The 72,089-nt window shown below is 51.3% G+C and overlaps 2 protein-coding genes across 2 annotated transcripts; both read right to left on the bottom strand.

The window, feature by feature from the left end:
* Positions 1-2,197: 2,197 nt before the first annotated feature.
* Positions 2,198-24,550, bottom strand: SH3YL1 (SH3 and SYLF domain containing 1). Its single transcript, XM_078614283.1, has 9 exons — positions 24,444-24,550; positions 22,155-22,265; positions 21,179-21,292; positions 13,360-13,424; positions 12,482-12,594; positions 11,425-11,553; positions 10,336-10,507; positions 9,180-9,261; positions 2,198-2,925 (listed from the first exon to the last, which is right to left on the bottom strand). Coding segments are annotated over exons 1-9 (1,005 nt in total). The 5' UTR covers positions 24,445-24,550; the 3' UTR covers positions 2,198-2,707.
* An 18,222-nt stretch (positions 24,551-42,772) lies between these two features.
* On the bottom strand, positions 42,773-56,257 carry ALKAL2 (ALK and LTK ligand 2). Its single transcript, XM_078603081.1, has 6 exons — positions 56,049-56,257; positions 52,528-52,789; positions 49,365-49,424; positions 46,154-46,234; positions 44,545-44,623; positions 42,773-42,918 (listed from the first exon to the last, which is right to left on the bottom strand). The coding sequence occupies exons 2-5, from the start codon at positions 52,784-52,786 to the stop codon at positions 44,559-44,561; spliced, it is 465 nt and encodes a 154-aa protein (XP_078459207.1). The 5' UTR covers positions 52,787-52,789; positions 56,049-56,257; the 3' UTR covers positions 42,773-42,918; positions 44,545-44,558.
* Positions 56,258-72,089: the final 15,832 nt, after the last annotated feature.

The following is a 72,089-nucleotide window of genomic DNA, read 5'->3' on the forward strand; positions in this document are numbered from 1 at the left end:
CAAGTCACATGACTCGAGTCCACACCTCTGGTGTTCACCATGAGCGGTGTTCACCATGAGCGGTGTTCACCATGAGCGGTGTTCACCATGGGTGGAGTCTACCATGAGCGGTGTTCACCATGAGCGGTGTTCACCATTGGTGGAGTCTACCATGAGCGGTGTTCACCATGAGCGGTGTTCACCATGAGCGGTGTTCACCATGGGTGGAGTCTACCATGAGCGGTGTCTACCACGGCCAGTGTTCACCATGAGCAGTGTTCACCATGGGTGGTGTTCACCATGACCAGTGTTCACCATGAGCAGTGTTCACCATGGGTGGTGTTCACCATGAGCAGTGTTCACCATGAGCAGTGTCCACCATGAGCGGTGTTCACCATGAGCAGTGTTCACCATGAGCAGTGTTCACCATGAGCAGTGTTCACCATGAGCAGTGTCCACCATGAGCGGTGTTCACCATGAGCAGTGTTCACCATGAGCAGTGTTCACCATGAGCAGTGTTCACCATGAGCAGTGTCCACCATGAGCGGTGTTCACCATGAGCAGTGTTCACCATGAGCAGTGTTCACCATGAGCAGTGTTCACCATGAGCAGTGTCCACCATGAGCAGTGTTCACCATGAGCAGTGTTCACCATGAGCAGTGTTCACCATGAGCGGTGTTCACCATGAGCAGTGTCCACCATGAGCAGTGTTCACCATGAGCAGTGTTCACCATGAGCAGTGTTCACCATGAGCGGTGTTCACCATGAGCAGTGTTCACCATGAGCAGTGTTCACCATGAGCAGTGTTCACCATGGGTGGTGTTCACCATGAGCAGTGTTCACCATGAGCAGTGTTCACCATGAGCGGTGTTCACCATGAGCAGTGTTCACCATGAGCAGTGTTCACCATGAGCAGTGTTCACCATGAGCAGTGTTCACCATGAGCAGTGTTCACCATGAGCAGTGTTCACCATGAGCGGTGTTCACCATGAGCAGTGTCCACCATGAGCAGTGTTCACCATGAGCAGTGTTCACCATGAGCAGTGTTCACCATGAGCAGTGTTCACCATGAGCAGTGTTCACCATGAGCGGTGTTCACCATGAGCGGTGTTCACCATGAGCGGTGTTCACCATGAGCAGTGTTCACCATGAGCAGTGTTCACCATGAGCGGTGTTCACCATGAGCAGTGTTCACCATGAGCGGTGTTCACCATGAGCGGTGTTCACCATGAGCAGTGTTCACCATGAGCAGTGTTCACCATGAGCAGTGTCCACCATGAGCAGTGTTCACCATGAGCAGTGTTCACCATGAGCAGTGTTCACCATGAGCAGTGTTCACCATGAGCGGTGTTCACCATGAGCGGTGTTCACCATGAGCGGTGTTCACCATGAGCAGTGTTCACCATGAGCAGTGTTCACCATGAGCAGTGTTCACCATGAGCAGTGTTCACCATGGGCAGTGTTCACCATGAGCGGTGTTCACCATGAGCGGTGTTCACCATGGGTGGTGTTCACCATGAGCGGTGTTCACCATGAGCGGTGTTCACCATGAGCAGTGTTCACCATGAGCAGTGTTCACCATGAGCAGTGTTCACCATGAGCAGTGTTCACCATGAGCGGTGTTCACCATGGGTGGTGTTCACCATGAGCGGTGTTCACCATGAGCAGTGTTCACCATGAGCGGTGTTCACCATGAGCAGTGTTCACCATGAGCGGTGTTCACCATGAGCGGTGTTCACCATGAGCAGTGTTCACCATGAGCAGTGTTCACCATGAGCGGTGTTCACCATGAGCAGTGTTCACCATGAGCAGTGTTCACCATGAGCAGTGTTCACCATGAGCAGTGTTCACCATGAGCAGTGTTCACCATGAGCAGTGTTCACCATGGGCAGTGTTCACCATGAGCAGTGTTCACCATGAGCAGTGTTCACCATGAGCAGTGTTCACCATGAGCGGTGTTCACCATGAGCGGTGTTCACCATGAGCAGTGTTCACCATGAGCAGTGTTCACCATGAGCGGTGTTCATCATGGGTGGTGTTCACCATGAGCAGTGTTCACCATGAGCAGTGTTCACCATGAGCGGTGTTCACCATGAGCGGTGTTCACCATGAGCAGTGTTCACCATGAGCAGTGTTCACCATGAGCGGTGTTCATCATGGGTGGTGTATGTCATGGGTGGTAATTGACAGTTTTGCCCCAAAATGACACGGCTAACAATTGACACAAGAAATTAAACTCCGTATTTATTGCATATAGCATGTTATACTGTATTGCATATATATTACAAACCGTTTCAGCTCATATTTTATTTCTCAAAACAACCCATAATAATAGTATTGTGTTCACTTGCGTAATTATAAAACCTCTCATGGCACTGCAAGAGAATTCTGGGTGTAATAAATGATAATAAACCGTGAATATATATACGTCTGTCATCGTCATCAGTTTACACAAAGTGCTACTACATACGTGTACAGGTTGCAAAGTAACTGGCGCTATATTTCCCCACAGTTTAATCTCAACGCATTAAAATCCAGCAGCTTCCATAAAAAAACCCAGACCACGAACACGGCCATCGCTCTGCCTGTCGACGCGTCGACACGTGGTCATTGACACGTGGTCACCGATACATTGTCCTTGATATGTCGTCACCGACACGTCATCGTCGATACATTGTTGTCAATACACCGTCACCGATACGTTGCCGCCACCGCTTGCGCCCGTCGCCTAGCAGTCCCGCACGTATGTGGCGGGGAAGATCCCGAGGCGGCCGTGCAGGCGGCCTTCCCACCAGTCGTCGCGGGACTTGGTGCGGGTCACCACGTCGATTCGCTCGCCCAACCCGAAGCTCAGGTCGCAGGGCAGCTGGCCCCTGAAGGGGCGCACCGCCACCACCGCCGTCGCCGCCGCCTGAGAGTCGCCGTCGGCGCCCCGGGACCACGACCCTGCGGACATCGTCGTGGTCATCCGACCGAGCGGGTGGCGACGACGCACGGGCGCAGAGCAGCGCCTTTGATGGCGCCTCGCCACGTGCTGCGACGGATCAGTCACGCACGTGGTCTTACTTCGACCGTGACTCGATTGGGGGTACACAGAGCGATCGTTGCCCCCCCCCCCACCCTTCCACCTCCCCCTACTGGCAGATGGATGCCCGCTCGCAGGCCAGGTGCCGAGGTCGCATCGCGCAGCACCGAGACAGAGCTGCTACTGGGGGGGGGAGGGGTGAGGGGGGTGCCCTTTCTAACGTGGAGACGAGATGCGCGATGCCAGTCGCTTGTCGCGACGTGGAAAATGCCGCGAAACGCGACGGTTTGAAGGGCCATCATCTATACGACACATGTCACCATGCTGGTCGGTGCAGTCCAACAGTGGCATTTTTCAGGACTGCCCTCTGCTGACAACGTAGCCACGCAGCACCCGTTGTTAAGTACTGTATGGTGGTCGCCCATCCAAGCACGATCCATGCTCAACTCTGCTCAGCTTCCAAGATCAGCCGGGGTTCGCGGGCGATTTGGCCCGATGACCGGTTGCCATAAGACATTAAGTGATAATGTCCATTAACCTGTATCGAATTTAGTTGGGAAACTAAATAGGAAAGTGAATTCGTGTTGCTGCATGCAAACAAACCCCCAGAGGCCACGGTGAGCGTAATGAAATGTAGTGAAATTATTCACGAGAAAAATCAAACGTGGTTTAATGTCCATGAGATCTGGCCAAGTTGGCACGTAGCAGAGCTGCGACGTCTCGCCGGGCAGGAGGCTCGGCCCGTCCGAGGCGTCACCGACGCACCGAGTCAGGACGGCAACGCGCGAGATGCGCACAGGAAGAACGGACGCACGGGCAGGAGGAACGCACGGTCATGAAGAACGCACGGGCATGAAGAACGCACGGGCATGAAGAACGCATGGGCATGAAGAACGCACGGGCATGAAGAACGCATGGGCATGAAGAACGCACGGGCATGAGGAACGCACGGGCATGAAGAACGCACGGGCATGAAGAACGCACGGGCATGAAGAACGCATGGGCATGAAGAACGCACGGGCATGAAGAACGCACGGGCATGAAGAACGCATGGGCATGAAGAACGCACGGGCATGAAGAACGCACGGGCATGAAGAACGCACGGGCATGAAGAACGCATGGGCATGAAGAACGCACGGGCATGAGGAACGCATGGGCATGAAGAACGCACGGGCATGAAGAACGCACGGGCATGAAGAACGCACGGGCATGAAGAACGCACGGGCATGAAGAACGCACGGGCATGAAGAACGCACGGGCATGAGGAACGCATGGGCATGAAGAACGCATGGGCATGAAGAACGCACGGGCATGAAGAACGCACGGGCATGAAGAACGCATGGGCATGAAGAACGCACGGGCATGAAGAACGCACGGGCATGAAGAACGCACGGGCATGAAGAACGCACGGGCATGAAGAACGCACGGGCATGAAGAACGCACGGGCATGAAGAACGCACGGGCATGAAGAACGCATGGGCATGAAGAACGCACGGGCATGAGGAACGCATGGGCATGAAGAACGCACGGGCATGAAGAACGCACGGGCATGAAGAACGCACGGGCATGAAGAACGCACGGGCATGAAGAACGCACGGGCATGAAGAACGCACGGGCATGAGGAACGCATGGGCATGAAGAACGCATGGGCATGAAGAACGCACGGGCATGAAGAACGCACGGGCATGAAGAACGCATGGGCATGAAGAACGCACGGGCATGAAGAACGCACGGGCATGAAGAACGCACGGGCATGAAGAACGCACGGGCATGAAGAACGCACGGGCATGAAGAACGCACGGGCATGAAGAACGCACGGGCATGAGGAACGCACGGGCATGAAGAACGCACGGGCATGAAGAACGCATGGGCATGAAGAACGCACGGGCATGAAGAACGCACGGGCATGAAGAACGCACGGGCATGAAGAACGCACGGGCATGAAGAACGCATGGGCATGAAGAACGCACGGGCATGAAGAACGCACGGGCATGAAGAACGCACGGGCATGAAGAACGCACGGGCATGAGGAACGCACGGGCATGAAGAACGCATGGGCATGAAGAACGCACGGGCATGAAGAACGCATGGGCAGGAGGAACGCACGGGCATGAAGAACGCATGGGCATGAAGAACGCACGGGCATGAAGAACGCATGGGCATGAAGAACGCACGGGTATGAAGAACGCATGGGCAGGAGGAACGTACTGGCATGAAGAACGCATGGGCATGAAGAACGCACGGGCATGAAGAACGCACGGGCAGGAGGAACGCACGGGCAGCGCGGACGGGGAACCATTTGGTTTCGAGTCTCAGAATCTGAAAGCGGTGAGACTCAAACGAGGGTTTAGAGGTCAACCCATACTAACATCATCATCATCATCATCCCATCGACGAGGGCCTATACAACGATCATCTTTTTGTGCGACGTCAAAAGTTTTTCTTTCTATGGAGCAGCTATAGATGGCGAAGTTTTATCCTTAAATTATCAAGTACTGCAGCTAAACAAACGGGCCTGCTAACATGTCAAAGCAGCTCACCAGTTTTTTATTTTATTTCAAACATTAAAATACGGAGAGAGGTAAAGACGCAGCCCTGCAATGTCCTGGCTCACGCCCTCACAACACGGAGTTCTACAGTGCCTCGCCAGAGGACGTGTGGCCCACGCTTCTTCAACAGTGGCCAGATATAAACTCTCACTCCATCCCTACCGTCGCCCAACTGCCGTGTACCAAGTTGTGCCGCTGGGTGGACAGAGCCGGGAGATTTAAGAAACTTGCCAGCGACGTTTCATTCGCCACGCCGGGAGTTCGAACCCGTCACCTCTGGATTGCAAGTGCAGTGTGATAACAATTACACTCCAATTTTACAGAGATGCAGTCACTACTTGTCATCAGAAGCTTTAAAGAATGTAACATTTACAAAAAAAATGGTATCTTATATCTGTGGGAATCGACAAAAGAAGATGATTTGCATGATAAAAAAACCCCATCCAATGTGCAAATCTCGCAGACGGATAATTTGCATCTCGGTGGGGGTGGTGGAAGAACGGACAAACACGGATGGGTTTTAATGCTAAAATGATAATATTAACATTTAGTTTGAAAGACCTGGAGATTCCCGGCACAGGCCGGGACCCAAAGGGCAAGTAGACGGTCACGGGTCTGCGCCGAGGTGGCATTTCCACGCGCGTAACAGGGAGGGCCACCCAGCGGCTAATGGATGAGCAACCCTCATCAACATGAAGCGCTCGCTGTCGCGCACACGCGCAAGCTCCCTCCGGCAACACTGCGCACGTGATGGTCCAGTGACAGTCGTGGCCTTTGGCTGTGAAGGCTTAATTTCAGAAGGTCAGCTCCACAGCGAGGGGAGGGAAAAAAACACCAACATAATACAGAGTAATAAGCGCCTTGGCCACCGATACGCTTGCTGCGTTTCTTTCATATGCAAGCTATTAAAATAATCCGTCACTGGCCCCGGAAGAGTTTCTGGGAGGGTATCATAATGCCGAGCCCTGGCCTCTAAAACAACAACAAAAACCCGCAGAGTGGAGCAAAACAACGGAGCGTGCAGTCAAGCGCTGGCCACCATCACCCGCTGAACCTTTGGCGCAAAGACGGTTCACGAACTTACAAGCAACGGCAGTGAATGGACACGGAAACCCAGGCATTAATTAGTAACGTTGTTCTTCGGTTGCTTATTGATGCAACACGCCGTTGGGAGGTCGTTCAGAGGTCAGAGCGCTGAGTGGGCACCGATGAGGGCCTGGGTTCGAATCAGGGCAAGTGGCTTTGACGGTCCTGGTATGGTCACCAAGTGACGGCGCAAAAAAAACAAATCGCACGCGCTTTGTTTTTGCACTTCACTCGCCTACATCTCAGCTCTGAGAATTTAAACTATAGACCGGGTTGTGTGTCACGCATCAAACACCTGTGGATAGGGAAAAGGGAGGTCACTTGAAAATAAAGATGCGAACACCAAGCCCCATTGTTCTTCCCTTGGCGGGCCGCCAGCCTGCAGGTGGCGGACGCATTCAAGGCAGAGCCTGCGCAGACCTCATCCTCGCACGACGCCGGCTTTCATTTCGCCAAGTGATCTGTGGCAATCCAAAGACGCCAAAGCAACTTCCAACACATATACATTCTTTAAATTCAGAACAAAGACGCAATAGGCTTTCTTTTCAGAAGGGGGGAGTGGGGGGAGTGGGGGGAGTAGGGGTTGGGACTCGGTAGAATGCGTCGAATGGAGGAGGCTGGCATTCACGTGTTTTGTCGCAGACTCGCCTCTCTTCTGCGGGGTTTTGTTACAGCACAAAGGAGGCGAATTGTTCCCGCTCGCAGGGTGCGCGCACGATCACCGTGGCGTGACCGCCACCGCGTCCGGGTTTACCAAGACGCACCACCACCACAACCACCCCCCCCCCTCCCCATGCTCTTCAAAGCAAAAAAACACGTGGGGTTGCTTCTTACGATATCCGGTCGCTGTGTGTGTGTGAGCGACCAGGTTTGGTACAAGACCATTCACACCGTGCACAGGCTTGGGGCGCGAGTCTTATTTTCCGGAGGACGGTTTGTGTGCCCGCGCAACGCTGGAAGGGTTTTGATGTTCGGGGATTCAGTCGGGCGTGGAACGGGAAGGGGCGGGGGGGACTGGGGGGTGCTGGGGGGGGCTGGAGGGGGTTCTCCCGATGATCGCTCCGTGACGACGCGCCCCTCGCACGTCACGCCCCCCCCCCCCGCTCCGCTCGCCCACAGAGAGGAGCGCTCCCGTGGGTCCATCACCCAAACTCGCGCCGCGCCCATCAGCGCCGCCTCTCGCTGCCGGCGTGAGCTCCGCTCGTCCTCCACGCGCGGTAAAGATGAGATGAGTTCAACCGCCTCTCGCTGCCGGCTTTGTATAGAAGCAACGCCTCGAAGGCAGAGCACAGGGCCTCGGTGGGGGACGGGGGAGGGGTGGAGGGGGAAGCCGAATTGATGCCTTCAATGCCTCCCCCTGAATTTTAACAAAGTTCACAAATAATAACAAAACGTCCCGGCCTTGATGTATGGACGAAGGTGTCCCCGTCTTACGTATGTTGAACTTCTTTCGCACCATACGTAGCCAACCCGTGCCACTCGGAGGTGCAGTCTCGGTCGTGACGCTTTCTTGACCGGACTTCGCCACGCTGGTCAGTGCGGCACGGCGAAGTGGAGATGCCTGGCAATCCCTTGGCTTTGTGGCCAGGATCGAACTGATCAGGGTGGCGATTCAACGCGCACTGCGCCAACCACTGTGCCACCGTCCCCTCTTCCCCCCACCCCAACTAAACGAAAAATCTCAATAAATACCAGCTGCGGTGAATATAAACAGCGGCGCAAGTGGCAAGTGAATGGCCTTTAAAGACTTGGTGGGGGTTGGGCGGTGGAACAGCTAGCGAGCGAGCGAGAGAGCGTGCGGCAATCCGCCGCTCGTGCACCGCTGGCACCGCGTGAGAGGGGAGATCGGAATCACGGAGCTGCGAGGCGGCGGTGACCTCGGCGCCGTCCCCGGACATCCTCGCCGGGCCGCTAGCGCCCCCCTGCCACGGCATGAAGGCTGCTGTCCATTCACGCAAGCGCAGCGTCACGGGCCGAGGGTGCTGCGGATTTATGAGGATGCTATTTTTAAATGCGTTGCTTTCAAATAATTAAATATATAGAGCATATACGCGCGCGCACACACACACGTAAATATATATTTTAGAGGCACGTTTAAGACGAAGCTCCTCTTCAACGTCGTCACAGTCAGCCCCACGTAGTTGTCGAAGCGACGCGTAAACCGCGCCGTGTTCGGCACGACGTCCGACGTTTCACCCCATCTGCTGGCGGCTTCGTGAGGGACCGACACGGGAGCTCGCGCAGCACTTGGCACGACCCGGAGAGCCGTACGGCCCTCTCGGCAAAGAGCACCCTACGCGAGTCGGGAATGCCTACGGCCGCTTAAAACGCCACGAAGCGAATGTAAAACGCACGTTCACTTTCACATCCGCCAAGTTTTCACCGCGCCACACGGCCGCTTGGCGTGACCGAGGATAGCGTCGGAGCAGAGGAGAGCGGTGGGGGTGGGAACGCGGGGGTGAAAGGGTGAGGGCGTCACGAGCGCGAGGCGCAAGGAGTCCGGAGCGTGTTGTTTTTTCCCGTGAGAGCTCCCCACTCACCCGACGGCTTCTGGTGGACAGACTGCCACGCGGTCGGGCGGCTTGCCTGCGAGCGCACGCTCTCCGTCTTCCTGGGCTTGGGCTGGGGAAACGGGTCGTTGCAAAGAGCACGCACGCAGCTGGGACATGCATAATACATGCAGGTTCACAGATCCGCACGCCACGACGCTCGCATTCGTCAACATGAAAGCTCACACTCCCACACGCTCGCGCGCGCACAAGCACGCACGCACACAAAGGGGCTCGGCGTTTGCGGAGTTGTCGCCGGCTCTCGTGCATGCGTCCATGGGTTGTTTGTCACGATGTCCGACGTTTCGCTATACTTGCTGGGAGCGATTCCAGGAGCCGAGTCGAGCAGCTCACTTTCCTCCCACCGCTTACAGCGGCGAGCTGCACGGCTAAGTCCCCAAAGAAGCTGCCGAGGACGTGGAGAGAAACGTCGCGGTGCGATGCGAACGCACACTTGGAGAGGCACGCAGCAGTCTCCGATCGATCTCGTACCTCACTGCCTTCCCCTCCATCAGGGCCTTGCCTCCCCACCAAACCTCTGCAGCCTTCTCTACCCATAAGTCCCCTCTGCACCCTCCACTCCACACACTCTGGCCTCCCCATTGCTCCTAGGAACCTCTGCTCCACCACTGGTGGAGGAAACTTTGCCTGCCCCCACCTCCCCTACATCTCTCTGCTTTCAAGTCTCCCATAAAATCCCTTCCTTCTCAATCGTGCCTTCAGAACCCTTCAATCGCTTATTCCCCCCACCCCGCCTTCGCTTGAGTGATTGAGGGAGTAAGTTAGTGAGTGAGTGGGCGAGTAAGTAAATAATGGGGTTGGTGAGTATGTGAGTGAGTGGGTGAGTGAGAGGATGGGTGGTTCAGCGGATGAGTGAGTGGGCGAGTGAGTGAATGCGTAGCCGAGCGGATGAGTCGGTGAGCGGGTGAGAAAATGGGTGAGCGAGTGGATGGTTGGCTTAGCGGATGAGTGAGCGGGCAAGTTAACGAACGCGCAGCCGAGCGGATGAGTCAGTGTGAGCGAGCGAGTTGCTTCTCTTTCCCTTGCATCCATTTGCTCGGTCGGTCCGCGTTCCCATCCCGTTCCCTCGTCCGAAAAGCTCGTTACGCTCCGGGCGCATCGTAGATGCGTCGAGTCGATCGCTTACCGGGACGTCTCGGCGGGACTTCTTGCGGGAGATCTTCGTGGCCTCGTGCAGCATGTCCTGGTCGGCCTCTATCAGGTAGTTCTCGAGCTGCTCGTACAGCGGCTCCGCCGCCTTGGGGGGACTCACTTCCCCCGCGAGGATCTCGCTCGCCCGCAGCTCGGCGCAGTAAAACCTGCGGCGCGGAACCATCGAGCGAAGCGGACATCGAGCATCGAGGCGCCAATTTCGGTTTGCTCCTCGATCTGGCCCAATTCCAGCTCCGAGAAGGAAAACATCCCTGTGAGCTTTGCGCGACAAGATCCGAGACAGCTACTCTGATGCCTTGTCTCATGGCATGTCATCGTCTTGGATTCTTTGTTACATTTCATACAAAAATATAAAAATCCGAGGACTGAAAAGCAGCATGTGAACCCGTGGTCTCACGGTGGTATTTGAAGTGCAAGGCTGTCCAATTTTTTATTTCGCCACGTATGTGTGTATGTTGAACTTCTTTCGCACTGCACGTGGCCAACCGCGCTTATCGGAGGTGCGGGGGGAAGGACAACAAACTAAACACATAAAGCAATTCTACAGAAATTAGTTTTCAATCTCGATGATTTAAAAGTGCATAAATCCTAGTGGCTTCCTCATATCGGAAAGGAAGAATGTTCCAGACGGCCATGCACACAAGATGGAGCTCTGTAGAGCCCCCTCTAGAAGTTCAACAAAGACAAAGATCACCCGTGTAGCCTTAGAAGACTGTTGGGGCAAGTGGTGTTAGCGAGCACCTATGAAGGCCGGAACGGTACACGAGGGGGTGGATGGCCAGCACCACGCCCGACCGCCTTTGTCTCCCCAGTGGCGATGTTTACACCACACCAGGTACTCTTTTGAGGCCGAGTCAACCTAGGGGAGGCCCAGGACCGGTTCAAATAATCATCACTGGTGTTGGCCGTGAGCGGGAATCGAATTCGGGTCGCCGGGTTCGTAGCGCAGCGCGCGAAACGCTACACTACCCTCTAGAAGTTCAACACACAGATGTGCACATGGCTGCTCGTGGCAACGTTTTGGCAACACCCTGGATTGACGTTGGCCGCCGCTCACACCCACTTGCGATTAGCGTCTTTCCTCTCCACCAGGTAGGAGCCCTCCAGCGACACTCCGGCAAAGAGGCCGCGAGACCGGCAGTAGGTGTACACCGCCGACGTGCTGCGCAGCGCCACGTCCGCCTCCGCATTCCTGCGCTCGCGCACGCACGCACGTGGGGGGGGGGGGGGGGGGGGGGAGGGGGGGCGAGCAGAAACGTAATTCGCTCATTAATCTGCAAATTGGTCGATGAACCGTTCGTATATACGCCGGGCGAAACGCGTGCAGCGCTCCGCGCAAACACAGAGGTCGGCGCACGCGCGACCTCTCGGCGCCATAATCCGGCGATGCGATGCGCGCCGCGCGTGTCGTCGCTCATTAGAATTACAGATAAACAATCCCACGCACGGCGGCGGCGGCGGCGAACGAGCGCCCTGCGCTCTGCGCAGCTCCGAAAGGCACAAGCCCTGCAAAATATCCTGCTCGTGGCACTGCTGGCGGAACGTCGTCCACTCGAGCGAGCTCGAGAGAGGCATCTCCTCGCAGGGGGCATTCGGCCTTCGCGTGCACTGTACGTCGAACGTATTTTGCACCGTACGCAGCCAGCCGTGCCGATCGGAGGTGCGGGGGAACGACATCAAACTGAACACAAACAGCAGTTCTACTCTGTCGCGCCAGCCAGGCGTCTTGGAAGAGTTGGCATTACCCACGTTTTAGCCCACCAATTGCAACCTGTCAGTAGACCGACTGTCGTGTAGCTAAATGTGCCTCCAGGTGGGCAAACGTGCTGCACCGGGAGACTGAATCGAACTGACGACTTCTGGATTGCAAGGCCAGTGCTCTGACTATCACACCACGCAGAACCCCTGCTGGCTGGGACACATTTAAGAGCGAAGTTTGACCCCAGAGGGGCGACTGACGTCAAAATGAGGTTCTGCAGTCGCTACTGTATCAGGTATTGACAGCACCAGGGCTTAAGACACGAATTGATACAAATAAATTTAGCCTGCCACTTTCGCAAGTAGCGGAGGGCCACACCGCCGCAGCACATACAGGATCGAGGCTCGAGGTAGGCGCGTACCTGCCCAAGGGACCGATCGCCACCGTTAGGTTTCCTCCGAGCGTTACGTTGCCTCCTTTCGTGAACGCTTCCACCGACCGCCTGGTGTTCAGGATGATCACCAAGTCCGAGACCTGAGGGGTACGGCAACCCAGCAATTGAACTTTGTCGTGAGATTAACGACCCCAGTGTTTTGCTGCCCACTGTCCCACTGTCCCACTGTCCCACCGCTTCGTGTGCTCATGAACTGCCAACGTCGTGTCTCTCAACTCCCATCCACTCCAGCAGCTAAGGCTTTCTTTCTGAGGACCCGTTCGTCCTTCGCTCGGTGGGAGGTCACCCCTTCTCCTCTGCTGCCTCCAGGGTCTTGATCTCACTTCCCCCCAGCCATCCGTGCTGTCGACTCCCTGCCCCTGTTCGAGTCTGCCTCTGACCAATCGCCTCTCTCTCTCTCCGTGAAGTGAATGAGTCATTAACCCTGGATGCCGTGTTTCATAGTTTCTGTCCAGCATCTTGAGACACGGTTGCATTTTGATGCTACAGATCAATGTACATCGTGTAGTATTATTTTATTGTACAACGTACCAATGGCAAGGTCAGTCGTTCACTTCCAACGCCTGCTTCGACTGAATATCGTTAGTTGCCAATGCGTTCAGTCGAAAGTAGAATAAAATAAAGTAATAATCATTTTCAAAAGCCATACTTAATTATGCAAAGACGCCTCACTGAATCTCTACATCTTAATTTTTTCATCAAAGTTTTCGCTTGCGGATTTTTGGCAAAAAAATTAAATTCTGCTTAACGAGTGTTGTTGCACACATTGTACGTCACCGCCGGCTGCACATGAATGCAAATCTTCCCGGGCCCCCCACCCTCGCACCCCCACCACCCCTCCCTACCTCGACGCCAATCTCGAATCCTCCGCCGAGCCCAGCGATGCCGATCGCCGACGGAGCCGACCAGCCTGGAACGAAAGGCCACACGCACGCCCCCGTTAGTCGCACGCCCCCGTTAGTCGCACGCACGCACGCAGACAGGGTTAGCGCGTCACAGATTACTCCACCCACGTCAAGGACTTGGCTACGAGATGGACCGCGCTGTCCCATCCACGCCGCGCTGTCCCATCCACGCCGCGTGCTTCCACCACCATCCCACTCGGTTTCTACTTCTAAGCCTCCCGCCGTCTCTCTTCTACCAAGTCCCTAGACCCTCTCTCGCCCCAAGCAGCCTCATTGCCTCCGAATGATTCCACCCCTATGCAATGGTGCCGCTCGTCACTGACCGCTTGGTAACCTGCGGTGCCCCGTCCTCATCGACCATCAATTAACAATCATGGAGAGCGATGGAACAGCCGGGGAGTGCGCTTGGACCCGGTGACCCCCCCACCCTCCGACTCCCGCCCCCTCCGCATTGAACGCACGACGGCTCTCTGTCATCGCGCCCGGGGCGGCACCGCCGTACGGATTTCACCGCTCGCCTCGCGCATCGCTCAGCTGCGTTGCGAGTTTGGCGACACGCTCGGGGGTGTCACGGCCCCCCCCCCCCGCACTCCCCTCCGAGCCACCCGTCACGATTCCCGGTGCGCGCGTGCGGCGACGTTCGCGGCGCTGGTAGTCGCCGTCGCTGGTGCCGTGCGGTAAACACGGACACGGCCCGCGATCGTGCGCACCCTGGACATCACTCGTCACCACCGATTTTAGCCATGGCCGGGAATCAAACTCAGGCCGCCGGATTCGTGGCGCGCTGGGATAATTATTGTGCGCCGCCCACTCACCCCCCGTGGATAACTACGCCGTGTGGCAGTTGAAGCAATGGGGAGAGCTTCTTAAATTCCCCCGCCTCTGTCCATCCAGCAGTATGTGCGCATGTAGTGGGAAGCGGTATTGTGGTGGTTAATGCGCTGCACTACGTACCCAGCCACCTGCTATTTTAACCAGTCCTGGGCCTCCCTTAGGTGAACTCAGCCGTAAAAGAGTACCTTGTGTAATGTGTAAACATTGCCACTTGGGAGACAAAGGGGATCTTTGTCTTTTATGCACTGTATGTACACGTGTGGGTATTCCACACGAATTATGACCTGTGGATTGCAAATTCCACAAGGTCCTCAGGTCCGCGCGGGCTTTGCGAGTTTTACGCAAACCTTCGCAAACTAAAGAGTACCGACATGCGCCTTCCTTCAGCTTGAATACAATTTGTGCGCGAGGGGCAATCAGTGTGTCTTGGGGGAAAAAAGTAAGCGAGAGCTAAAATAGGTTTGCGTTGGTGTGCTACATTTGCAGACTTGTGGCTGTTTGGCTTATTTTTAAACCCAATCTTTACACATGAAACGTATTAGCGCAATATTAAATTGTCAGCAGAGATGACTACTATTTCACAGAACACTCTATACTGAAAAATACAATAAACATTGTGGTTGTGCACATTTGTGATATTATATTCTCCAAACTTTTTGGCATCCCCTCCCTTATGGCTTGTGTATTAAAGTGCCTCTTTAGAAGAAGGAAGAAAGTAAATATAGATTTCCATGACGCACTTTTGTTCGTCTCATCTTATTTTTGTTTTAATGACTCACTCCGGTCCATTTGCTCACAGTGACATGATGGCCCACCGGACACTCAAAAGGTGACTAAGAAATTAGTGGCTGCAAAGACGGTGGTCACCACATCGCGTGGCGCTTTTGGATGCGCTTCTGCGGCCTTCTGGAATGCTTTTCCTACCAATATTAAGAAGCCGCTGCAGCTATGCACTTTTAAACCATCTAGATTGAAAACTCACTTGTATCAATTCTAGATTTGAAGCTTTCGTGACTGCAAGGAATCATATTCTTAGGTTTTTTCGGTAAAGTCACGTAGGTAAAACATCAAAATTAATGAAAATAAAATAAAACAAAAATCACGCTACGTGACTTTACCGAAAAAACTTAAGAATAGCACTTGTATCAAACTGCTTTTTGCGTTTAGTTTGTTGTCCTTCCCCCGCAGCTTCGATTAGCACGGTTGGCGATGTACGGTGCGAAAGAAGTTCAACATACATACTTACTGAATTAGGTAAAGGCTAAGCCCTGCAACATCCTTACTCTCGCCACTGCTGGCGGAGGGGCCTCCACTAGAGAGCCCCCTCTCTTCCACGCTGTTCCGTACCCATTTACACTCCCAGGTGGTGCTAGTAGACTGTAAGAATGTAATGTAATGCAAATTTGTGCTGGAAACAACTCAAACACGCAGCAATGTCGTCTCTTCACGCTGTGTTCATTAAACTCACGTTATCCGCTTCTCTGTGAAGTTTGTTGTAACGGGACCCCAACTGGTTGATGCATGAACGTCTGTCAAACGGAATCGGATGCGACGCTGGTACCGGCGGTCACAGCCCGAACATCACCGAACTTATCGGCACGGCACGAGCCGGAGTCCTCAGCTTGTGAGGAAACCGGCATTATTTTTCCCGTGTTTGCCGTCTCCCAGCATGTCAGGCGTGGCCTGCCACGGGGGTCCCTTCAGCACCAGAGGTAGCTGCGTGATGGTGCCAACGTTCCCTGGCTTCAGCCATCTGATGCATCTGAATGCGGGCGAGCGGTAGTGGTAGCGGTTAGCGCGCTGCGCTACGAACCTGGTGACCCGAGTTCAATTCCCGCTCATGACCGACACTGGTGACGATTATCTGAACCGGTCCTGGGCCTCCCCTGGGTCGACTCGACCTCAAATGAGTACGAAGGCAGCTAGGCGTGGTGTTGGCCACCCACGCCCTCGTGTGGCATGTCGGCCTTCATAGGTGCTACTTGCTAACAGCACTTGTCCCAACAGGCTGTTAAGGCTATACGGGAGGTGGGGGGTCTTTGTCTTTGTCTCCTGGTCGACTGTGTGGCACAACACCGCAGCTTGACTGACGATCAATCCGGTGTCCACATGCCTGAAACCTAGATTGCCAGATGTGGCATTTACTGGCGTTGCGTCAGAACTGATGGTCCTGGCTACAGCAGCGTTCTTCCTTGCAAGGCCCGCGGGCCACTGGCAGCACCTAGTGGCCTTCAGTGCGGCCCCTGGCGTGTGGCCCCCGACAATACACAAACGGTGAAAACAACCGCCTATCATCATCGTGCTGCTGTCAAACCCCAATGGTTTCAAATGTGTGGCGGCCCCCTCTGAAAATGAGTGAAGAGCACTGGGCCACAGGGATGAAAACGACAGCTGGTGTTCTCCGCAGAGAACTCCGGCGGGCGCGACACCCCAGCACCAGAGTCCAACTCTTTGAGGTTGGCCCCTGACTTGAGCGGGAACTACACCACTATTGATGTGGATGCTGGGATATACTGGAAGGGCATGGGAGGTGATGGTGAGAAGATAAAAATAGTTTTGGACGGAAAGCGGGAGTTATGGTGCGAGGTTAGGATGTGTTTTTCTGTTTTCGATCCCCGCTACAACCACATCTTTGGGTTTCGGTGATAAAAAAACAAACGGAGTAACTGATGAGTAAAGCTTCCGGCGGCAACGGCGGCTTGACAGAACGCTGGGGGTGAACGGCACTGCAGGTCAAGTAAGGTTTGCCTGCGAGTAGGAGGGCTGGGGGTTTAGGCGAATGCCGATGAGCAACATCAGGCCACCACCAAGGCACTGGCTGATGGCCAGCAGGGACCCCCGCCAATATGGCCGCCCAGAGAGCGCAGACGCGATGGTATGCCGTGGCAGACGACCGCCAGTCCACAACCACGAGCGAGATACCGCACTGCCGTGCAGACAGGGTGCTACCAGGCCCAGGTGGATTCATGCAGGGCTGGAGCACAGCACAGGGGTGCGACGTACGGCCGGACATCAACAGAGATGGTTGTTGTGAGGCCGCGGCAGCTCCCACGGGCGGTAGGCAGAGTAGCGCAGGGCCCAGGGTAAACCAGAGAATGGAAGTAGAGCCAGAAATCACAACAAGGCATGCTGGCGGGCACGTGAGGGCCGGCCCACGATGCGATCCTAGGCCGTGGGTCGAGCGGTGTCGTAGCTTCACGAGGGACATGGAGTCGTGTACAATTCGATGGCAACGAAGCCAACCTGACAGAAGGGCGTCGGCAGCGGTGACCTGCAATAGGCGAGGTCACCGAGCCACTCCCAGGGCAGTAAGCGGCACGCGAGAGCCGACTAAATGCCACGCACACGGCGGAAGAGCATCCCGCACGGGCGGCGAGAGCAGCGACGCAGCGCCAGGAGATGTGGGGGTCACTGGTGGCAACAGATGATGGTTGGTAAAGACGTTCAGCCAGGAGGGCCAGCAGAGGCTACTTCCTCCAGCAGGGGTTCAGGGGCGGTAAAGCGGCACAGCGGCGGGCACACCAGGGGCAGTAGAGCGACGCCCACGGGAGTTGGGAGGCCTACCAGCAGAGACCCACCAGCGGCACAGCAGAGGCACGCCAGGGTTAGCAGACAACGCAGCAGCGACCAGCGTGGAGCAAGGAGGCCCCGGAGGCCGAGGCACCATGTCCGGGCGCCAACAGAAGGCGGCCCAGGTGCCAATCCAACGCGGGCCCCGCAGGCTACGGGTGAAGGCGTGAGGTGGCACTGGGCTACTGGCAGCAGCGAGCCACTGGCCACACAGGAGGAGGAGGAGGAGGCGGCGAGGGTGGAGATCAAATGCGGGCGGAGTGCCAAACAAAGCGGAGAAGGAAGAAAGAGGAAGTGAAAAACAAGCAAAGGAGAGCCAAAGAAGAAACAAAGATCGAGGGATAAAGTTAATCTGATGGAGTAAGAACAACAACAACAACTACAGGCAGCTGAAGGAAGCTTGAGCAGGGAAAGCGAGAGGTGAGTGCAGGATTGCCGGGCGGAGGAGCGCCGAGGAGCGGCGACGGAGCCAGTCGTAGCGACGACGCACTCCTCCTTCAGCCGCCGTGCCAGGGGTCGAAGACAACCCGACATTGTCCGCATTGCGTTGCTGAACCACTGTAGTCATCGACAAAAAGAATTTGCAGGCAAGCAGCAGCCGGCGTGCACGGTTACGGTCCGGATAGCCGCCGGGTTGCACCCAACGACGTACGGGCCAACCCTTGCAGGCACATAACAGATGGTGCAGCGTGAACATTTCTCACAGGAAGAGAGCACTTTGCCTGCCGCGGTGGGAAAGCACTTTACGCACAGGAGACCTTTACCCTCCATCATTGTTAGCATTGCTCGGTTTATTTTAGACTCGCGCGCACGAGTGTACACAAGCCTCGGCCTCGTGCCCATGGCAGTGATTAAAGAGCGGGGGCAACACGGGGAAAATTAGTTCCATCGTGGCCCTTGATGATTATCATCATCATCATCAGTCATAGTCAATCCACTGCTGATTGAAGGCCTCCCCAAGCCATCACCATCTCTCACGATCCTGCGATATAATAGCCACCAAGCACCTGACATGGACTGATTCCGTAATTGTTTCACAGTCATTCTTCTTGACCGCCATCACCACTGGTGATGTGTCTTGCCTAACCATGTTTACTTTTCTCAACGGTTTGAAAGATCTTGATCTGAAGCTTTCGTGACTGCAGGAATCCATATTTTTTCTATCTACGTGACTTTACCGAAAGAACCAGAGAGGTTTGAAAGATATCTTTAAATACACATTTGGAATTTAAAGAGCATCCCAATGCGACTGCATCTCAAGATGCTGCACAGAGACAGTGGCCTCATTTATTTCGTAGACGTTAACAGGCAGTTACAGGCAGAGGAATAGAGGAAGTCTTTGAGCCTGAACTTGAACAGGGACTGGGAATCGACAGCACGGATGGCTGAGGAAAGGGGGTTCCAGACAATTGGGCCAGCAGAGGGGAATGAGTGACCTCCCGCTGAGCAAAGGTTGACAAAAATGATTTTTTTAAAATTAATTCATTTTACCTGGATAATCCCTTGTGATAGGACATCGTATTCGTCAGGGTATGCAGCGTTTTACAGAATCGTACCCATTCGGGGGAATACAGAGAAAATGTTTGTACCATAAGCATCCATAATACGATATTGATGGGACCTTGTTACCAGTATCAAAGTGATGCAAAAATAAGAATGGGGTTTACCCTTTCTGGCAATAAATTCGGTGTTAAGATGTTCAAACACCTAAATCGATATCAAGTCTGCATGAACCACACACATTCGTGGCAAAACATGCCAACAAACATGCTCTGATAATATATGCATGTCACTGCTCAATCCGAGCTATTCATATTTTGATGTTTGCATTGCCTTTGCACCGTTCGCCTTCTGGCATTCCGTGGGCTAACGCTGGTGAGCCAAGGCGGTACAATCAGTCTCAAAGACGAAGTGTACATTATTGCCACAAGTGCTGTGTGTGGTTAATGCAGACTTCATTCTAGATTTGAAGTTTTCGTGACTGCAAGGATCCATACTCTTTGGTTCTTTCGGTAAAGTCATAGTGGGTATAAAATAAATTAAATCGCGACGTTTCGGGCGCAACACAAGCGTCCGTCATCACCCGGATGCTTGTGTTGTGCCCGAAACGTCGTGATTTAATTTATTTTATACCTACGTGACTTTACCGAAAGAACCAAAGAGTAATGCAGATTTAATGCCTTGCAATAGGTATCTCTTTGGTGTTTGAACATCTTAACGAGCGTAATACTAACAATTATATAATTACTACGCATCGCTTAACCTTGTGCACAGACGGCTAGATGGATGGATATTTGTTTGACGGAGTGGGCTGCCCCCCGCTTGTGTGCCCTCCCATCTTGGAGCACACTTCTCCCCGTTACGACAATCCACTGTACCCAGCGGCCTCAGGAGCATCATTCATCGCTTCCTTCAAAATTATTCTCCTGCTCAAACGAGCAGCGAGCCGGTGCTCACCTCCCATCTACAGCGCTTGCGCCAGCGGTGGAGATTCCACATTCCTAGGGCGGGGACGAGTCGACCCACAGGACAACCACCGTTGACTCCCCACAAAGCGGTACTTGTTGTATTGACCCCCGGAGGGATGATGGGCTGAGCCAGGGGTCGGTAGCCGTCTCATATTCACATGCCTTGCGGCTCTTGAAACATGACATTTTTGTTCGCGAAAAAAAACCCGAAATAAATGTCTCTTCTTGGTATTTTGGTTGCCGTGCCCCTGGGCTGAGCCAACCACCAGCCGGGATGTGAACTCACAACCCTCCGGTTACGAGCCGCTCGCTCGACTGTGGAGGAGCCGAGGCCTTCTCCTCCCTGAGACGAAGAACTTGTGTGAGGTTGCCTAATGTGTGCGACTCCCCATTTGTAACGGCAGTGGAGGCACTCGGGGAAACATCTGCTGCAGGCTCCGGGGAGCCACTGCACAGCACTTGAAGTACGACAATTAGCGCGCAGCGGTAGACGTGAACGCACGAGCATGTGTCAGCAGACAAGTAGAAAATCAATGCGGAGAGGGACTCTCTAGCCGGTTAAGTGCCGGGCTTCTTCCGAACTTAATGTTGTCACCGAGATACGGCAGCACCTGAAAGATGGCCAGTTTTTTATGGTCCTGGAGTCCCAAACTGAGGGTGCACAAGGGAACCCAAGCACATGGGTAAGAGCCCACGGAGACCGATGATACCTCCTCTCTGCTGACACATCCGAGCCGGCACCATTGACGGGTCGCCAGCCCGGCTGGCGCGTATCAGGAGGTGCGGGTTTCAAACCTCAGCTGGAAAAGCGTGAAAAAAAATGAGAGGCGTGCATCAGCAGCATGATTTCCAGGTGCGTCGTAGCGGAGAGGGGCGCACGCACGTACCACCGCCGGGCAGCCGGGCGATCACGATGCCGCTGCCTCCCCGCGCCGTCACGAGGAAGCCCAGCTTGAACACGGACAGGATGGCCAGCCCATTGGCCTTGGCGATCACGTGGGCTGGAGATGGAATGAGAGGACACACGAGCACACAAACGCACACGCGTGCACCGTCACATTCAATAATGTCGTTGATATATCTTGGTCTCCGATGTGTCTTCGGGCTATGCCACGTGTTGTATGTACGTTGAACTTCTTTCGCACAGTACGTAGCCAATCGGGCTAATCAGAAGTGCGAAGATTTCAAGCGAAATTTAAATGTCAACAATCGTGTTGTTCAGCAAGGCGAACAATCGTTTACGTGCCCAGAGATATTTTGAGGGGAAAGGATATCCTGAGGAATGAAGGACTATACGCCATTCGACCCGACAAGACATCGGAGAGCTGGATAGCAGAGAAAAACTGCACAGCAATGTATGCAAACCTTGTCTAAACCTTGTCTAAACCTTGTCTAAACCTTGTCTAAACCTTGTCTAAACCAGAGTAATTTATAATTTAAATCACTGAAACAAAAGTTATTCAAGCATTTATTTTTGCATCTAACTTTGGCCACTTCACTCGAGTCGTGACTACTCTCGAAGGGGAAATGCTTTCAATATTTAGTTGCATGCTGACCTCGCACAATCAGGACTAACATATACCGCCACATGTAAATACCGTATACGAAAGTTATTCGCTGCTCGAATGATAATATTTGGGCGGAGCGCATCTCCTGCTTTGATCCCGGAGCTGGTGGTGGCAATTCTTCATTCCTCTGGCTGGGGCTGGGGAAGATATACGAGTAGGACACTCACTGTTGGCTTCCCCACATAGTGGTGCATATTTTATCGACCCTGGAGGGATGATGGGCCGAGTGAACCTCCCAACACAGGATTTGAACACGCAACCCCCCGACTGTGAGGCCTGCGGGCGGTGGCCTTACCAGGGATGATTTTGTCCGGGCCATTTCTTGCCGAGATCTGTGTGAACTCGTGCAGGATCTTGGCTGCCTTGTTGGCCTCAGACCTGAGGTTGCACGGCAGAGGATTGTTCACTGGGCGGACACAGAGCACACCGGTCAAGACATTTTGATTTAAAGCTTTCGTGACTGCAGGGATTCATCTTCTTGGTTCTTTCGGTAAAGTCACGTAGAAGGGAAGTAATAAAATAATAAAAATAAAACATAATAATTATTTTATTATGTTTTATTTATTGTAATAATTATTCTACGTGACTTTACCGAAAGAACCAAGAAGATGGTCAAGACATCTCAACAAATCCCGATAAGTGTTAATTTCAATACAGAAACTTACCAGGGGTTTAATTATACATAGATCAATATTCGTTCACCCAGGTAGCCCTTACAAAATGCTCCATTTGTCCCAATGAGTTTATTTTATGTCCTGGTTAAGTAGTTATCAAGAAGTTTAAAGTTTCTAGTTGTTGTTCAAACAGATGAGAACTCGAGGAAAGATCAGGATGAGTCTCATTTGCAAGCGCCTGGGCTGCGTCACCAAAATGACGAAGGTGATGACAACATGGCAACATGTAGCCAGTAGAGAGGAAAACATAAACAACTTGCGTTGAAGCATAATTCAAAACAGTGTGAAAACAAAAAGAGGATTAGGGACTGATTCATCGAATCATGTGAATAACAAACAAAGCTTGGGTTCCATCAGCCGGACCAGACATCACAACATCAAGAGGGATTGTGATGACGCGTGCAGGCCTTCATCCAGCAGTAGATAAAAGATGACCGATGCTATTGATGCTGTTTCATGTTGCGTGTAATCGGTTCAGAGTGGAGTGATGGCTCAGTGGTTAGCGCCCTGTGATATGAATGCGGTCATCTAAATACAATTTCCCCAACAATGACAAGCGCAGTGAAGTATGGTCAAACAACTGATCGATACGGCGTGGGGAGGCGTCCTCCACCACAATTATTAAGACTCACAATTTTATTACAAATTTCCCAAAGCGGTCCTTTCCATGGGAATGTGGAAGTTCCACCGCTGGCTCCGCATTAATGAGCCGATATACAGTGCAGTACTTTAATTAACATTTGAAGGTCACTTGCTAATCAAGGACTTAATTACCGCGACTGCTGCACCGAGGCTAGAACAAGCCGCTTCCGGACCACGAAAGACGGTTGAGTCATTGTTCCTCGAGCGACCAACGTTTCCGAGCCAAGCTTCGATTAGCTCCGTGACACGGAAATCAGCGTCCGTACTCGCCCGCGCAAAGGTATATTTTTTTGTGTAAACGTCACAGCACCCTTTTGTCGATCCACTGCTGGATGAGTGCTCTTCCCACATTTCGCCACGCTGATCTTTGAGTCGTGCGGGCGGCAGTGAACCATCCGCGCTGCTGCCCGCATTTTTCGCTGGCAATTGTCGCGAAAAACGCTGCCAAATCCCAAAACACGCTGCCAGATCCCACAGACCTCTCCGCGGAGGGCTGCTACGCCGACGTGGACTTGCGGCACCCCTGGTCGCTTGCAGCCCGTGAGCCCGCTACCTCTGTGGCTCAAAAAGCCTGGCCTTGGCCCCCTGACATCGTGGGCGCGCGTTCCGGGTGACGTGGCCACGCGCAAGGCGCGTTCTTGCGGCCTCGGAATGCGATGATGCCATCTCGGAAACGTGAATTGTCTCTAAGGGGTTGGGTTGGGGGGGGGCTGACTCGAGTGCCGTGTCACGGCTGTACCGTCGTTCAGCGTTCTTAACCGACCCCCGTGTCGCACGCCCGTCGCGTTAATGAGTGTCGGTGTTAGTTACCCTCGGGTTTAATCAACGACACCCTGCACGCGCGCGTATGTGTCTGTGTGTGTGTGTCTCTGGTTCAAGGTGCACGTGGCCTGGTACAAGCGTCGTGGTGACGTCACCGCCACTTAGTGGCGAATGGCGATTGTTGTTGTGTCTGTGTGTGTCTGTGTGTGTGTCTATGTGTGTGTGTGTCTCTGTGTGTGTGCCTCTGTGTGTGTGTGTCTCTGTGTGTGTGCCTCTGTGTGTGTGTGTCTCTGTGTGTCTTTGTGTGCGTGTGTTTCTGTGTGTGTCTCTCTCTGTGTGTGTGTTAGGGCTGATCGCTGCTGTGATTCTTACATTACACAGCCCCGACCTACATCGCTTCACTGCACACACGGGTACCGGCGGTTACACGCGGATACACTGGGACACATACGGGTACACACACGCGGGTACAACATCGACACAGGCAGACACCGGTGTAGACTTACTTTAGTCTAAGACAACGCGGACAAGATTCAAGAGGCGGTCGCGTTGACGATTCCGTGGTTACCGCGCCCGCGTGTCTAATTCCGTGTTATCGCCTCACCTGGCCAGGTGAGGGCGTAGGTGAGGCCCAGGGGGAAGGGCGCGCCGTGGAACGACCCACGTCACCTTTGTGCCACTTGGCCACCGCGAAGCGCACAGAAGTGACTCCCTCTCGTAGGCACAGCAGTGCGAGTTCAAGCCCCATGAGGCTTGGAGGGCTGCATTGAGTTCAAAAGAACTCGGAAACAAACACCTGGCTGTGGAAGACCCAACGCAGAAGGTCCCCTGGGGTTTTGGTCTTCCACGAAGCTCACGGTCCACCCTAAACCGCACCCCCCTGCACAAACCGTGGCTTTAGATGCGGGTACCCGAGCCACAAAATTTAAAATTAAAACAATCTCCAGCACTGTGCGACTGTGGTCATCCAGAGCAGGGACCGTGCAACTTACATAACGAGGCAATGCCCCGAGCCACAAATACGGAGGAGACATCGCAGCGACGCACTCCGCCACTGCTCCAGACAAAGCCAGATTTGTGGTCGCCTGATAAAGCTAGTTGTAATTAGTGGTGAAACGTCGTACTCGGATTGTAAATGTTGTGGCTTGGCTCTCCAACACACCGGTGTGCTGTACTGGTGACGAATTGGCACGCTCTGTTTACGTGACATCATTTATATATTTACGCGATTTCACACAAACAAACCTCTATTATGGATGAACTGAAGGGGATGTATAGTCTGCTTAGCCAGTATGTTTTAGCATTAATTAACCATTGCCGGGTGAGGTGTTAATCACTTCAGCGCTCTTCACTACGAAGCTCCGTAGAGCTATGAATGGCAGGCTGCCGCGGATTAAAGTTGTGCACGTGTTGCTGCTGGAGTTGCCGCCACGTGGCGAGATTGCGAGACAGTGCGATGCAAGTTCCGTGTAAATCATACAGCCCACTGTGCTAAATGTTATTTTGTGATAATCGTTTGAATAGTCTTCTTGGTTCTTTCGGTAAAGTCACGTAGAAGGGAAGTAATAAAATAATAAAAATAAAACATAATAAAATAATTATTATATTATTTTATTATATTATATTATTTTATTGTTTTATTTTTATTATTTTATTACTTCCCTTCTACGTGACTTTACCGAAAGAACCAAGAAGATGAATCCCTGCAGTCACGAAAGCTTTAAAACGTTTGAATAGTGTCATTTTATTTGGCTAAAATTGCAACCGACTCTTCTCCCCAACGTGACCTATCGGTTGGTGCTCGCAGGTCATTTCCACTGCTCAGGCCCGACATCATCCGTCAGCTAGAGGCATCTCAAGGCAACTTTGGCTCTCCACGACTCGGCTCAGACCAAGTATCTTCCACATGTGCCAGGGGACACGCTTGCTCTCTCGATTGAACCTGGTCTCAGCCTTTGCCTCCCTCGAAGCGGCTTAGTGCGAAAGAAGTTAAACACACACACACACACGTACACACACACACGTACACACACACACACACGTACACACACACACACGTACACACACACACACGTACACACACACACACGTACACACACACACACACGTACACACACACACACACGTACACACACACACACGTACACACACACACACGCGCGCGCGCACACACACACACACACGTACGTTCCAAGTAGGCTATGCAAATACTTGTTCGGGGTTTCGATACAACCCATCATCCTTCTGGGGTCGATAAATTGAGTACCACTTTGTGGGGAAGTGACCGTTGTACTATGGCTATACTCGTCGTAGTAGTGTGGAATTTACACCTCTGGCTCAGGGCTGTATTAAACCAGGAAGATGAGCACCAACTCTGCTTACGTGAACAGGAAATCACTTGGATTTAAATATCGCGTCATATCGCATTGTGTTCCACGCACCGTCCCTTATCAGTTGTCACCTTCTCAAACGCAGATGTCACCACGAGACCCGCTGTTATCTCCCTACCTACGCACCCGCGTGTTTATGTGCCTCGTGCACATCTAAATGTCGCGCACTGTGTTTTCGTGCAGCCCTGCGCAGGAATTGCAAAACACAGAGGGATCCCTTTTCACGACCGCACGAGGATGAGCACTGTAGGCTCACACAGGTGCGAAGAGGAAGAGCCATTCATCTTCACCGAATGTCTTCTGTCACGTGACCCCTGACCCGCCACCTGTCACGCGAACACGCAAGAAATCTGCGGAAGCTCGTTGACCTACACAATGCCGAGTCGAAAATAACGAAATGTCACCAGCATCCTGCATTTGAACACATTTTAAAAAAAAACTGGTATTGGACAAATATCCCAATGCTGAAAAATCACGCGCGATTGACTCAAATTAGCTTACACAAGGTAGTGAAGTGACCCTATTCTTTGAAAACATGGCAGGACCCTCCCGAAAAAATTGTCTTGAGACTCTGGCAGGCTTTCCTGGGTAAACAAGCTTCATAAAAATAATAATAATCATCAGCAGCATCAGCATTCTTGGTCAATCCACTGCTGGATAAAAGCCTTCCCAAGCTGTTGTCATCTCTCAAGGTCCTGCACTTGAACAACCCACCTAGCGCGTACACGTGACATGATTTTTCGGCTGTCACTCCGGCATTATTCTTGATATAATAGGCCATCATCATTGCTAGCGACGTGTGCTGCCCAAGCCCACTACACACATTACTGACACAAATGGTCGGCTTTCGCTATTGCATCGCCGTATTATGTTGTAAACAAAAGCCACCTTCACCATGCGTGTATTAATCCCAAGGTAATCACGTCCATATATAATCTCGCTCGAGGCCTACTCTTTGATTGTAATGCCTCACCTTGACGATGTTTAACCTTGTCATAAATGGGCAGTGCCTAGAGATCCCTTCACATTTTGACACGTGAGAAAACAAATCTATACTGCAAATACCCCACGTTCGCTGTGGCTGTTCCATATTGGTTGATGGCAATAGGTCACTAACCCTAACCAAAACCCTAATCATCGTGAGCTGGTATTACATTATTATTGTTTTACGAAATTGGTTTTTAGTTTCTCTATCCAATTAAAGTACATATTATTGCGCTAGAAACCAAATAGAAATGAAACTGATGTTGTAAAAGGTAAAGGTGAAGACTTGCAATGTCGTGCTCACACCACTGCTATGATAACCACAATGACCAACTCGGGTTTCTAATGCGCAATGCCTCCAGGCGCTGGTAGACGTGACCTCCACAGGAGGGAGCTCTTGAGATTTCCTCCACATGGTATTTAGGTCTTCTCTTCAATGCTGGCTAGACACCTGAGCCAGCAAGAGGCGGGACTATCCACGCTTTAGCCCATCACACGTGGCCTGCCAATCGACTCACTGTGGTGCATCCATTTATACTGTTATGGGTCACAGAAGAAACATTAACCATCGTTTGAACGGCCTCACTGGGAGAAGGAACCGGTAACCTCTGGGTTGCAAGTGCAGTGTGCCCACCGTTGCGCCGCCATTCCCCTCTCGGCATGATAATAAAAAAATAATCCAAAATGAAAGAATGACGGGACTTGTTTAGTCGCTTAGATTCATGCGAGCGCTCTTTGTAGTTCAGTGCATCTAAAGCTTTTTGCCAAAACCAACCACCTCCCCCCCCCCTTCAATTATTAACAACATCTGCAACAATGGTGACCGGATTGGGATTGTTACTTGGCTATGAAAGCGACTCGCATGTTCGGTGGTCATGACGCACTTACTCTCAGCGGTTTGCTGCGCCACCCATCATTTATTTCTGGCCCGTTCGGGGATGATTTCAGAGTCCCTTTGTCGTCTATTGCTGACCACAGAGCCACACTTCACACACACAGCCTCCTCCACCCCCACCGGCCCACACGTACAGACCACGATGTCCCTGATGAAGTCAAGAGCATTTCTTGTTTCTCTTCCACGCTCCATTACCTGTCACCCAAAATAGGTATATGCACAATATCAATCTGACGAAGGCCACCGCTTCATGCGGACAACTGTCTCACATTTTCACGCTCCGTGATTAGAAGGCCCGTGGACGTAATGGAGCCAGAACAAAATAAAATGTAACCGTTGCGGGCGTGTTGTCACGTTGTGTTGCGTGCATTCCCGGGAGGGACGCGACACGCGTGTCCTTCTGCGACAACGCGGAGCGTCGCGCGCAGATGCCGCGTGTGGCGGCGGTGGCGGCGTCGTCATTCTGGAACAATGTATGACCCCTGGGAACTGGAATTTGTGACGGGGGGAGTTTAACTTGTGCACGGCTAATCGTCACCGAATATCATTTGCTGCTCCGAATCAGCGAATGGTAATTCTTCAGATCTAAATAATATATTTTCGTTGAGATTATTCCACGAAACTTTCTTAAATCCCCGCGCGTCTGTCCACCCCCATCAGCACAAATGGGTGTGCTTACGTTGAAGTCGATCGACAGTTCACGTGCGATGGGGTAAAGCGTGGGTTGCTCCCACCTCCGAATCATAATATTTATTCATGTTAGAGGAATCCGATGAGCTATGAAGCTCTCCTTCACACCTCTTCCAAGGCATCTGGGTCACCTCGTTGAGCTCTCATTTGTGGCCAGGTCGCTTCTGAAAAAGAAGCTAATAGCTCTGTGTGCTTCACATGGTAAGACAAAACAAATGTTTAGTTGTATTTGCATGTTCTTAAGTTATTTGTTTACTTTTCCTATGCTTTGCCCTCCTATCGTGTTTGTTTACTGTTTGTTGCTGTGACGTTTGTACCACGTGTCCCTACTAGACACCTGTGACAAAGAGCTTCATAGTTCATCGGAAACCCACCAGGAATTTAATAAAGATTCTGAATCTAATGCTGATCTGGTCAGAGTGCAAGATGATACTGAATGCCCTCTAGACGGGCTGTCTAGAGCTACCTCTGGTCAACCTTGCAGGCCCCCCCCTCTACCTCTATGACAATGGCGCGACCGGCATCGCATCACAAGACGACGAAGGCTCCATTCAGAAGCATTGTGTTCGTTACGCCAGAATAATGAAACAATTGAAGGAACTCATGAAAATGAAGACAATGCATATTTGCCACGCCATTAAATTGCACGCAAAACCCATAATTTTCCGAAGCATTTGTTTAAATGGGTAATTGGCATTTAGTTTTCACTGTATGCACAGAATTTGTTATTTCACAAATATGTTATCGGGAAATAGAACAAAAATTGCGCGCAACAGTGATCACGGCACGACGACATACAGGATTTCAAAACGTAGTATACAATTTCTGCGGATACCCTAGTATCTACTAACAAGCAAAGAGCCCAACGAGCTAATTAAATGAACATCGCCGCGCGTCCGTGCACCGCGTGCGTTCGAGGCGTGGATACCAGCTGGAGTGGGTGGCTTCCTGTCACAGGCTTCGGTGCAGCCGGGCAGATTGATGGTGGCGAGCGTGGCGAGCGTGGCGAGGGAATATGTCACAGGGTGCAGCTCGCCGAAGACTGCGCATTAGTATGCAGCAGTTGGAAGTCGACGCAGCCCAGCACAGCGCTACAAGACGCACAGAAAGCCCAGATAAACTCGGCCAATCATTGAATAAAGACAAGCCAGCCAGACAACCTGGGGGGGGAGGGGGGGGGTGTGGGGAGAGATCTGGTGGCCTCTAACCCAGGGAGTTAACCACATTTGGCACTTGAGTCGATCGTGTGGCCGTATCGTTGTTTAGGCCACCGATTCAAAGAGTTGAAAAATTAACCCGTAAAAACAAAGTTTTTCACTATAAATCCTTTATATGCGTGGCGGCTAGAGTCCTCTCGTCCTCTGGCTTGAGATGGCTGCCACCTATGGGTCAGATGATTGCCTGCCACCATTAAGCAATTGGTAATTAAATATATATTTTTTTTCTCCAAAAAAGTGTAAAGTTATGGAAATGTTTTTTTACGAAAATAAATTGTCACGCATAACGAGTCTGTGTGCAAAATATCAGCTCGATTGGATCACGGTAAGTGGGTTAAAAAACGACCAAAAGATTTGCACGGTTGTAAGCGCGCAAGCAAGCAAGTGAACTTATTATAAAGGATTTAAAAATGTGCCCATTTCATCAGCCCTTGAGCCGGTGGTGTAGACAAGGCCGAGAGCATTGCACGTGCGTCGCACGCGTGCCAGTCGTAACGGACGGGAGTCGTGCCTTTCCTTCTGTTTGCGAGCAGCGCGCCTGATGTGCGCCGTTTAATTTGTTCCTTTCCATACCGCACGCGTTTTTCTGTCGCGGAGGGTGCTGGATTTGAATTTGGCACCGGCCCAAAAAAAATGCGCCGACTAAATGCCGTCAAAATTAGCGAGCCGTCGCAAACAGAAGGGCCTCGTCCGCTTGGCTCGTGAATAACGAACTTCCACGCGGCGTGAGAGGTTCTCCGTTGCGTGTTTGTCGTGAATGACGCGCCTTGGAGCGCACACAAACCTGGCTGAAGTGACGCGAATCCGCCCAATCGGGGGCGTGGCGATGCCTCATTGTGAACAAGCAAGCGACCAAACGTATGTAACAATCGTGGCAATTATTGTGCAGCGCTTTGTCAAGACACTCGCTGAATAAAAGGTCTCCCCGGAGCCGTGTCGGTTATGGGGATTGATTCACCCTACCTCTGCCTTGTCCTGTCGTGACCCTTCTGACAGGTATCTTTGTGTTGTTTTGCGAAATTCTACCTTGACTTTTGTTTTCTGTTTGTTCTCGTATTTTTTCCCGAGACCCTCCTTGGCAGCCTTCCTTCTAGCTACATGCCTCTGTGCCGTTTCAGTTGTCGGTGAAGCTGGAGGGCACAGGTCCAGGGCAGCTTTCACTCTGCCTCGGATAATCGTCTCGTAGCAGAGTGTTTCAAACTACTTCTTTTATATCACTCAATAATATCTCTACCAAATATGAAGTGCGCAAGGTAAATAGAAGATAGTGGCACAACTGTGTTTTTAGATTAACACGTTTACACACATACTTAAAATGTAACCACAGAATACAAGTTTGTTCACCATCCCTCCCCCAACCCACTGACCCAGTCTCTGAGCACCCAGCAGTATGATTGCGTACACGACCGTTCGTCGATTGGCAGGTCGCAAACGCTAGGATATATTTTGGGGGCTCTCACCTCTTCCAAGATGTCTGGGCCACTGTGGAAGAGTAGGCCAAAATACCTCCAGAGGGGGGCTCTCCAGAGCCCTTCATAGGTGAGGTCTTACCTGGCAGCAGTGGAGTGAACAAGGCACTTTAGGGCTGTCCCTCTGCTGTTGAATGCAGTGTTTACATCGAAACGCTTATTAAAACGCCGAACACATCATTCGTTTAACTAAACGGTAGGAGTATGCAACTGCTGTTTAACAGCATGCACATCTTTTTTTAGCACTGGTACTGATTATGTGTCTTTGTACGTTGCGGTAAAAACGGGACACATTGTTCCGTTGTAGATCTCGGGCTTTCGCCCTGCGCGTCTCCTTCTGCCGTGACACAAAAAGCACGCGCCCCAATTAATCTACGAGCCCTAATGCCAAGGTTCACGGTGACGAAAAGGTTGCGTTGCGCGGCTAATCTTTTTTTTGTAAACCCCAGATCATCCCGTGACTTCTCCAAACTCCCTTTGAAAACGAACCGTGCCCATGTTGCCCGAGAGGAGCCAGAATCGTCGTGCCCCCCCCGCCCCCCTCCCCCTTTATGTGCATTGTGATCACCGCATGGAATATGCATCGACTCAGGACATGCAACCCCCAACTTGCCTTACAAACGGTCTGTCAGTTGCTGCCTGAGCGGCGCTGTAAAAAAAAGAAGACGCCGAGCAAAGAGCGGACCTTTGATAAACACACAGCGCTCCCGAACGTCGCGATTAAAACGGGGGAAGGATGTCTTATTCGTTGAGGTAATGGTGCTAGCCGCACGAATCGCTCGCTTGTTGCGAATGCCGGTGGAAGGGCCTTCATTAAAGAGAGCTCTGGATATCCCCGCTAGAGCGCATTTGGCCTAATCATCTGCACTGGCCCAGACGTACCAACACGGAACGCCTCTACACCACCTACCGATCGACTCATTGTGGTGAACACATTTATACCTCTGGGTGGAAGCAGGGGAAGGAGGGTATTTAAGAAAGGTTTGTTTTAACTTCCGCGCCGGGAGATCGAATCCAACCGGCGACCTCTGGGTCGCCAGTCCAGTGTGATCACCATCACGCTACGGCGGAATTCTGAATATTTGTTCACAGATTTAAAAAATATATGTATAACTTGAAAACTGTGTTGTGGCTCTTTGTGTGTCATTGAATGTGTATTTTCTTTCAGAAATGCAATGCAACCAAGTGTTGTGTAGTGGTGAGCTGAATACGAAATTGGACTTCAACTAAATGCGTGTAAGTTGTGCCTGTGCACCATAGAAAGTGTGCAGTAGGGATGAGTTGTGAGCTGGGGTTGCCACCTTTCAGGTACACACATACTGGGACCGAACATGGGAACACGATTAACCTCACACTAGCAGAAGAAGGGAGCGCTACATTTAGAAACATTGTCTGGGGTTGGGTGTTATGACAACACTGACATAAAACCGAGGTGCTTATCGTCCCGGGAAGACTCGCAGATTACTCACCTATTCTGGTTTCCCCAGGACAGGTGGCTACTCTGGTGAAAGCCCCTGGCAGGAACAGGCGGGAACACCGAGCACACAGCATCACAGCGACACCAACCCACGCAACATTCCGCAACATGGCAAACAAATATATTGAGACAATGATTAATCAATGCGATGCTTATTTCGTTATTTGCCACGGAGTTCACGTTGGGCGCGCTCGGCGTAAGCTACCGAGGAGCAGGCTGTGACCCCGAAGCAGCTGAGAGGGCCTCGGAGTCTTGAAAGAAACGTTGGGATGCATCAAGGTCAGGTCAAGTTCAAATGTTGCTCAACACGCCGGCTTAATTAGCATCGACAAGCAACTCAGTGGTTCTCGTCTCTACCCTGTCTGCGTCTCTCGCCTGTCACTTCACTACATCGACAGCGTGTCTCGTGTCTCTCCTCTGTCGTCTGACGATGCTGTTATAAGTTAAAAGGGGGCTTTCCCAAAGCCATTCTGCCCCTCAATGGGTCAGCACCACCAGCATCGGCAGTTCAGATGTACTGTATCACGATCACTGTGCTGGTTTGACACGTAAACAAAATCAAGATTGATGATCACGATGAGACGTGAACATGGAAAGTTTTTTTTCTTTCCCCAAACCAAATTCTGTTCGTAACAATGTCAGCTGCTTTGATGGTTTTTCTCTTGTTATCATTCTTATTATGTATCATTATTAATCTTGTTTGCTCGGGAAAGCCTCACTGACATTCACGGAGCGTGGCGCTTCGATTTCTAGTCAAACGTGCACCACGTGGACGCTGCCGGGCGATAGAGCAGGACAGGTGAGATGTCACGTGGCCCTCGTGGCCTCTGTGAGGTGCAGCGAGAGAGGAATTACCCCTCAAGCCCCAACACCCCACCACGCGCTATGGAGCCCGCGCTGTTCTATGTACCACGGTGACCAACCCCCTCAACAACGAGATGACGCTTTTGAATGGTCGAATTGTCCCATTTCTTGAGAACTGCCGTTTGTGTTGAGTTTGTTGTCCTTCCCCCGCACCTCTGATTAGCCCGGTTGGCCACGTACGGTGCGAAAGAAGTTCACCATACATATGTTGAAATCGAAGCGTCACACTTGCGAATCTTCCTTGTGAGTCTCACAACTTTTTTTTCAGGAGGGTCCTGACAAATGTGTATGCAGCAGGTGGCGGCGGCGGCGGGGGGGGGCGATGATTGTTATGCTATGAATATTCCAATCATAGGAATGTAATAAGTTGCGTAAGCCGTAGTTGTGTTTGACAGCAATGTAATATCGCCTGTGTCATTACGAGCGCCTTCATTAGCCGAGGCAGTTGCATCAACGGGCCCCTCCGGTGTGGCACCGTGACCCCGGTGAACTCCGTGCGTCAGGGATCGCAATCCTTGATCTGCGATCACAGGTTGCACGTGCCACTTGTCGGGCTGACATTTTGGCGGAGTCGTGGTCAAGCGAGCGGATGCGCTTTGTGTAACACGCGCGCGTGCACCTACGGGCGTTCTTCATTACGCTCGATTACACGGGATAAGGGCGCAGCCCTGCAATTGCTCCCGTACGTCACTACCGGCGGAAGGAGAGTACTCACGATTCACCCCACCACGCACACGCCGTCTGTTATCTGGACAGTGGCAGTGGGGTTGTGGGGGAGATTTGAGAAACTAGCGCCATTGTTTCAACTGCTGCACAGGGAGATTGAATGGACCTGTCGACCTCTGTATTAGAAGTCCGGTGAACTCACCATGACACCGCTGCGGAAGGATCCCCCAGTGCTCATAGCTGAAACAAAATAGTGTACTCTATGATCGAGGATTTATTTGTCTAATTTTGCCACTTTAATTGCAGTAGCGACGACTCTTCGCAAACTAACAAAGGTTGAATGTTTATGTTACCAGCGGCGGTTAATACATAATGCAAAACGTTAAATGCATAATTTTTTTTAAACTTATCACCATTGACATTGTTGTTGGGAGGAATATTACTTCATACACACAATAGCATATCATTAACATTCAGTATCGTACACGAGGACACGCCCCTGTACATTGGGGATTGTCAGACAAATACCAATCTGCTGTTTGCAGATGCGATTGCAGCTGCTTGTAGCCCAGCCAGACGGAATCTGACGACGCTGGTGGTGTGACCAACAGAACGCAATGAACGCGGTCCATTCCAGGTTGATAATTGGCCGTCGATCGCAGAAGTGGTAACTGTTTGTACCCGGCGGAGGCTTGGGCTTATGAACCCATTTGGAACTGAAATCCCCACGCAGCTATTACCCGAATACATTATCGGTCTGAATCAGTGCAGCTGTGAAAGCCTCAAACAGAATTTGTTATGTTTTATAGCAAGTTATAATATCCCGCACCTCCGATTAGCAAGCTTGTCTATGTACTGTGGGAAACAAGCTCACCATACAGACATACAAGTGTCTCCAAATAAGACCGTGTCAAAATGCAATATTATTTTTGACAATGCAATTTTCACAACATGCATCCTCCTGCTTATCAATTCACTTATGTATTACTTACCCCGAGCCAGGGCAAACAAATGAAATCTCTTCCAAACATACACCATATGAGAAGGTGGAAACACCACTCGTCTCACTCGTTATCAATGCAGTCCGTGCCACTGAGCCATGAGCTGGAATGCCGATGTAGTAATTTATCAAACTAATAACACGAAGGTTTTGGTGATGTACAAGCGTCGAGGGCTCCTGAGGATCTCCCGGCATGCAATAAGTAGCTTCTGAAATGATGTGGGCTGTTGTTTGCACATCTCGGCTGTGTCCGTGATTGTGAAAATATTTCATCTGCATGGTCGCTACGAAAAGCTACAAGATTGACCTCCAAGGCCGCGAGGCATCGGCTGGGTTCACATTACGAAAACTCTCACGTTCAGCAATACACTGCCCAGCTGCCCGGAGCTCTTGCGAATGTAATACACACCCAAGGTGGTTTTGTTTCAAAGCTCCAAACATTATATTGCGGAAAAAGCCACGTTTTTTTTTGTCTAACCCGCTTACATGATGATCGCAGCGTGGCGCAATGGGTAAACAGCCGAGATCACGCCAATTACACCGGCAGACGTAAAGCCAACCAGGCAGCTGGCGCACGCGCGCGCACAAATGGCACCTGGCACATTTTCAACTTTCTCCTGCCAAATGCCGGGGAGACAGTTGGGAGGCAGTTAATTGAAACGCGTGGCCTCACTTTGGCCAGAGGAGACGACCGCCCTCTCCGCGCGCTGAACGCGTCTCCAGCAGCTCGCAGGCTTCAGCGCGAGCCGTTCGACATCTCCATTCTTGCGTGATCTCTTAACGTGTCGGACCGCAACCCCAGAGGTATTCCATTTTAATCAGAGATTAAATCCCCCCCCTTAGTTCCAAAAGCAGTTGCTGTAAGAACCCTTCTTCCCCCATGTGTCCCTGGAACCAACGTCACGTGGCTGTTTTTTGTGTTGTTGAATCACCAATCTGCCTACGACACGCCTGCCCTAATCAGGGTGCAGAGATCGAAAGAGCCGACTTTAGATTGCATGGGAGACTCCACAAAAGGACGGTGTGGGAGGGCAAGCGCCCTGCAATTGTCGCGGGCGTGGGAGGAAGTGGGATGGGATGGAGATGCAAGGCAAAGCCAGGGGGGGTGAGTGGGTGGGGGGGGCAGCATTGACAGTGGCATCCCACTCACAATTTAAAGCCGGGTTTTAATGTTTTTAATATATGCAGCGATGAACGACCCTGAAGACTGGAAACAATTTCACGAGGTTACGACACGCCAGAGCGTATAAAAGTGCATGAATAATTCAAGATATGTATTTTTTGGAAAATGTTTCATATCTTGCAGAGGAATATCAATGGTAATAAGATCATCATTTGCATGGCGATATTTGTATGCGATATACGCCAATAAATAATTTTTTGTTGAGAAAAGGTGCACATTGCATAAAACCTTTGTTTTATAGAACAAAAGCATGGCTATTGATTGTTTTCGATTGCGGTGTCGTCGATTGCAACTTGCGCCTTGGGAAAATATAGGTACACTTCTTTATAGCAATATTGATGTCGGCCAGTTTTTTTTCTCTCTCCCGCGTTCCATCACGAGGCAGCACACGCATTCCAATGCAACATGCTGCAGCCCACAGTGCATCGCCCTGTATCAGAGAACGGCGGTGGAAGGTGACGTCACAGAACTACTTCGGAGGCCACCTCGGTGCACCTCACGTGCACACATTGCAATGCCCTAAACACCTTTAACACCGGTGCGCTGAACCAGTCGCGAATTGGCACGTTTTGGTAGCGTGACAAACCTTACTAATCAACTGAGTCGGGTGTTGGCGGGTTTAACGACGCATTTATATTCATGCGATGCTATCCCAACCCCACCCCACCTCTATTATGCATACAAACCTTGTTTCTCACGTTCGTCAAGTAATTGTATTTCTGTCTCAGTGCTTGAATTCTTGCCAAATTAAGGTAACTCCTAAATGTAATGTGGTGGGTTATTTTTTTGTTTACGCAGTCGTATGAGTGAATAGACGAACGCCATCGACTCATTCTACTTGCAAACCTCGGTTCAATCGCTGGATTCTTAAGCCAATGTCTCAGCCGTGCAGACTCAGTGCTGCGACCCGTCAGCCACTCGGCCTCCACATTCCGTGCGCTTTTTAATCCGATACCACAACGAGCATGCTCCAGAGCGAATTCACCAATATATTCCAACTTTAATAAGGGCTGTTGAAGGGACGTTAGGTAATAACCACCATTTCCTTCATGCATAAATAATCATGTTTTCATTCACTCTGTGAAGTTGTAGGTGGCTGGTGAAACAAGGCCCTCAGGGACCTACAGTTTTCAGGTAATGTTTCTTAATTCAGAGTTTTCAGAATATGCCGTCTTGCATTTACAAACAAAGTAAGCACTTTCCTGCTCAAATGGGCATTGCAAACAGTGCTCATTTCTAACTTCCAGCGCTGTGCCAATGGCAGAAATTCCACAGTCACATTCTGGGGGCAATGCTCCCCATCGGACAACCGCTGTTGACATCCACACAAAGTGTTACTCCATTTATTTACCATGGAGGGATGATGGGCTGAGTCAAGCCCACAAATATGGATTTGAACTTGCAACCTTCTGACTGCGCGCCACTGGCTCTAGCATTGAGCCACCTGGCCATAGAGAAATTGGCTACCCAACACAAGCTCTTCTAAATACGCTCATTGTCCCGGGCCGTCTGTCTGATACGAGATTGATGCTTGGTTGATGGCAATCCGTACCACCCATGCCAGATGCCACCAACTCGTATTCAGGTGCAGACCTTGGGCCACGCTGTGGAGCTTTGGGAACCTTCGAGTGAACTCAGCGGAGGAATTGAAGACGTCCGATCGGCTTCTCCCTACGCTCTATGCAAAGGCTGAATTTGGACAAGATGCACTTGGACTTATGGAGTTGCGGTACAGAGACACGCGCAAACAGAACGAGAAGCGATGATTGACACTCATGGTCACGTGTGCCTTTATGTCACTCTCGTGACATGCAAAATTTGTCCCAAATGATGTTTTAAAAAATAATTCCCCCACAAAGTTTTTTTTCCTCCGGATTGCGCTATAGATGTCTTGTCATGAGACAAATAATCTGATCGGAACTCGCACAGCGCAGAGCATCGCTCGTATTAAAGAGGCCAGCGGAAGCGGATATCTCAGAACACCTCCTGAAATTCCTCTAAGTGACTTATCGTCCACAGAGTAGAGAGTGACGCTTTCCCCACCCCCAGTGCCACAGATAACATTGACGGTCACACGACAGGCAGACCGATGTATTTATTTCTCAAAGCAGGAATATAGCCGAATGAGCTCCCTCTAGTCGAGGCCCTTCCGCCAGCAGTGGCTTGAGCAAGGCAAATGCAGGGCTGCACCTTTATATTCCATTCATCATGATTTCTTTGAATTTGACAATTGTGTTTTGGACTGTTACGGAGTGTTGTTGAAGCCAAATGGATAACAAGGTTAATGTTATCAATATTTTTTTCTGCCTTTGCTTTGCCTAGTGGATTACCGGAGAGGGCACTTGAACAGCCGGTGAAAAGCCCTTATTTTCACATTTCTTTCAAGTGACTATGGATTTTCAGCACCTATCCGCAATCATCAAAGCGTGATTTAAAAGCCTATAAATGTCTCCACTGTCTCCGTCAAATTACCTTTTGATGAAAGACGCACGTGTTCACGTGCAAATCTCCTCATATTAAAGTGCAAATTACGCTAATAAGCACCGTATTAACGATAAGGGCAGCGTTTTACAATTCATTAGTGGCGCTTATTCATGACTGGATTCTTTTACTGGAAGCTCCTGACCGCTGTTCATTTTCATTCACAACTGAGGCTTTTTGCTTTCCAGCGAGGTTCCAGGTGTCTGTGGCCAGAGTCGTAATAACATCTCACCTGTATTTATATTTATTCATACAATGTCCCTTACGACAAAATCACGTAGAATCTAAGCCGGTTACAGCCTGGACAGTGCTTGGACGAGTGATCACAGGTGTAGTCGGCGTGGAGGGCAGTCGAGGGCATGTACAGCAACATCCATCGCTGTTCAATACTCTTCCCCGAACCTCACCGATCTCGCAATGACCGGCATGGTGAAGTATGGTCAAGTATTCGTGCAGACCCGCGAAGCACGGGGTGGGTCTCATCCAGCAGTGCGTCGACAAAACGCGCTCTGCGCACACAACACAAAGGCACGGGGCGTTCATGCTCCTTTTTCCGACGCCGATTTGGAGTGGAATGTTATTTTCCTAATTATTATTTTCACGAACGCACCGCCCAGCGCCGTGTGAGCTATTGGCTGCCTCGCCATGGCCAATGGTACCCACACAGCATCGCCCACCCACTGCCGCTCAGCTCCCGTTGAGTTGAAGTGCCCGTGCGCTGATCGCGTTGTCAGCTCTCAACCCGACCTTTCCACGGTGCTCACCTCTGCCTCCCCATCACTTTAGCCCCTTCCATTCCCCTCCCCCCCCCCCGACCTCATTTGTGTTTGTTCCACCCCAATCAATGGACCTAACTAGGGTTGCCACCTCTGAGCCACAAGAAAACAAATGGGGAATACCGCAGGAATACGAATATCTCACAGTGCCGGACGAGGGGAGAACCACGTGTCAATGATTGGCTCATGTATGAAGGCCTGGCACGACACGCGAGGGGGAAGGGGGCCAGCACCACGCCAAGCCGCCTTTGTCTCCCCGGTGGCGATGTTTACATATCGCTCCAGGTACTCGTGTAAGGCTAAATAGACCTAGGGGAGGCCCAGGACCGGTTTAAATAAATGTCACTGGTGTTGGCCGTGAGCGGGAATCGAGCTCCAGTCTGCCGGTTCGTAGCGCAGTGCTCTAACCGCTGCACCACCGCTCCCTGTAACTATACTTTACACACAAAGATAACAAAAGATTCCCCATATAGCCTTAACAGACTGTAGGGGCAAGTGCTGTTAGAGAGCACCGATGAAGGCCAGAACGGCACACGAGGGGGTGGATGGCCAGCACCACACCCGGCCGCCTTTGTCTCCCTAGTGGCGATGTTTTTACTTACCGCACCAGGCACTTAGGGGAGGCCCAGAACCGGTTCAGGTAATCGTCACTGGTATTGGCCGTGAGCCGGAATCAAACCCGGGTCGCTAGGGTCTTAGCGCAGCGCGCTCACCGCTACACCACCGCTCCCCACACCCATATACACGTACGCAGAGACATACATACACGCACACACACACGTGTCACTCACCCGTTGCTACCCAGGACAACCACAACAACCGATGATGAGGACACAATAAAATTTAATTATATAAATGAATGGTGGATCAGGGTTTAATCGCGCTGCTCGCCCACACGCAACACTCCTTTACCGTGCCATACTGACTAGCATGGTGAGGTGTGGTCAAACAACCCCGATGACTGATGCAACATGAGGAAGCATTCATTCACGAAAGGGCTGTGCATCAGTATTGATCACATTAATAGCCTGTTGTCAATCCACTGCTGGATGAAGGCCCTGCCACACCGTGCCATTCGTGGGGGTAGTTTTGACGATCCCTCACCATGCCGATCGACACCGTAGGCTTCAGCAATCATCATTATTCATGATAAGAGTTGTTTGGGCGAGGTCGCCTGATGATGCTGGTTATAATCACCAGCGAGACGTCGTGCTGAAATAGTAACTGATTGGCACGTTTTGTCACGTGACAAAACTGACTTAATTGGTGGTGTCGGGTGGAGGGTGGGCTTACGACACATTTACATTTACACGATATAACCCAAAAAACGTCAACACGGGCTGGTCGAATGTCACTCGCCACAGATGTCAGCCACGACCAGGGAATTGTCGACCCGTCACTGGGCTCATATTGCAATGCGCAAACAATTCCATCGTGTATCTAAACCGGTCCTGGACCTCCCCTAGGTTGACTCAGCCTCAAATGAGGACCCGGTCTGATGTGCAAACATCTTGATTCGGGAGACAAAGGCGGCCGGGCGTGGTCCTGGCCATCCCCCTCCTCGTGTGCCGTGCCGGCCTTCATAGGCCCTCGCTGACAGCACTTGCCCCCAAAAGTCTGTAAAGGCTATACGGAGGATCTTTGTCTTTGTGTGTAAAGTATAGCATAGGCTCTTAAAACAAGGATCAAGTTTGCAATAGGTCGAAGTCCCACAAACCTTCTGCCGGAGGTCGTGCTAATCGCGTGTTTTTTTGCGTTGTTAAATGCAAAAAACTAATGAAAAAATTGTAATGTTTATTTTGAAATGTTAAAATACAATATCTTACATTCACACAGCCAATAACTTAGTACAAATATAACATTTTCCCTCACTGAATATTCACTTGATTGCAGATGATGCATTGCATAAATTATTCAAAATTATACTATGCACGATGACATTTGTGAAAAAAATAGCTTTGACATAATTTAAGATAACCACCATTCAATTAAATTAACAATAAAATATAGGCAGTTTCTGTTCCGTATATGCGAACTTGGCCTATTATATATATTTTAGTAAAATTGCACTTATCCACAACAACTTTGCAGCTAATATACAGCAGAAGAAAGTTTTTTTTTTCATAATAATGCTGCCATTGCATTTCATCGGACGGGATGCAATTTTTTTTCAGCCAAAATGCCACTGTTTTCAAAAAGCCATGGTCTCAGAACCCCATTTAAAGCTGTAGGAATGTGTGCGTGGTGAGGTGCAAAATGCTGACTCGAGTTAAGGTGTGGGTGAGTGCACTAAAAACTGAAGAGCGAACAAAACGTAAAGAAAAGGGGCTTTAGTTGCACCAGGGGTGGGTTACGATGAAGGGGATACGGCTCAGGGGGCAGGGCTGGTGGCAGGGTCCCTCTCGTTAGCTACTCGGGGTAGAGAGAGGGTCCGGGTGATCCCGTACACTCTCAAAGTGAGCACCACTCTCTTCCTGTTTACACCCCCCCCCCCCCCCCCGGAGCCAGCGGTGGAAATTCCACGTTCGTACGGCGAGAGCCAGTCTCTCCAGAAGTCAACCACTGTCGAGTTCTTCCAAAAATGCCACCCATTTTTTTAAATATATCGACCCCGCAGGGATTATGGGCTGAGTCGACCCTCACAGCCTCCCAAGTACGAACCGCTCGCCCTACCACTGAGCCATCTCTCCCCTAATGGGCCCCCCCCCTAAGTGCCCCCCCCTCCCCCTCTAGCAAAGCATGGCCTTCTTCTCACCCTTTGTCCGCTTTTCAGTGTTTGTGTTTCAAGCGGCGCACGATGGGTTACAGACGTCCATGCAGAATAAGTCGGATAACGTGAAGGCACTTCATGTTATGGTGCACACACAGCGCTGCCACCCGCTCCCTTGCCTGCACAGACAAAACAGAGAAAATGAATGAATGCGTTTACCATGAACACGCTCGAGGCGTCACTCGTGATGACAATCAACGGGAGATCTCCGCGAAGACTTAAGGCCGGCACGGCACACGAGGACCCGGTGGGTGGCCAAGCACCACGCCCGAACGAGTGGCGATGTTTGCCCACCGCACCAGTTACTCATTTGAGGCTGAGTCGACCCAGCGGAGGCCCAGGACCGGTTCAAATAATCGTCACTGGAGTGTTGGCCATGAGGCGGCAAGTATTCCCGGGTCGCCAAGTTCGGTTGCGCAGCGCGCTACCCGCTACACTACCGCTCCAACAATCAACACGTGCACACGCACGTACGCGCATTGGCAGGACAATCAGCGTCGTTCCCCAAGGGCAGTGGTATTGCCATCGCACTGGTGGCAGGATCGGTGCACTTTTGAGGTGTCTGTGACTACGTGACAAAAGTTCACCAGTCGGGGTCAGACCCAGGTCATGTCGGATGATGACCACGAGGTACATAACAGGAACAGGCACACCGGGGTCTGGCCTGCATGCGTGGTCCCGCATGATGTCCAGGCGACGGGAGATACCGCAGAGAAGATCAAATACCACGCGGTTTTTGTCTTAGTTTTTTTTCGGATATATAAGAAAGCAATTATGCAAAATCATCTCTCAAGTCTTATCATGCGTAGGACGTGTGCCCATCTTGTCAAAATGACGATATGAAGACATGCGTTTCATAAAGGGTGACTCATACTGCAGATTTCTACGTGAGAGCTTTTCGATATGAAAGTGTCACTCAGAAGAAGACAAAGACAGCTTCTTCAATCACACAGGGCAACTGAATAATGAAGAAAGCGCCTCCCTGGAGCAAGGCCAGTTGTGCTTATATCCAATGTGTGCTTGTATCAGAAGTTGTATTCTGCTTTATTGTCCATGGGCCAGAGCAAAACTGGTACCACCCAAGATCGCAAAGCTTCGGTCGTACCGATTTATTTACACGGTCGAGTAGTGGGTAACCCCACTCCTTTGTAATGGTTACCACATGATTCACTGGTGTTGTCCACATAAAGAATTTGGAACCGCTCGAGTGATATCATCTCAGTTGGAAATGACAAGTGAAATATCTGGTCTGGGCTCATGGACTGTGACTCCCACCAGATAGATGAGATTTGCTGGGGCTTTCTTGGGTAAAAAGGGTCATAATTATAAGTAAATTTTTTTTGGGTTAAATTTGTGTCGTTAACACCTTCCACCACCCCAACACAGTTAACATCAATAAACTTGTCAAGTGTACAGTACACGCGTTTAACCTGCCAATTCTGATTGCTCCTCCAGCTCACCGGTGTGAGCTGGAGGACAAGCATCACAAGCGACGTTTTGCTCGAGACTGCGCCAAACATCTTCTAAGACGAGATCAGAATGCCGGCTCTGCTGGGTGATGGGAGGGGCTTTCTTCTGACAGATATTTGGCCAGATCTATAACGTGGCCTAAACTACAAGTCAGTTATGCATCATAATATTGTTAAGTTTTACAATGAGGAAAATCGCTGCGAACGAGACCTGGCCGTGATGTGTCCTCTCGGGCTTCTGGACTAGGCACAAGGGCCGGTGTCGTGGCCACTCACCTCCGGCAGGGCTCCTAACTCTTGGTGCAGAGCGGACTCATGGTGAGTCTTCTGAGGAGGCGTGCGCACCGCCGGTAGTCTGCACCCACGAGGACACGCGCAAGGAAGACGAGACAAATATCAGAAAATGAGACGTCAGCCGCAAGCTTCCACACCGCGGAAATGAATAGTCCGTGGGCCACAGCAACAATTGGTACCTCGTAGTGTAGCTAAGCATTGGCGACACCGCTGTATTTATACAGCTAATGAGGGCGAGGTGTTTGATAACCCCGTTCGTTTCAAATGGTTATCACATTCACTGTTATTTGCCACGTAAATAAATTGGAACGACGAGTACAATACGTGGTCTGGGCTCGTGGACTTCACACTGCGATGGCATGGCGAGTGGCGACTGCTTCGTGCTTCTCGCACTCGAGTCCTCGCGACGCGGGCTCAACGCTCAGTCAAACAACCCCTCCATGCTCGATACAGTTTTGGGGGGGCTTCATCCAGCAGAGGATTGACATAGAGCTGTGATCTTATCTTAAATATGCACGGTATAGTATATGCATGAGTGCGATTTGATTGGAGTGTGCAGGCTCGTGAATTCCACTGGGGCTTGTCTGAGTCAGTGACCTGGAAATTATTTCCACACCCGGCACACCACATCCAGTATGCATTTCGCGATGGCTGTGGCTACGACCCGTCACGTGACTATTCCAGTCTGCCAGGAACGCAGTGAAAATGAAGTGCTGCACGGGGACTACCACTCGCATGAAGGTTTCTATATATTTTTGTAGAACTGATCGATCATTATTCTGGCAACGTCTCCCAACTTAAGAGGAGAGTAAGAACACAGCATCTGGTTGCGGGTAAGCAGGGCTCGATTTCAGATGAAGCCGTTTGGGGCTGACCTCTGGAAACTATTCCATGAGAAACTCAACCCGGTATTGACCCCCTCCGTAGGAATATGGAATTGTATAAGTGGTTTTGGGCCCTCATGTATTTTTGTGTTTAGTTTGTTGTCCTTCCCCTGCACCTCCGATTCGCACGGTTGGCTCCGTACGGTGCAAAAGACGTTCAACATACAAAGATGAAGACAAACAACCCGGCCGATGTCTATCTCATGCGTCTCACAGCCGCCCGTCTCTGGGCTGCGATGCGTTCACCGGGTGCCATGCACGCTCCCCCGGTCGACGCTACGAGCCATCGGCAAAGCCGACAAAGCTCACACACCCTAATGCCCAGTTCGTAGTGCATCCAGCCTGACCTTCAACATCCAAACCATCCCACCACCCCACAGGAACACATTTTAGACACTCACGAACTTAGTTTGGCTTAATGTGGGACCACAAAGATTGGCCAACTAGGAAAACATTCAGTGACCAACGAAGCCCTGTGTATTACAATCACAATAATGCCCTGTATTTATCCAACAAAGCATTGATGAGTCCCGGCATACCACATCAAGTGCACATCTCGCTTTGGCTGCGGCTCACCACGAATCGACGTGCCGCCTCCTCTCGTCTACGAGCGCCCCCAGATCATGTCGAGTGAGAAATCAAAGCGCATGCCACAGGGCACTTGTTTCATGGCTTTATATCCGAGCCGTGGAGCAGTGCGGACTTACAGGAGCGGACCGTGCAGTCGCGGGTGTTATGGTAGAGCCGGTAGAACTGCCGACTGCATTCCGGTGACATGTACATGGAACCTGCAACCCGCAAAGACACCAACACACAACACACGCGATCAGGGGCCATCCATTGAGTAGGTACGCAAAAATCTGTTAAAGCTTGACCCCTCCCCCCGTCCCTGTAGGCACGCGGACTTTTTACACCCCCCTCCCACCTGCGTATGTTCGCCTGACCCCCCCACCCCCGAACCCTATAGAACAGTCAATATTTAATCCACGCAGAAACGATCAAGGATTAATAATATGAACGTGTTTCAGCGAACAGATAGTCCACCGCCGGTCTGTCTGACTCATTTGAAGGCCAATGTAGACAAATTACTATCGAGGCTTCACCCCCCCCCCCCCCCGTTTCCTATGCGTAGTACATTGTCAGTAGACCCCCATACGCAAGCGTACGCATTTGGGTTAACCACCCTCCCCCCTCCATGCGTTACGTTCTAAATGGATGGCCCCTAACGAGCATAGCCCCCCTAATTAACACGTCCACTAATTATCAGCCAGCGTCGAAGAGCGTGCCGACGTCGAGCCCCCACCCCGCCCCCCTCCCACCGGAGCCCGTGCACTCCGAGGGATTAATCTCATCCAGGGCTGTGCGGCACAGCGAGCCCCGAACAAAAAATATCTCCAAACCCTGCACACCACATCCAGTACCTCCCGCTATGGCCGTGGCGACTCTACAAGTCGACATGCCACTTGCTGCAGTCTGTCAGCAACCCGGAAGGGATTACGTGACCAATTAAGCCTGGCGCATTCCAACAACAACAACAACTATATTTTGATTTAAAGCTTTCGTGACTGCAGGGAGTCATATTCTTGGTTCTTTCGGTAAAGTCACGTAGAAGGGAAATGATAAAATAATACAAATATAAAACAATAAAATTATCACGACGTTTCGATTGAAACACAAGCAATCATCATCAGGTGGGAAAAACAAGCAAGAAAATTTGAAAAAAGTGGCGGTGTTTTCTTAACGTTTTTTTTCTCACGTAAAAAAAAACCCGCCACTTTTTTCAAATTTCCTTGCCGTGTTTTTCACATCTGACGACGATTGCTTGTGTTGCAGTCGAAACGTCGTGATAATTTTGTTGTTTTATATTTTTATTATTTAATTGTTTCCCTTCTACGTGACTTTACCGAAAGAACCAAGAATAACAACTATAATAATGTCCTTTATTTCGCCACGAAAGCGTCACTGAGTTCTGAGACTCTGTTCTATCAGGATGTTTCCTGCAGTGGGATGTTCGTGTCCATGGGGGCAGGAGGCGACAGTGCCTCGAGAAAACCCAGCACGCATACCGCGGGGGAAACGCTCAAAACTCCACACGAATAGATTCAAGAATCTCCTGGCCACCGTGCCACCAAGTGTGCGGTGGTGACATGTGCGGCTTTGAGCCTGGATCTGTGTGCGTGTGGTGTGTATACTGTAACAAATACATCAATATTACAGCCACAGAGGCTGATGCGGCAAGAGCTGTTAGCGAGCACCTATTAAGGCTGGCACAGTGCACACGCCTTTGTCTCCCCATTGCTCATGGTTACACACCAAACCTTGTTCTCATTTAACTCTGAGTCGACTTAGGGACCGGTTAAGATATTCTACCAATGATGTTGGCCAAGTCCGGCAATCAAATCAACCTGGGGTCACTGGGTTCATGGCGCATAGCGCAGTGCGCTAACCACTGCGCTACTGACACACACACATACAGAGGCCACAGTGCGATCACATGGCAGGGCGCCAAAATTGTCCGTCTTGTTTTGTTAGAGTGTGCCACAGACTCTGGGCACTGAAAGAGATTTTTTTTTTAAAACAAGACCCTGATTGAAGCAGTCGCGGTTCAATAAATGGAGGGAGCAAATTGGTCGCCAATGACCGTGGAATTGTATTACACGCGCGGGGGATCTTTAGCTCATACGAGACCGTTGCTGGCAAGTCCAGCGGTCAGCGGGCTACGATTGGTAATTATGAACACCCCACCCACCCACCGTCCCTGCTGTGTGTGGGTGGTGGTGGTGGTGGCGGCGGTTCAAGGTAGCGTGGGAGAATGTGGGCGTGTGTGGGCAAGCGGCGTGGCGGGGAAGGTGGGGGTCGAACGGTGTTACATTGTATAATGGGGTATTCGTTACCTTTGGGCGCTGTGTTGTTATTATTGTTGTTATTGCTGGTTCTCTAGTGTCCCTGAAGCACCCCGTGACCCTCGTTTGGATAAGAGGCAATTGCAGGGACCTCATTTGTAGTTCGATGAGATAATATTCCTAGAGGCCGCTCTTAAGGAGATTCATTACACGAAACTATGTTTCATTTTACCGGCTAAGGCCCATTTAGTTATGGAGCTGTTTTTTTCAGAAGCGACCTGGCCACAAATGATAGCCCAATGATGTGGCTTGTCACTTGGAAATCTATTGCAGCCAAATACTCTAAACGCATGTTGATTCTCAATGTGGAGGGAAAAACCGGAGAAAGATCCACGCGACCATGGGGAGAGAGAACATGCAAGCTCTAAATATTCAAGCATCAGGATTGGGATCGAGACCCCCTGCATACCAGGCGAGGTAGTTAACATCTCGCCACCGCGGCATCCCATCAGCTAGGTTTTCCCGGGGTCGGTGACCCAGATATTATCTCAGTGACCTACACACCACATCCAGTATGTCTCTCACAATGGTTCTGCCTACTACTCGTCAAATGCCGTCTTGCTTCAGTCTACACCAGGGATCTGGAAAATTATTCTGTTTGAAATGTTGCCCTGACCATTTTGGTTGGATGTACGGGTCACTGCATGAGTTCAAAATGGAAATGTTTACATTGACAACATGATGCCAAGAGCACAGTACAAATGTAACAGATAAGCAAATGCATCAAAGCAAAAACCAAAGCCTCGTATTCTGAACATTAATTTTGGTTGCTTGATATGAAAGTGAAGGTGCGTCCAAAAATCAAGTGTTGGTGGTAAGTGAGTGACCAAGAGGGAATGAGCGAGCCAGTCAGTGAGTGAGTAAGTGATGGAGCGAGTGAGCAGGAGGGAGTGGGTAAGTGAGTCAGTGAATTGGTCAGTGAGGGAGCGAGTGGACTTGAGGGAGAGGGAGTGAGCGAACGAGGGAGTGAGCGATCACGCGGCGGTGAAAACTGTGAGAGCGATGCACAACTCACTCTTATTGGTGACGTGTTTGATGAATTTCTCTTTCAAACTCGGGTCACGGGTATCGATCGCTGTGCGGTGGGAGAAAGAAAGCGAAACACGAGGCCATCGTTAGCTCACGGCCAGTGCCACTCGCTCCCGACCGCGAGCTTCCCGCAATGCCACTGGCAGACAGACGCACACATCGAGAGGGTCAACGACCACTGCGGGAATTTAAATTTCACGCGCACACATAACCCTGCTAATCGCACCTCCGATCAGCACGGTTGGCTACGTACGGCGCGAAAGAAGTTGAACGTACATAGCTAAAGATATTTTAAACATTCACACAGTACACTCGGCGAGCAGTTGGTGGAGGAAGCTCCGCAGAGCTCCTGCGGGAGGGAATATTTTGGCCTTCTTTTTCAGACTGCCCAGATGTCTCGAGAGAAGTGAGCTCGTCTACACTTTACCCCGCCGACACACGACCTGTCCTGCCGACCGCCCAACCGTGCCGCCACCCATTCATCCCGACGTGGCTGGGTAGAGGATGCGGGGTTTGGTAGCAGGGGCGTTCGAGAAACTCGCACCACCGTTTAAAAGCCGCCGCCGCGCCGGGTGATGAAATCGAAGCAGCGAACCTCTTGGGTCCTGCGCGCTGACCACCGCACCGCGGCGCGCGGCTCTGGAGGGAAGGGGCCGTGGAGCCCAACGTGGGGCGCTCTTTCATCTTTAATCGTCGTTGATAGGCGCTGGGCCCGTAAGGATTGGTCAGTCGCGAAAGTCGCGCGTCCTTCCTTGCTGCGAATTTTTCTTATTCCTGAACACAGCCATATTATGTCCATTTACACTTGTTATTTTCCTCCCAGCGACTGAAGAACGACCAAGTCAACGAAAACAGAATCGCACGGATTTAATTGGATTTTGACGTTCGCTCGCTGCATACGTAAGGGGCGATCCATGTATAGATACCCCATTGATTCTAATCGTCATCGAACTACATTCTGTACAGGTGGTTGCATACTCCGAAATCGGTGGTTCTTTGCCTGACGGAAGAAATACCTTTACCATTGAATAATACGTGCGCTGAGATCGGTGGAAGTTTCTACATATATGTTTTGAAATCATTCATTTTCTTCACAACGTATCCCTGTTACCTCAATGCGGTATCTATAAATGGTTCACCGTCTCGCTTCAGAAGCAACCATTTGATTGACACGAAACGTCGAGAGAAGGGATGGCCAATGGCGAACAATAACAACGAAGTGGCGGCCAAGGAATGGAACGTCCACGGCTGCGTTGGAGCGATGAAGTTCGTTCACGTGCAGGTGCCAAGGTGGACGATCATGCCCGAAACGATCGTAAAGTGGTAGGCGGAGGCTTTGGGGGGAGGCCTTCATCCAGTAGCGGATTGACCGTGGCCGATGATGACGGCGATGATTTGCGGCCACGCTCCTGGAGTAATCAGTGACGAGGCACGGGGAGCAACCACGGAACTTTCGTCCCCCCCCTCCGTTCGGTGGTGGGCGTCTTAGCACCGGGCTGCTCGCGTTAAGTTCGCCATGCTCAGACACGAGGAGCTGCCGCATCCACCGCCCGGTGGGGCCCTTGGCGCCCGGTGGGGCCTCGCGCGTAGCCACGCGGCGGGGTCGCGAGTGAAGGGTCGCTGGGTCACACGGGGCCACGTGTTCAACAGGGCTTCCCGCGTGGCGCCTCTCCTCCCTGTGGCACCGCGAGCGATGGACCGTGGCCAGCCAAGATTCAACATTCCAGAATTGACTCCCCCCCCGCCTACCGCTGGGATGACGTTTTGGCCGCCGCGAGGATGAACGTTGGTGACATCACGCCCGAGGTGGCGTGTTGCTTGGGCAAGGTCCAGAACACACGCGTCATGATGGCGGGTATCGATATAACGCATTGGCAGACAATGTCAGGACCCTAATACAATGGTTATGCCCCTTTTAGATTCCTCCCTTTTTAGCTGTTAGCAGGTGGTGCGAGCGAGTGCCTATTAAGGCAAGTGGCGTCATTAAATGCCAACTAAGGCTGCCTGCGAGGAGGTAGTGTACGGCTATCATGTCCGCCGCATGAGATGCTACTTATTTTTGGCCAAATCAACCTCGGAGTGGGCCAGGTAACAAGAAAAAGTCCGACAGGTGCGCAAGCCTCAGAATTGAATCTGGAACGACGGTTCCATTCGCAGGAGATCAAAATCAAAATGTACATGCACACATAAATACAAACACTGCAATTCTCCCACTAGCCTTAATGACCGCTAGAGCAAGTGCTGTTAGCGGTATCGACCTTCATGAGGTCGACGAATGAAAGATCGGCGTGGCCAGACCCCCAGCCCTAGCGCCGTTGTCTCTCCCGTGCTGACATTCACACACCGCACCAGGCACACGCATTCGATGGTGAGTCGACCAAGGGCAGACTCGGGACCGGTTCAGATATTCGTCACCAATGTTGACCGTGGCTGGGAAATCGACCTCTGGTCGTCTGGTTCGTAGCGCAAGGCATTTTCCATTACGCTCCCATTCCACACTCACGCGTGCACTCGCAAAAGACAAAGATCCTCCCCTATAGACTTAACAGACTTTTTTGCGGGATAGCGACATAAGCGAGCATCTATGAAGGCCGGCATGGCACACACGAAGGGGTGGGTGGCTAACAAGACAAAGATCCCCCATTTAGCCTTAACAGACTGGAGGGGCAAGTGCTGTTAGCGAGCACCTATGAAGGCCGTAACGCTACACGATGGGTGGCCAGCACCACGCCCGACCGCCTTTGTCTCCCCGGTGGTGATGTTTACACACCGTACCAGGTACTCATTTGAGGCTGAGTCGACCTAGGGGAGGCCCAGGACCGGTTCAGATAATCGTCACTGGTGTTGGCCGTGAGCGGGATTCGAACTCGGGTCGCCGGGTTCATAGCCCAGCGCGCTAATCGCTACACTACCGCTCCCCTGTGGCCAACACACACGCTGACACACAGACACACCCTGACACACACACGCTGATACACACACACGCGCTTACACACACACACGCCGACACACACACACGCTGACACACACACACACACACCCTGACACACACACACGCTGACACACACACACACACGCTGACACACACACACACACGCTGACACACACACACACGCTGACACACACACACACGCGCGCGCGTGCGTCACCTATGGGGAAGAAGATCTCGGAGGGGATGCGTGACATCTCGGCCGCGTTCCCCGCGAGATCCTCGGAGGAGGGGAATGCGAGAGGCGAGGAGGAGTGGCGTGTCCCGCCGCCTCCTCGCTCGAGCTCCTCGAGCGCGGCGAGCACGAGGTCGAGCAGCGACTGGCGAGACGAGAGACCCGCAGCTCCGTCCCAGCAGCGCGCCGACGCCGCCAGCAGCGCCAGCAGCCCCAGCAGCGCGTGCACGCGTATGGCGGCCATTTTCTGCGTACAGCGGAGGAGAGGGAGGGGGTGGAGGTTGGTGGCGGACTGGCGGTGACGCTGCGGCAAGTCAACAGGAGGACGGCGAACAAAATAACGAGAAGAGACACTTTTTTTTCGGATTCCGTAAAACAAAAAACACGCACAACTGAATGTTTGAAGAGCCGCAATGCACGTGAATACGAGACGGCGGCCCTTCATGAACGACGTCGAGGAGACAATCGTTCATGGAGAGCCGCAGGTTCCTGACCCCCCCCCCCCCCGCTGGGACAAGTGGCAGGAGACAGACACGCCCGCTGCCCTCCCACCGCCCTGAATGGTCGAGTACTGAAATAAACTGCTGCTGCTGAGGTTGGTGGTGGTTCACAAAGACAGTTAACAACAACAAGACATGAACACGTTCAGCAGTGGCGCTGTGGCTTCAAAGATAGAGACATGTAATATTATCGACGTTTCCCAGGGCACTGGCCCCTGCGCGATACAGAGGGGTCATTGCCCGAAACGTCGCCCATTGTATACGTTTCCTTTCAAGGGCACCGTGCTGTTGATGAACGTGTCGAGTTTGGTGGATACGATCATCAGCGTGGCAGATGCATTATTGTTATAATCATCGTGATTATCCAATACGGCTTAACCACGTGAGAGACCATAACAATCATCAACAGCGTCATCTAAAATCGACTATCTGTTAGCACGCGAATACCATGATGGTCATCAACATCAATGATCTAGTGAGCAAGTGTCGTCACATCATCACCATCACCGCTATCCTCCGATGTAATTGAACGAGGATAGAGATGGTCATCATTACAAATATCGTTTAATCGGATTAGATTCCGCCCCATGATCAGCATCTTCCGATATTCTTGAGCCGAAATGAGAACCCATGAGAGATCATGCCCCCCCCCCCCCAAAGAGATGTTATACCAGTGAATATTATTCTCCTTAGATAAAGTTTAATAAACGAAAGGTGCATCATATACTATTGCACAACAAGGTATTCGCTTTTCGGAAGGAGCCTGGTCGCATTGGTTAGCGCACTGCGCTTTGAACCCCAATTTAATTTAAAGTCACATCTTGCGCTCAAAGCATATACGTATATTCGTTAGAAGGCAGAGTATTGATGCGTTCAATGTCAGAAACGATTGATTGATATCCGGTTATCAGAAACGTGTAACCAGTAGTGGAGGCGCTAGCCAATTGGGGCCCCTAAAAAGCAGACAGTGTTTTAGCCCGTCCCCAGTTAATGTAAAGATATAGACATGATGTGGAGATGTAGTGAGATAGGAGAGAGATGTTCACCACAACAAGAGAGATCTAGCGAGGCGCGAGAGAATCGAGCAGCAGACAATGTCCAGATGCGACCGATCAATTTGACAGGTAAGCGAATTAGTCTGCTACGTGTCTTAGGATTTCAATTTGAGACTGACATTCGAGGCACCCGTGCGGCGTTGATATTAAATTCGCATTGGTGCCCTGGGCTTGCTCGGGTCCCTCCAAGCTCGCCTTGTGAATGCCCTCGCGCCACCACAGCGCCGCACGTGACCCGCTGCCTGCCGCGTGTCCGTGACGGTAACCGACGATCGGTTGCGTCAATAAGCCATTGCCAGACTCAGGTAGCCGCCACCCGCATCTTCGTCTGTGCAGACCTTGCGCACAGGTGCAACGTGGCTCGTTGCGATCACCCGAGAATGTGGAAACATTCGTAAATCTACACCGCGCATCGGTGCACGGGGCTGGTTGGTGCCAGCCAAGATGAATGCGCCGCTCTTCATGCGTAAAGTCCAAGCAAGGTGTCTGGACCATTGCATATACAAAATAATAACAATGATAATAAACAGCCTCTTGGCAATCCACTGCTGGATGAAGACCTCCCCATGCCCTGTCGGTAACGGGGAAGGGGGGGGGGCTTAATTGGCCATACTTCACCACGCTGGATAACAATGCGAATTGGCGAAGAACGGGAGGACCGTCTAGAAGCGACCCAGTAACCACTGAGTCGCTGATGTTAGCCTCGGTCGGGAACCGAACTCAGCTAAGCTGGTTCAGAATTGCAGCGTGCTGACCGTGGGCCACCGCGCGTGCCCGCGGCTTTGTCGGGTTTGTTTGTGCCGGCTGAGATGAATGGAGGTAGCCACGGCACGTGGGGTCCGAGGATTATTGCTGGAAGCCGTGCGCCGCTGTTTGACTGCTGAACTCCATCCACACACAGGCTGAGCCTGCAATAATACACAGATCCCATACGCGAACCTACGGGGTCACGTCTCTATAATAACGGGCGATCGAATTATGCCGGCCCGTGTGCTCTCCTCGACATTCAATATAAGAGGCAGTCAATCTGTCTGAGGACGGGATTACTGAGACATCGCCTTGGTCAATCTACTGCTGGACGGATGGAAGTCCCTCCCCTCCCACCACCCACGCCACGTCAGTCATGGTCGTGTTGCTTTGACCATACTTCACCACGCTGGTCAGTGCGGGTTGATGGTGTGGCGAGGCGGCGTGGAGAGAGGCAGCACTGGTCTCAGATCTCACTGCCGCTGCTCAAGCTGGTTCACAGCGCAGCGCGTTAACCAATCAGAAACACGACTAAACATTGCCTCGTGATGTATGCTCGTGTGAAAAGCAATATCCTGATGGTGAATGCAAACAAGGTGCAATGGCAGTAAGATGAGTCACGGTGATGATAACTTATTTACATGTTCGAAACGTGTTTACACCCCTTTGCACGTGATTTGTTAATAACAGCAATGTGTAAGGTTCACGTATGATTGCATATTTACATCTTCATTGCAATACTTACTGTGGTTTTTTAATTCAACAATTAACTCCCCGCAAATCGAGCTCGTACATTGTACCAAAGCAATTATAATGGTTGGTGTGGTTTGTTGTACACGTGTATTTCGCTACATGCGGGTACCGCTTAATTAAATTATACGAACTGCAGTGTAGGACCGCGTGTGTGAGTGCATTCCACAGTGACTCTGTCTAGTGACTGACTTGCAACGACAGATCGCAAATTACAGATTCAGCAGTCGGACAGCATGCGGCTTGTAGTTCATCGGCTGCGATCAATCCGCTGCCGGATGAAGGTCTCATCTCTCAAGCTCCTGCTACAATGCCATTAATCCACACACAGAGAGCCTGCACACGGACCGACTTGGAGTCATGAAACCCGAACACCAACATTTGCCTGCCGTGTGGGGTGCGTCTGCGCACGTGCGTCTAATCGCTCGGCATGGTCGCTGCGATGCCCTCTCACCTTACGACTCGCGGCGGCAGGAGTTGCAGATGGAGATTCACGTTACGCCTCTTCAGCGTCCGTTGCTTCGACTTGCGACGGGTTCTTACGAGCCGGCAAACAACAACAACAAGAACAAGAACGCACGACAGTTCGAGTAGCGCAAATTCGAGCCTGCCAACTTTTATTCTCTTCCCAACTGCCTCGTGATTAACCCTGGCGCTGTGGCCGAGAGTGTCTCGCTTATATACAGGACAGACAGAGCGCGCCGTCTCGTCAGGAGTGGGTGGATGTAACACTTGAGGCGCAAACTCGCCCACCCCCTCCCCTCCTCCACTCACCCCTCCTCCTTTATTCACACTGCCCCCCCCCACGTCACCCCACCCCCTCCCCGAGCTATTTTGAGATACGGCCCCGTTTGATGGACCGCGCGTTACGTATTTGATAGAATATATCATAGATATTACGCACATCTCACCACACAGATGGCATGCGATTGTGTTTTTTTTATGGAAGGAGGAGGTAAGGGGTAGTGGGGGTAATGGGGGTCCACAAGAATAATGACAGTAATATTGTAAACAAACGATCAATGGGCTCGCGAGGGATATCGCAGGAGCAGTAGTAGTTGTTGTTTTAGGGTCCTTGCTTCATTTCGGGCAGCGGTTTTTACGCAATCGATTTTTGGGGGGGGGGCAGTTATAGCCCCCGCGTGCGCGCGCGCGCGCGCTCGCTTACGGCCACGGCTGAATTATTTATCTGGAAGGAGGCAGTGCGAGTTAATTACGCGGGGTGCGAAAGTAGCACGGCGGATGGGGCAGTGGAGGATGTGGAGGCGGGCGGGGGGGGATAGTGAGTTGAGAGGAACATTCATTGCGCAGCTGCGCCTCGCAATGCCGACTGGCTTGAGATCTCCGCCTTCTGAACTTGACAGGTGTAATCAGCGGCTTGGATGACAGCGGTGGTAATTGTTTAATTCATCATTAGCGCGGAGCGGCTCGATGCGCGCTGTGAAGACGCGAGTAATGTGCGCAATTACAGACGGTGCGCTGCGCTGTGGCGCGACTACGCACGCCTCTGTGATTCTGGCGCGGCGGATGAGGAGGCTCTGGTGGGCACCGTCAAGGAAGTGGGAAGAAACGCAAAGCTGCTGGAATGTGAGAGGACTGAGACGATGGCAACACGGCAAGTGGGCTGTTGCATTGGAGCCGTCTCTTCCCGCGTGAGATTTAATCGCGCGCGCGAATCCCTCTTAGAAAAACGGGCATTGGCCAAACATCCTCCATTCCAAAAATCCTCAATTCAGGACCTCCTGCGATAGAGACCGTGAACACGGCGACCCTTCTTTAATGCATAAATTACATTAATTACGATATTAATAATTTAGATTACACGGTCAGCTTACAGATTCAACGTCAAATAATAGCACGAAAAATGTCAATCCACCGCTGATTACGATTTCCTCCCCACTCCATTCCGGTCATGATAGTCGTTTGACCATACTTCACCACACACTGCTCACTGCGCGTTGGTGAACGGCGCCTCGGATCGGTTCAAACATGGCTTGCCATTGACGTGAGCCGTGACCGGAGAACAGAACTCCATCTTCATATGATGATATACATAATTACGTCCAATTAAATATTTCACAACCCACATTACTCAGTTTAGCAGTAAACCGTCCGTCTCACAACGTGCGTGGGCTGTACGCTTACAGCGAGATTCCTTCCACTGCCATCACTCCGACCTTTTCTGGTGGATAATCTAGACACCCACATACACACACACACGTAATAACTGTCCATCACGTGAACACCAACGCGATCGCAGGAGCGTTACGACGATGCAATACCGTCTGTTTTGGCCAGAACCGATATCAATATCACTCGCCGCTGATGTGAGCCATGGCTGAGAATCCAGTCCACCGTCCGTGCCTTCATCAACTCGACAATGTATATTTTAACAAAGTAATGCATTAATCGTCATCATCGTCATCATGGACATCGTCATCGTTGTGTCGGAGTCGTCGCTAGCGCACCGCGCTGCAAACTCTGCCACCTGAATGCGATCGATCCCCGACTCGGGATAGCACCAGTGGCAAGTGTTACCCTGGACCGACCCCTGCGGTGAAGTATGGTCAAATCAACCCCTTCGACCCACACGGCGTAGGGGGAAGCCCTCATCCTGCAGGGCGTCGGCTAAAGTGTCCGCGCACGAGCGGCGCTCTCAAGGCGCTATCCGGGAGGGAGATTGATTCGATGCGTTGATTGGCGTGGCGAGGTGCACGCCGCTCCACGCTCCGTGCCGTCGTGCGTCATCATCCCCCTCCTCATCCCCGTGTGGGCCAGCGGCAGGGAGGGAGGTTGCTGGAGCCCGCGGGTGAGAAGTGCATCACCTGTGAAGTCTGGCGTGCGTGCTGGCGTGGGTTGCGTGTGTGCGTGGCGTGCGGTGTGGGGAGCGGCCAGTGCAGGGGTCAGCGCGCTGCGCTACGAACCCGGCGACTCGAGTTTGATTCCCGCTCACCGCCACCACCAGTGACTATTATCTGAAACAGTATTGGACCTCATCTAGGTCGATTCAGCCTCAAATGATTACACGGTTGCTACTCTGGGGACAAAGGCGGTCGGGCGTGGTGCTGGCCACCCGCCTCCTCGTGTGCGTGCCGGCCTTCATAGGTGCTCGCTAACAACACTTGCCCCAACAGTCTGTTCAGGCTATAAGAGGGGGGGGAGATCTTTGTCTTTGTGCGCATCGAATGAGGCGTGCACGCGCGCATGAGCGAGAGAGCAGCAACTCGTGGAGCGGGCATTGACTCGATGAAAGGTGGCTGACGATGCCAAGACGTCACACTCAGCGGGCCGTAACTCTGCGTTTCACGCTGGCCGAAATCTCATGCGGGTCTGACCTACACGGTCCAAGGGGCTGGTAAAGCAGAGAGGTGGAGGGGTGGAGGTCAATCAGGGTTAAGGATTGACCGACAGTCCGTCCCCCCCCCCACTGGCCGCGTGGCATCAATGGCCCCGCGAGGCCACGCTCACAGACCTTGAGCAGGGCGCATCGCCCAAAGCTCATTCCATGAACTTCACAAAAGCCCCGCGGTGGAGCCGCGCCCTGTTGCGCGTGTTCCCCTTTGTCGAGTCCGCCCCCTTCCGCAGACGTCCCACGGACGTCCCACGGACGTGCAACTCATAATAGCGACGTCGCATGGATCACGGGAAATGCGCACGGACGATTTTCGGAACGTCATTATTTATGTATTCATAAAACCACCGAACGCAATTCGTCAATAGCTCTGCCCTAGCGAGAAACAGCAAATGGCCAGCAGGGTCATTGCCCGAAACGTCACCTATTATGTATATTTTAAATATGTTACGTCAGGGCGCATCCCTGCAATTGCTTGTTCACGTTGCTCGAAGGGCCTGCGCACCCCACAGAGAGCCCGTGTCCACCAGCGGCTACTTAGCTGGCCAGACGTCTTGGAAGATTATCATTCTTATCGCCTTCCCTTTTGGGGCAGTGTTATTGACGAACGTGTTTAACTTTGATTACTTGGACGTAGCATCAGAAAAGACAATAATAACGATAATCATAAATTACTTCTAGAGCCTGTGAAACCGTGACCACGTGCGCGCGAGGGAAGCGCTGGGGAATTGCCGAGTGGCGTTCGTGTCTCCGGCGCGGTAATTGTGGGCACACAGTGAAACACAACACATGCGATATGAATAATGAGAACAGGGCGTGAACATGATGCACAGCCTCCGACGTGATGAGAGTTTACAATTTATGATCCTCTGGCTGTTACGGTTTCAGACCCTGAAATCTACACAATTCTAGCAAATATATAAGCGAAGTATAGTAGGCATGGTATATATATATGCTACATACACAGTATCGATGTTCTCTGGATTATCAGATGCTCCAGAAAGTGTGTCCAGCGCGGTGAAGTATGGTCAAAACAACTCCCACCTGTGGAGCCTTTCATCCAGCAGAAGATTTGGAAAGTGCTTTAATTTAAAATAAGCTATAACGAACTGAATCGTATTTGATAACATGTTATAAAGCCCCATGATGAACATTTAAAACCTTACACCCTTGACAGGTTGCTTGCGGTACGGTAAAGTGTGAGTTCCCTGTGCACCCGCTGGGGCTAATGAGGAATGCACCAAAATAGTCGGTTCCTTTAAACCAGCGGCTCTGCTTCTTCTTCTTCTTCTTAACGTGGGGTGCCCGCAACCCACTGTGGGTGCGAGATGCCCTTTCTGGGAGTGCGAGACATGGCCACTGCTTGAGAAGACAGACAGACAAAATATAAAACTCTGCATCTGGGGATTCGCCAAACATCCAAATCATTGCGTCATACCCACAGGGACGCCGCTGCCGTGGTTTGTGGGTTCAGAGCACGTGACTGGAATTGTAATGTCGATGTCGCGGGTTCCACTCCATCTCCTGGCGTGGCAGTTTAAACAAATGATGCAAGTTTCTTAAATCGAACCCTGTCACGTATGTGTCCACCAAGCAGTGTCAATGGGTACAACACCGTCAATGGGTACAACACAGTCAATCGGTAGGGTGCGTATGATGGAGTAAAGTGTGTGTATGTATATTTGTTGAACTTCTTTCGCACCGTACGTAGCCAACCGTGGTAATTGGAGGTGCGGCGGAAAGGACAACAAGCTAAACACCCAAAGCCGTTCTAAAGAAGTGAATTAAATCTCCAGTGGCTTCCCAATGTCGGAAGTAGGAAGAGCGTTCCAGACGGCCCCAGAAGCGCATCTGAAAGCGCCGCGCGATGCGGCGACCGCCGTTTTTATTCGACGGTTAAAAGCGTGGCCGCTCCCGCCGTCTCTCCCAAGGCGCCTTCACTGCCGGCGTGGAAGTGTAGGCCAAAGGATCTGAAGCTCGTCTCCGGAGCCCCTTCTGCTTGGAGGCCCTTTCACCGACAGGGACGCGAGAAAGCCGTTGCAGGGCTGCCCCCCTGGATCGCCACGCTTGTAACTGTATCAATCTCCCGCACGGCTCGAACGAACAATGCCCCGAGGAGTGGGTGGCCCGCGCATTGGGGAAGCCGCGCACACACACACACACATCTATCGCGCCATTGTATTATTTATGTGGCGTAATATTTTATTAATTTGTCCATTACGGTGCCGACTGAATCTCTCGGCATTGCATAATTTAAAGCGAAATGCCAAAGTAACAAAACACCCCCCCCCCCAAAAACACCCCGGCAATGTATTTTTGGTGCGTGGAGTGAAGATGCGATGCAGAATCTTGACTGCAGAATGCGGCCCCGATAATCATTGACTCGTGATAATGATAATAAAACACGTTTTCAATCCACTGCTGGATGAATGCCTCTCGATGCATTTGTCTGTCATTGGGGGTCCCGTGACCAGTATAGACATCACTCGCCACTGATGTTAGCCGTGACCACGCGTCCACACGAAGCCGCCACCTTTCCGAACACTCTCCAGCACGACACCGATCGGCGATATCCATTCGGATGCTTGCTCCTGTCAAATGAAACTCTTCAAAAACATTGCACTACCTTTGCCCCCAACCTGCATCAATATTACCCACACCCCCAACAAACCCATGACGTGACTGGTTGACAACGTGACAACTTGAGTTATCCTCAATCGCTCTCGCTGCTGCGCAATCACTTGGATATATGTCTCGCGATGACAGCGGCGTCTCTTCGTCACTTGAGCGACGTCACGGCGCCTTGCGTCAAAGAAGCCCAGCCGTGAATGTAGGCGCACGGATTAGACCATCATCAACATCGTCATCATCATCATCATCGTCCGCATCATCATCATCAACAGCAGGATCGTTATCAAAATCATTCGCATTATCAGCCATCATCAGCACGATCATCACCGTGATCACGCAGGAGAAGCCCGCAGCAGATACAGCAATGCGTGGTTGTCGGAGTTTGCCTTGACTTTCACGCACTGCCAACTCTCTCTCTCTCTCTCTCGTTAAGCACAAGCCTGTGGTGCTGTCTGACATGAGTGTCATTCATCTTCCGGCGCGGCCGATGAAACAACGAGCACGTTCCCTTAACCCCCCCCACCCACCCACCCCACCAGCTCTGTACACCCAGAAATATAAATGGGCACCCCCGCCCCTGCCGAGACGAGACACGGTCGACCAAATGCCCTCTAGAAGGGCTCTCCAGAGCTCCCTCTAGAGGAGGCCTCTCTACCAGCCAGTGGCGTGAGCGATTGCAGAGCTGCACATTCGCGTGAGGGTTTTTTGTTTTGTTGACACCCCGAGACGTGAAACCCTCTGTGGATAGACAGAGAGCTGAGATGCATCTATCGGCTCGCGCAGATGCCCGTCGGGTCAGTGTGCGTGTTTTCCGGAGCTCAGCCCCGGAATCTCAAAATATAGTGATGACCCCCCCCGCCGCCCAACCTGTGGATAATAGACCCGATACAGACACGATACAGACACGATACAGACACGGTACAGACACGATACAGACACGATACAGACACGATACAGACACGGTACAGACACAGTACAGACACAGTACAGACACGATACAGACACGGTACAGACACGATACAGACACGGTACAGACACAGTACAGACACAGTACAGACACGATACAGACACGATACAGACACAGTACAGACACAGTACAGACACGATACAGACACAGTACAGACACGATACAGACACAGTACAGACACGATACAGACACGATACAGACACAGTACAGACACAGTACAGACACGATACAGACACAGTACAGACACGGTACAGACACGATACAGACACAGTACAGACACAGTACAGACACGATACAGACACGGTACAGACACGGTACAGACACGATACAGACACGATACAGACACAGTACAGACACGATACAGACACGATACAGACACAGTACAGACACAGTACAGACACGATACAGACACAGTACAGACACGGTACAGACACGATACAGACACAGTACAGACACGGTACAGACACGGTACAGACACGATACAGACACAGTACAGACACGATACAGACACGGTACAGACACAGTACAGACACAGTACAGACACAGTACAGACACGATACAGACACGGTACAGACACGATACAGACACAGTACAGACACAGTACAGACACGATACAGACACAGTACAGACACGATACAGACACGATACAGACACAGTACAGACACGATACAGACACGATACAGACACAGTACAGACACGATACAGACACGATACAGACACAGTACAGACACGATACAGACACAGTACAGACACGATACAGACACAGTACAGACACAGTACAGACACGATACAGACACGATACAGACACGGTACAGACACAGTACAGACACAATACAGACACGATACAGACACGGTACAGACACGATACAGACACAGTACAGACACAGTACAGACACGATACAGACACAGTACAGACACGATACAGACACGATACAGACACAGTACAGACACGATACAGACACGGTACAGACACGGTACAGACACAGTACAGACACGATACAGACACGATACAGACACGATACAGACACGATACAGACACAGTACAGACACGATACAGACACGATACAGACACGGTACAGACACGATACAGACACGATACAGACACGATACAGACACGATACAGATACGATACAGACACGGTACAGACACGATACAGACACGGTACAGACACGATACAGACACGATACAGACACAGTACAGACACGATACAGACACAGTACAGACACGGTACAGACACGATACAGACACGATATAGACACGATACAGACCCGATACAGACCCAATACAGACACGGTACAGACACAGTACAGACACGATACAGACACAGTACAGACCCGATACAGACACGGTACAGACACGATACAGACACAGTACAGACACGATACAGACACAGTACAGACACGGTACAGACACGGTACAGACACAGTACAGACACGGTACAGACACGGTACAGACACAGTACAGACACGATACAGACACAGTACAGACACGGTACAGACACGATACAGACACGATACAGACACGATACAGACACGGTACAGACACGATACAGACACGATACAGACACGGTACAGAAACGGTACAGACACGATACAGACACGTTACAGACACGGTACAGACACGATACAGACACGATACAGACACGGTACAGACACGATACAGACACGATACAGACACGGTACAGACACGATACAGACACGATACAGACACGATACAGACACGGTACAGAAACGGTACAGACACGATACAGACACGTTACAGACACGGTACAGACACGGTACAGACACGATACAGACACAGTACAGAAACGGTACAGACACGATACAGACACGGTACAGACACGGTACAGACACGATACAGACACGGTGCATCTCTTGGCGCGTAGCCTTTTCATCCAAGAGGCGCGCGCGTGTTGCTGGCGGGGCGACTCGGAGCGCGCTAATGGGCTCCGTGACCTTTCATGGCTCCTCAACTTTCTGCAGTCTCCTTGGACTCGGCGCTCCGCTCATGAAGATTAGGCGTCGTCGAGACCGAGGTATTTAAATTGTGAATGCGCGGATAACAATGCTCATTCATGGCTGCGACCTGCTTATGCGTTTTACGGGCTATGCATGAATCCCCCCCCCCACCCCACCCCGTTGCCTATATAAAAAAATATTCATATGAAACCACAAAAATACAAAGGTAACCCGTGTAGCCTCCACAGTATGTTTAGTAGGACGAGTGCTGTTAAGGAGCACCTATGAAGGTCAGAATAGCCCACTGTACTGTTTGGTGTGGCCCACGCGTGGCGAGAACGACGTGATGTTGACCCCGCGCGGAAATCTCTTTCCCGCGTTCCTGCTGGCGGGTGGCAGCTCTGAGAAGCCCTCTCCCTCTCTCGAGGGCACTTGGCCACACTCTTCCACGCCGGCAAGACCATTTTTTTTTTTGGGGGGGGGGGGGGCAACGGTTTGGAGTACCCACACTTTGAGGTGCTGTCATCGTTGGCATTGTTTTATTTGTCCCTTTTTTTTGCTTCTTGCACTGAGGCTCGAAGCGCCGCGCGGTGCACGAGGAACGTTGCCGCGACTCAAGCCGTCGGAGCGGGAGGGCGACGGTGGCACCCGTGGCGCGCAGCAAGAAGGCCCTGGGGTCGATTCCTGACTCCGGCGCCTTTCTGTGGTGGATGTTTGTACATTCTGCCCTCCCCCACCCCCCTCCGCTGTTCTGTATGGGGTTTTCTCCAATGTTGCTCGGTTTCCTCTGGTAGACTAAACACATGGAATGTCACAAGTGATGCCCAAACATCACAATAATGCAGATCCCTCGTGAGAAAAATATTGTATTCGTACTCAGGTGTGGCTTTCCTGGTGGTGTTGTTTTTGTTATTTTGTTATTATTATCGACCACGCATCATGTACGTCGTTGGCGGCCCGTTGCATTGTGGTCGTCTACGCAGAGCGCATCGCAAGTCCTTTAGTTCAGGGCGATTCAGTGCGCCGGAAGATGACGACGATGATGTTGATGCTATGGATGCTGCTGCTGCTGTTGCTATAGTAGCTCCAACGCAATCTGTATTCATTTCTCTCATGTGTCGAGGCGCCAGTGATATTGTGCAAAAAATAAAACCTTTCCCAAAAACTATGAAATCACCGAATCTGTGAAATATGAATGTAATACCGTAAACGTAATGTCCCATTCATTAGTGGGGTGCAAACGTGGGAGGAAGCTTTTTTCATTTTCTTTTTAGCTTTGTGGGATTGCATTATTTAACACGCAATCTGCATTTTAAGCAGTGCGGTTTTGCATCAAAAGCACGCACAGGCACACACAGACAGACACAGACACACACAGACACACACAGACACTGCACTGCAGCATCGCCCACAGCGGACACTGCACCTCGCATCTCCTCCATCACCCCACACCGCATACAGCCCAACGCCAATACACCCTGCAATGCACAACCGCTAAAATTCCTACATCGGAAATTGCAATGTTTTTTGTTGTTATCCTTTTCATGCTCCCAATGATCCCATCACGTCGTGGGGGCCAGTAAAACAGTTATACCACGTGGTGTCACCAGTGCTTGTTCCTATGGATAGACCCACCCTCCACCCCCGTCTCCTCCATAGGAATGTGGAGTTGTCCACAACTGGCTCAGAGGGATGCAAACAGCGGACGGGCATGCCGTCTCTATGCTCATTTGAGCAAGAGAAATAATGTTGACTGAAGCGTGAACGTGGCCCCTGATGGATTACAAAAGGTGGCTTCCTCTCCGCGCGGCGCAGATCCACTGATACAGCTACCGCTGTACATCGGCAAGTCCAGACGCGCACCACTAAAGCCTCGCAAGAGACATGTTAACGCGCTTACACGCAACGGGCTCTCCCGTGCCGAGCTAAACCATCTCCACGACAACCAGTTATTAGTGTTGAAAGGTATCTTTACCTCGATGCGAGGAGGTAGTTACTAGTTAGTATGTTTTGAGAACGCGGCATCCCACGCAAGGAGCAGTGGTTGTGATAGTTATAGCAGCACACTGGACCAGAAGGAAAGAGGTTCACCGCTTCGATCCCGTAGCGTGGCAGTTGAAGCAAGGTTTCCCACTCACCCTTCTGTCTACCCTGTAGATGGATACACCACAGATACGTCGATGGGCAAGTCGTGTTCTTGTGGGATAAGGTGTGAGTACTCCAACGTCGTCCAAGACATCTGGCTAGAGAAGAAGAGAAGGCCAAATGCCATCCATCGCTCCTTGTAGAGGAGGTAGTTCTGCTAGCAGTGACGGGATACAAGAAGTTGCAAGGCTGCAGCTTTAACCATTTTTATCTTTGAAAAAAAAATGTAAATATCAATGAAGGTTAACTAGACATTAGCTTGCTGTGGTGGATTCTGATATTTTTCTGGATTAAATTCCCGTGTGTAACACCGAGCATTGTGACAGAGTGCTTCACGGAAATTATTTGATGTTCTTGATGGGTTTAAAAAGTTGAACTTTCACACAAATGTACCCAAGTCTACGCTTATAACTTACACAATCCGACGTACATTTCGCTTTCAAATTGCGGGTCTACTCCCCCCAAAAAAATAAATGAATAACAAACCATTGTATATATATTTTTTTTTTGACCAGATAAGGCCCACTGGGCTTCACACCTCTTTATTCAGAAGCGACCTGGCGATCACAAATGATAGTTCAACAAAGTGGCTTTTCGTGGAGGTTGCCTGCTCCTCCCCACAGATCTGGGTGAGACTAAAATTCCGAATTACCTTTCGTGATGAACAACAAAAAATATACGACATCATCGTCGGTCGGACCTGGTGATACACGTCCCATGGAGAGGGCAGCAAAACCACTGCAGGGTCGGCGACTGTCCACGGCACTGCACGCGATCTCACGGTCGCCACGCACGCTGATTTATTTGCGCTGCAACCCGCACATTCGACCGATGGCACGCGACACGTTCAACGCCAAGTCACATTCACGTGCGCCGCGGCACGTATGCTTCATTTTATTTTTGCTCTCCGCGAAAAGTTTGACGAACGCATAAATCAGAGAAGCGTCCTAATGTTCAGCTGTAATTGAGTTATGCAAATGCTCCCCGATGACGCAGGCACCAACTTCACCCCCCCGGCCGCAGACCACCACCCCCCCCCGCCTGACCTCCCACCGCCAACTCCTCTCCGCCCCTGGGCTCGATCGCAGTGTCGGGGAGTGCCATCCCCTGTGTCGGCCAGCCCTGGTGGCTGCGAACGTGAAACTTCCGACACACGAAACAGATTAAACGGCTAAACGCATTTCGGAATTTGTCATTTTCAACAAAAGCCATCGTTACCCGACTCGGCTGTGGAGCGATGCTCAAGAGCGCGGCGCTATTACAGGCGACGTGTTCAACAGCACTATGCCGACAACATTTAAAATACGTATAAAACTCACACAATAAATACGCAGGAAATACGCTTCATTAACATATCCGTCACGCCACGTAACAAAAAAAACATGTAAAATCATAGATGCGTATTTTTACACAACCATTCACTGCTGCCAAAATGCCATATCACTAAATGGTATTTGTGATATATTTTGTTTATATGCGGTGCCAGTGCCGTTAGAGAGCACCCATGAAGGTTGGCATGGCAATCGAGGAGCTGGGTGGGTGACCGCCACCGTCACCACACCTCGTCACCTTGGGCTTCCCAGCGCTGATGTTCACACAACGCGCAAGGTACTCACTTAAGGCTGAGTCGACCTCAGGAAAGCTCAGGACCGGTTGAGATATTCCTCACCGATGTTGTGTGTGGGTTCGTAAGGGCAGTGCGCAAACCCGCCACACCAGCACTCTCTTTCCATGTGGAGGTACACATATATATGTGTGAAGGCGGCGTATTGTCTGCTTATTTATCTTGTTACTCATCTTCCATGACACGAATGATTATTTTGGTGTTATGTTTAAGATATGAGGTAGGGCTGTTCAGAATTGATGTCATGTCAGGCAAAGACGCAGCAGCCCTTCAATTGGTTTCTCACGCCCCTGCTGGCGAGAGGCCCTCGACTGCAGGGAGCTCTGGAGAGCCGCTCTGGAGGGCACGTGGGCCTCTTCTTCCACACTCAGAATAAGAAGGAGTACCCACCCCGCCACACGTGACCTGGAGCCTACCACGCCGGGAGATTGACCGAGCAGCATCCCATTTATATTTCTAAGTAACTGAATACGTATAGCTATGAATAAAGTAGGTACATAAAAAACCTTTTTAAATCCATTGGCGGATGAAGGCCTTACTACTCACTACTGGTCGTGAGGGTTATTTGACTTTATTCAATCAGGCCGGTCAATGCCAGTTGGTCAACGTGGAGGGGGTTGGTGGCCAGAACTGGGGTCAGATGTCACACGCCACCGATGCTAGCCGTGGCCAGGAGGCAAACGCCGGCTGCTGGGTTCATATACAGCTGCACACTGGCCCGGTGCGCCATATGCCAATATTAATAATAATACTTGTGTAATAACAGCCACAGAGGGTTCACGTGGGGATTGGCTTGCCGGTCCTGCTTGTAGCCAATAAGGGTTGAGATAGGGACCATGGCCCTTGCGTCATCATGACAGGCCATCAGGGGGATGGGCTTAGCCATTCGGGGCCCCAGCTAATGGGGAGCCGGATGAGGGGCGTGGTCCCGGGATTGACACGGAACCATCGAGAATGGTCGGAGCTGTCCATGGATGATTGGCTGGGGGAACCACGTGACGAAGGTGTTAAGAGCGAGGGGAGGAGAACGATCGTGAGCAGACTGGAGCAGGAGGAGAGCAGGGTCACGCGCGGACGGGGCCGGGGGTTGCCACGTGCGCGGCGGGGACTTAGTGGGTGGTCTGTCCTCTATCCGTTGTCTGCCAGCAACGGAGAGTGAGTGAGCAAGGTGTATCGTGAAGTGAAAATAAAAAGGACCGATTCCGAAGCCGTCTCCTGAAGGATTATTACACTTGCACTGTATACACGCATGTTATAAAGAGTTCAGTGTGTTCAGTAACCCTTGTATGCGCCACTAAACAAGAAGCGCTTCATGATTTCCGTTAATGACAGCGGGGCACTGAGCTGACGGTGGCGTGGTTATGACCAAGAATCCGAGTCTTCTTGGTTCTGTCGGTAACGTCACGTAGAAGGGAAATAATAAAATAATAAAAATAAAACATAATAAAATACAATTCTCACGACGTTTCGGTCACAACGCAAGCAGCCGTCCTCAGGTGAAGAACAGGGCTGTCGGAAAGACAGCGCCTGAGGAATAGGAGTGCCCTGTTAGCGCAGCGCGAAAACCACTGCGCCACCACTCCCCAAATAACAACGAGCGCACGGTACCCCGAAGAGAAGGACATGGTGAAGAGTTTTAAAATCCCTTTCTTTCAACATTGGCCATAAAAGGAGAAAGTGTCCAACACTGCATTACGGGGAATTTATCGGTGGCTGTTTGCTTTTGTTTTTTCCACGGATGCTTTGCACCGTGGTTTCTAAAGCTGCCGGTTAAGCGCCGGCCATCGTTTTCGGTGCCAAAACACCACCCAGCAACTGGCGGCCAACGGCAAGTAGTTTCACAACACTTGCAGAAGAGTGTTGTCTCCTCCAGGTTTACTGCGCCGTGTATACAGGGTGCTTAAAAAAAAGATGTTAACACTTCTGAGAATTTGCAACAAAACCACGAGATATGTGCCTCCGGGCTCTGGAGACCACCTGGAGAAGATTCCAGGCATGTGTTTGACTTTAATGAAATTATTACAATGCATTTGTTATCATGTTTACGGTGTTATTATCCGTTCTTTTCCAATTAAAAACGATAGTCCCATATAAATGTTAACATTTTTTGAAGCACCCTGTACGTTCTCCCCGTAGCGCCACCGACGATGATTGCTCACCGCCACTGGCTGTGGCCGCGGTGTGGCGGTCACCAGCTCACGCGACTTTCAATCCAGAGGAGGTCGCCGGTTCGATCTGTCCGTTGCGGCAGTTGGAACAACGTTGGGTGTTTCTTCAATCTCCAATGGCATTAATGTGACATCGCCCACTACAAGCCCCCCATCCCCTCACTCCATGATGAATTGCGCTCTGATGGACAAGCCCCGGGTTGGCAAGCCTGCCAAAAAACTAAAAATGACAACTCTAAATCCCACGTGTTACATTCACAAGAGATGTGGACTGCTGGGGACTGGACTTGCGATCCAGAAGGGGGACGGTTAAGTTCCTTCTCTGGGCGTGGCAGTTGAAACGTCGGTGTAAGCCAAATTTGTTATCAATAGGCGCACCACAGTTGGCTGATGCAGCAGGTCACGTGTGGTGGCGTTAAGTGTGAGTGTTAAACTATTTATTTTCTATTTTAACCAGATAAGGCCCACTGAGCTGTATAGCTCTTTTTCAGAAACGACCTGGCTGTCACAAATGATAGCTCAACGCAGTGGCTTATCGTGTGTCAATTTATAGCAGACAACCATTCTAAAAGCATTGTTTCAATACGTGCAGGGAAAAACCGGAGAATCCGGAGAAAATTCGTCGCAACCACAGGGAGTGAAAACATACAAACTCCAAATAAACAGGCTTCAGGGTCGGGATCGAACCCACGATCTCCTGTGTGCCAGGCGAGGTAGTGAAGTATTTCCACTTCTTCTAAGATGTCTTCCAGCGTGGAAGAGTAGGCCAAATACCTTTCTTGAGCTCCCTGTCTTCGGGGCCCTTCACCACCGGTGGTCTACCTTCATCTTCACCTGTTAACCTGTTCTCATCAGAGGTCGAAGTGGAGCTGATGATATTTCTTCTGAAACACGTGTGTTCGCTGCTAAAATATTTACGATTAAAGTAAGCACGATTGGAAATTTAGTTGCATTAAATGACAATGCAACTATGAGCTGCCACTCACTTGGCCAAGCCTGGATGTTGCCCTTTCTCCGGCTAAATCCCGGCTGGCCAATTAAACGCGGGGGGTTTTGGCCATATGAACCGGCGGATTTTTCTCAACCACCGCCCACGCGTCAAGACAGGTCCTCCAAAAAAAAAACAACCGAAAGAGCCACACACACCGGCTCGGCTCTTCCAATTCGACAGAACACCCTGCCCCGCTGCGCGATGGAGCAGCAACATTGCCAAGAATACAAACGTTTCCAAGTGTGATAAATAAGTGTAGTTGTAACTATACTATAGTAACTATATTATTGAACGATTTAAATTTTACTAGGCAAGGCCCACTGAGCTGTATAGCTCTTTTTCAGAAGCGACTTGGCCACAAATGATAGCTCAACGAAGTGGTTTATCGTGTGGAAATGTATAGCAGCCAAATACTCGAAACGCGTGATGTTGATTCTAAACGTGCGTGGAATAACCGGAGGACCCGGAGAAAATCCACGTGGCCACGGGGAGAAAGACACGCAAAACCTAAATAAACAGGTGTCAGTGTCCGGATGGAACCCACGACCTCCTGCATAGCAGGCAAGGTAGTTCACATCTCGCTATCGAACCAATGCTCTTTTAAACTGGCACCATAGCCGGCCACGTGGGTCAGCGGGATATCGATTGGCTCGCAATTT

This window comes from Lampetra planeri, chromosome 2 (assembly GCF_965212315.1).
Source record: "Lampetra planeri chromosome 2, kcLamPlan1.2.h2, whole genome shotgun sequence".
NCBI lineage: Eukaryota > Metazoa > Chordata > Hyperoartia > Petromyzontiformes > Petromyzontidae > Lampetra > Lampetra planeri.

Excerpts from the sequence above, each read along its gene's own strand:
- SH3YL1 (XM_078614283.1), bottom strand. Across the intron at positions 21,293-22,154 it reads CCCGGACAAAATCATCCCTG|CCCACGTGATCGCCAAGGCC; the intron begins GTAAGGCCACCG and ends TTCCATCTCCAG. Across the intron at positions 9,262-10,335 it reads AGTCCCGCCGAGACGTCCCG|CCCAAGCCCAGGAAGACGGA; the intron begins GTAAGCGATCGA and ends CCGTTTCCCCAG.
- ALKAL2 (XM_078603081.1), bottom strand. The coding sequence starts at position 52,786 with ATGGCCGCCATACGCGTGCACGCGCTGCTGGGGCTGCTGGCGCTGCTG. Across the intron at positions 49,425-52,527 it reads CGAGATCTTCTTCCCCATAG|CGATCGATACCCGTGACCCG; the intron begins GTGACGCACGCG and ends CCCACCGCACAG. Across the intron at positions 46,235-49,364 it reads CAAACACGTCACCAATAAGA|GTTCCATGTACATGTCACCG; the intron begins GTGAGTTGTGCA and ends TGCGGGTTGCAG.